Here is a 72,089-nt window from a genome sequence, read left to right as displayed (position 1 = left end):
CTGCAGTGGTTACCCATCAAATTAAGGATTGACTACAAAATCCTACTTTTGACCTATAAAGCTCTAAATGGTCTCGCCCCGCAATACCTGAGTGAACTTTTAGTTCTTTACGACCCTTCGATCAATGGGTGCGGGATCACTACTGGTATCAAAAGTACAGAAGGTCACAGCTGGGAGCAGATCCTTCTCCTATAGAGCTCCGCAGTTGTGGAACGGCTTGCCTGTCGGTGTCCGGGACTCAGACACAGTGTCAGTGTTTAAATCAAATCTCAAAACCTATCTGTTTTCTCTGGCTTTTTGTTAAAGTCCCAGACCCTCATTTCACTTCACTTTGACACAGTGTCAATTATAAAGTCCAGTTTATCACAGAGTCCCCCTGTTAGACACAGACAAAGTTAAATTCACTCTAGTTAGGCTGTTTTAGTTAGGGTACCGGGCCACTGTAGCACCAATATATATACTATTATATATATAACACCAATACATATACAATATATATACTATTACCACATATTTCAGTATCGGTCGTACAGTGCCACCATCTGCCGCTGCTTCTGTTTGTTTTCTCCGAGACACGGAATCAAGCACCCAGACTACTGGCAGACCCCAGTGAAGAGACCAGCAAATAAATCATGGTTCCTGACAACTGCTAAACAAGGACATACCATGAAACGAACCAGAGGGTCACCACAGCCACCACCACTGTTACAACTACAGCTTCAGGGATCTTCAAGTGGACCAGTAGCATCATTATGGACACATAAAAAAGGGTGGTAGTAGCCTAGTGGGTAACACACTCAACTATGAACCAGAAGACCCAGGTTCAAATCCTACTTACTCCCTGAGCAAGACACTTAACCCTAAATTGCTCCAGGGGGGACTGTCCCTGTAACTACCGATTGTAAGTCGCGTCTGATAAATGCTGTAGATGTACGTAATCTAGACCATGACACTGGACTGCATTCTGGACTTCTCCAGAAGTCCTACAACTGTAGGACTTATTATTATATTGTACAAATCATCACCAGCCCTGCACTGACACCATTTGCAGGCTCACTCTACCCTGGAAGGAGGTCCCTCTCTGTACCACTCCTTCCCAAGGTTTCTTCCCCTTTTTTTTTTCTGTGGAGTTTTTCCTTGTGTGCAGAAGGGTCAAGTGTGGGGGTGTCAACTGTAGGGCCTGTCAAAGCCCATTGAGACTGTATGTGATTTTGGGCTATATGAGAAATAAATGTTGTTGTTGTTGTTGTTGTTGTTGATTTAGGTGCAATCTGAGTAGCAGCAATATCCTTTTTATACAACACCATGATGACATCATGTTTCCTTGCAGGTAACCATGGTTAACAGAGGAAGAATCCTATCAAGCATCCTATTAAAGCATCCAGTCTGCTATTCTAACTCACTCACAGAATGACCTCCAGCCTTATGCTCGTCAACACATTCACTTGTTAATGAGAGGGTCACTGAAATGATCTCTCCAGGTCCTTCTGTTTGTTTTTTAATGTTAATGTTTTAACTTAATGTTTTTGGGATTAAGTTCATTTTTAGGGCAAAGAGGGACTTTGCAATTCATCTGATCACTCTTCATTGCTTATGGAATATATGCAAATTGCCATAATAAAAAAAAAATTAAGCAGCTAGCTTTGTGAAAACCAGTATTTTGGTCATTCTCAAAACTTTTTGCCATGACTGTATATCTTTTGCAGCCAATATTGACTACATCACCTACAATTATTACAAATGATTGCAATTTTTGTAGGTCGTACAATAATTGTACACAGTATCAGCAGCGGCTTACATTTACCCAGTTGCTGAACATTAATAGAGCAGTTCTGCAGAGGAAGATTCCCTAATCCGAAGTTCCCTCTACACTGAGCAGGGGGTATACTGAACAGTTCACGTACACGGGAGAACAGAAGGCAGCCATGGTTGTATCTGAATTAGGTTACAACCTGAAAGTGCTCATTATAAAATGTCATGAGTAAAAGCGAGAAGTATTGATGGAAAAAATTAAGGTGCAGATAATTAGCATATTCTGGCCAATGTGGATATGTGTGTTCATCCCTTCCATAATTGAGTAATAATTGTAACAATTGTTTTTTTCAATTAGTTTACCCTTACACATAATTATTACCAAAATAATTAGCAGTGAGTTGCGGCAAGCACAGCCAGTTAAAAAAGCTTCCCTGCGGGGATAAGAGAAGGGGATGATCTGCCAGAAAATGAGATGGATGGTGCTGCTGAAACAACCTTGTGTGTGTCAGGTTTTTTTTCTGCTCACAGTCACGTCTCCGATGAGTCACACCACGTGAAAGGGAGATGGCGATCATCAAGGTGATGCTGGTATTTTTTTTTTTTCTTTTGTCAGAAGATGTTTCCCTACAGACAGGGAGTGAGAAAGTCACATTGTGAAAGGGCAGTTTTGGATTGAGGGCATGTTTTGTTGTGCCTGTGTGTTTAACATCTCATAGCTGTTTAGATGTTTAGATCAGCAATAAGACATGCCTCCAAATCCATAACACACATGCTGTTCACCAACCAAGACTCACACAAGTGCAGAGGATTTCCATGTCTTTCTAGCATTTTTCCAAAGGTAATCAGTGTTTAAAACTGACAGGTCACCAGGCCAGAAGTCTGATGCCAGCTCTCTGCGTTCCTTGAACAGGTCCAGCTTAAAGCTCGAAAAAGGTGGAACAGGCAGAAGTTGCACTGAGAAATTGTGAAGTGAGACGAAGGACTGTGGGTGGTTCAAGCCATACCATCAGAGGATTAGACTGGATAGACAGACACAGGTGAGAAGTAAAGGGTGCGAGACAGTGAAGACGAGTAAAATAACGTGAAAAAAAGTGACAGGAATATAAAGTTATTAGTAAAATGATTAAATGTTTTAACTGAGTGTAATTGATGAATGCATTAGTGGTTCAGTGGTAGAACTCTCGCCTGCCAAGCATGAGGCCAGGGTTCAATTCCTGGCCAATGCGGTCAAGGAAGAGACCCCGTAATCAGAAGGTTGCTGATTCGAATCCCGATCCGCCAAGGTGCCACTGAGCAAAGCATCGTCCCCACACATGGCTCACTAAGGGTGATGGGTTAAATGCAGAGAACACATTTCACAGTGTGCATCGTGTGCTGTGATGCTGTGTATCACAATGACAATCACTTCACTTTATTATGAATGATCACAAACCTGAAATAACATGATATGTAAACTGACGCGTAATCGGCGGTTAGTAATGTTTGCATGTTGTGATGACATCTTGCATCATGTCTGTCTATAATTTGATTCTTTTTGTTGGTGCCTCTGGAGTAGCCAATAAAACAGCCTGTTTCCTTCTCATTTTGAGAACACAGACCTGGATCTGACCCAGTGTGCCATGTACAAATTTCACACTAACCAGTGCCATTAATTTAGCATTTTTGCTCCAACGTTCAAACAGTGCACATTTGCTCTATCTGGCACATTTGCTTCTGCATCTGGCTCTCATGACTAATAGGGTTTTGAAGAAGACCTGGCTGCAAATGTAGACCAAAATAGTGCAGAAGAGCTCTAACAACCTAGTCAACCTAGATATTAACATAACATGTATTTTGCTTCAAGATCACCTAATCGTAAATATATTAACAGAACAATGTTCAATCAGTCATAATCCTTCAACCATGCAGTGATGCTCAGAATTTATATAGGAATTTACCAGATACACTGAAAAAAAGAACATGTTTTATTTACTTAATTCAGTAGTGGACAGTGGTTGCACACAGATGATTTGCATTTGAAGCAACTTGAATAATTGTGTTAAATTAACAAAGGTTATTCATATTCAATAAACAAGTGTATATTATGTTGATAAAGTATGATTGAAGCATGTTTTGTTTTATTAAAGTAATTTAAACTCTTTGAACATTTAAATCCTTCACGATATATTCACGATATATCCTTCACGATATATTTTAATGTCAATTACACAATTTTACAATGGATGCCTTACAACAGATTGTTTGTATTGTTCTCTTCCAAGATTGTGACCTGTGGTAGTAGCCTAGTGGATAACACACTCACCTATGAACTAGAAGACCCAGGTTCAAATCCCACTTACTACCATTGTGTCCCTGAGCAAGAAACTTAACCCTAAGTTGCACCAGGGGGAGACTGTCCCTGTAAATACTGACTGTAAGTTGCTCTGGATAAGGGCGTCTGATAAATCCCGTAAATGTAAATGTAAATGTAACAACTAGTAACTTTTCAGAACAAAATGTCTAACTTCACTGCAGTGACAGAAGGTAAAGAATCGAAGTGACATTCTACTGTTATACAAATCAACAGTGAATAAGTAATGGCAACCATTTTGCAAGAGAACAAGATTAAATTAAATAACAATTGTAATTGTAAACAATTTAATGTAACTACAAACCTGTTGAATAGAAGTTCTCCACCTTTTCACTTTCCTCAACAAATGCTGCCAATCACCGAATGTTTAGCAGAAAGAGGAAGAAGGGGAAAATCTGGTCCCTTCGACATGGCTGTATAAAATTACAGTTTTTTGGTGGACATAACAATGTTATTTATTGTTGGTCCCATGTGCACAACAGTGAGCTGTCCTTATTGGAGAAGTTTTATCTTCAAATTTTGGGCTTTTCTCGAGAGTTGAGTCACATCCAACTCCATTATCACCTTTTGAATGACCTCAAAAGTGTAGCAGAGCTGTGGTGGATAACTCATGTTCAATGAGTAAAAGTCCAAACAGCATGGCTGTTGCAATGGCCACATCATCCAGATCTTGAAGCACCACCTCTCCCTCAATGATGATGCCAACATCAGAAAAGTCATTGCCTGGAGTCTCTCTGGTGACATAGATTCCCACTGTTGTTTTCTCAATGGCACTCAGTGCAGTGGCCTCAGTCATGTCCTGTTAAAATGAATTAGAAATGTTTTATTTTTAAATTAAAATAGATAAATACATTTGTGCAGTCCCTGGCCGAATTCTGCCCTTGTCAGATAAGGGTCAAGACAGTGTGTGAAGATGGTGGCATTTTCCTTCTTTCACCAAATGAAATAGAAACAATATTTTTTCACTCTGTGGCAGAAGGATCAAAATAATTTTTCACATTCATGATGGGAGACTATGGAGAAAAAGCAGACTGTTTGGACCATTTGTATGACAACTGTAACTTTTTGTTTTAATCTCAGCGCTGGAATCTCTACCAAAGCAATAAAGAGGGCAAATGGAGCTAAACAGTCCAGGTAGGACATTTTGAAATTAGCAAATCTACTCACAAAATACTCACCATGTACTCCTGCACCAAGATGTCAGGATTCTCATTTAGATAGATGCAGAGTCCTCTTATGTCCCCTTACAACATCAATGTCATCTATAAGAAGAAAAGATATGATTTTTTTTCAGTAGCACATACTGATTGAAGACAAACCTGCATATACAAATTGCAGCATATACAAAACAACACTGCCTGTTTGTCCCTGAGCTTTATGGACTGGACTTTATATATATCCAAAGATGACAAAAAAATATACATTTCTCACTGTGGGACAGTGTTATTATCTTACAGGTAAATGAAGCTGAGCTTGGCAATGGATGCACAGAGGTCTTTTAGCTGTCCTAATGCCATGCATACACACATTTTAGTTCAACAATTAAAAATTCTTACTGTCATCATGGCAGCTATGTCTTTCAGCTTTTTGGCCTGCTCTCTCGATCGCTTTGCAAACACTCTCAGCAGACTTTCAGAGAGCAGCTCATACAATGTAACTGAATGGTCAGTTAGCAAACCAATTCAAATAGAAGAGCAAAGTATGTTAGGAGCACTGCAGAATTAAGTTAAATCTAACAACGGTTCCAGGGTCTCCGCAGGATTAGGAAAGTCACATTTAAGACGTTTTACTGATCCGTGTGTTTGAGCTCACAAAAAAAAAACATTTCAATGAAACATGGCGCAAAACAGCGCAAGCAAATAAGCTTGTGGCACTTATTTAACGTTAATGTTACATTGTGACTCTCAAGACATTAAACCCTAACCCATTTGGCTGAGATTTTCACAATATTATATAAGAAAATCCTAACTTACCAACAGAAATAGTGGCGTGATGTTCCGTGAGTCCTTGGACATGACCGTGACGGTTGACTTCTTCTACCAAAAATGCAAAGCGCGCAAAACGAGATCGCACATGATATCACGATAATTAACATCAGTACTTTATTGAGTCACTTCATCCCAACATGATCCGAACAAATTTGTGTGCCCTCTATACAAACCATGTAGTTTATACACTACACAGTTATGTTTAACTTTAGAACATGAGACAGTTGTGTTAAATAAACCCAAGATGCTTATATAAATCCATGACATGGAGAGTCTCCTTTGACACTTCTGGCTTCACTGACATATTTATAGCATTATGGCTTCTTTTTTCCTAAAGATTTTATAGGCTGCTTTTTAAAGTCTTCAAGTGAGTCAGGCACCATGCATCTGTCATGACACGTAGGTTACATCGAGAAAATAGCTCCAGAACATGGTGCATCATGCTACACCCCAAAAGCAAGTCAGCTGTAAGCCAGCCCACTCTCTCTCCCCACTACTTCCCAAAAAACATATTTCATTGTTTCCCCTCTAAAAACCATAAGCCAGGTCACATCAGGTATGAAAAAAATGATACATTTATTTTTAAATTCCATATCCTACAAATACCTCAGGAGGCTCTTGGTTTCAACTAAGTGCAACACAGCGACTAGAGCACAGGATAGCCACAAACTTTCAATGAATCCTAATTTGTGCACAGCGTGGGTTGGTTGGAATTGCATCATTGCCAGAAATAAATGGGATTGCAGGTATGTCGTGGTATCTTTTATTTTATTTTATTTTATTTTTCATGGCAGCACAATCTAGTGTGTTGTAAGAAATATGTTTACCTTGTTTTAACAGCAGCTACTGATAAGGGACCTGACAAAAGAAGAGATCGGAACAACCTGCACGACTGTTGGGCCAAAGTGAAGGGATGGTGACTGATTATGAAGCTTGTGCAGGGTTTATTAGAGGGTGCTTCTGTTTCTGGCCCGTGCATCAGCCAACCCCAACTGTCACCCACAATCACACTTCACAAAAAGCCAAGGTTGCTCCTGACAGCCAACATGTTTAAACATTATGCTCCAGGAGGGAGAATGACAAAAACAAACACACATACACTGAACCGGAGGCTTTGACAGTGAGAGAGAGCCAAATTGAGGTATGGACCATGACATGATGAAAGAAGAGAGAAAAAAGACAAAGTTAAGAAAAGACAAAAGCAGAAAGACAGTAGTTTGGTCGGACAAGAACTGAAAGTGACAGATAAATTGAGATGCAGAGACAAAGGAAGCGATGAACGCTTATTAAAATTCAGCAAGACACGCAGCTCGGGGACGGATAGAGAGGTGGGGGAAGCGATACTCCCCATGGCCAGACACTCTCCGAGAATAGTTCTGAATGTGCAGATTTGATTTAAAGCTGAATCGAGTGTGGCCCGACTCTGAGACTGCAGGAAACCCGCAGCAAGGGGAAGCCATCAATGACTGCAAACGGCCCCTTTGATGTTTTTCCATTTATTCTGAAATCCTATCAGTGTTCCCTATCACAACCGTGCAAGGTCACACAGAAAAACAGCCGGCTTCACTAATAAAGAAATGACAGTATTTTCCAAGGTGCATAAACAGTAGGCCGCTGTAATTCAGGGAGCCACTTATATGCATCCTTATCACTGCAGTGATGAAGCACATGAGGTGTGGGCGGCAGCGTTAAATCAATAGAGGGAGCCTGATGAACATATTCATCAACACCATGAACAAAAACCCGCAAAAGCGGTGCATTAGTATTCACGTTCATCTTCTGCCATGATATGTGTTTATCAAGCTTTTTCAAGATTCTTTTTTTTCTCTTCAAGGAAGGTAAATCAGCCAGCGCTGTGTAATTATCCCTGACGCTACAGCTAGCTAAACTCCTGTTAATTAAAGGTCATTAATATTCCAGAGGGAGGCTTCATTAGAAGATTTGCTCGGGCAGGGAACCAAAGGCTTGACTGTTCAGACAGTTTAGCCTAGAGTGACAAATTAATGGACAGACATGATATATAGAGTGTAAAATGTATGCACCACTACAGGATTCAGTCTGTTAGCAGGTCACTGCTTAATCCTCAGATTGACAAATATTGTGTTTTTTAGTCAGTTTTTGGGGGTGAAATCGTACCCTTCATCTCCTAGATAGCTGGCATACTGGTTGGAAGGCAAAGCACACAAGACCATATCAATTCAGGCGATTCAGAGGTGCTCTGCTTTCGTCATCTTTTCTCCTGGGAAGGAAACCTTAAGTTCATAGCAGCGTTCCAGCACCTTCGATTAATAAATAAATTGGACTTGCATTGTAAGGTGTCACCCCAGTTCAATTTTCATGTGCTCATGTCCTTGCTGTTTCTTCCTCGTAATGCATCAATATACTTAATCAACAAATCTGAAATGTCAGTCCCTGACCCCTGTATACTCGTGATCATGGTACATGTTGTTAGCTAGAGAAATGGAGTGAGAGTAAGGAGGTTTTTTCTTTAACAGGAAGGTAATTACACCAGTGCAACAACAGAGCTCGACAAAACCACACAAGCTGTTTTCCCTGCCTTGGTAGCTACTGGGGTGGTAGCTGACGCTTTGGCTTTCACAACAAATTTGCTTAGCTGGATGTCCTAGATATGACTCCATAACCATCTGGAATTGAGTCAATGGTTGCATGCTCGCACATTGTCACGAATACTTGCCAATAAGGTCTATCTGCACAAAAGGTCTGACTTCAAACAGGCATGGTTATCAAGGTCAGGCCAGTTCTCATCCAAGAGATGCTCTTTGCTCAAACAGAAGAGTTCCTTCACAGACTAGACTTTGCGAATTGTCAGCCTGAAGAAGATCTAAAGCCACCACCATTCCTCTATCACCAATGACACCACCACCCTTAAAGTGTAGTGATTGTCACATGTGATACACAGCAGCACAGCACACAGTGCACACAGTGAAATTTGTCCTCTGCATTTAACCCATCCCCCTGAGTGAGCAGTGGGCAGCCATGACAGGCGCCCGAGGAGCAGTGTGTGGGGATGGTGCTTTGCTCAGTGGTACCACAGTGGCACCTTGGCATTCAAACCGGCAACCTTCTGATTACGGGGCCGCTTCCTTAACCACTAGGCCACCACTGCCCCCTTAAGGTCATAGATTGTTTTATCTTTTATCAGAAATACCCTCTCACTCGATACCAAAATCAATAGGTGGCAGCATGCTTGGTATGACATTGCACACAAGGGAATTTCAGAGGCAAACTGAAGGAGAGGTTTGCATGCAGCAGAGAGGACAGAATAGAGGAAGCGTAGTGCAGCACCTCACACAACTCCTGCTTCCCACTTCATCTGTACCAAATGCAGCAGGGACTGGCATTCATGACTCATGCATAATCATAGCAGATGATGCCAAGACCTAATTATCAGATAACACTCCAGAGGTGCACTCAGCATGTTTTTTTTTTTAGACTGGGATGTTAAACCAGGAAGAAAGCGCTACAGGTCCTGTTCAGAGGAGGAACTACCATGGGGTGAGGGATGATTTGGAATGAATGTTTGTTACCCAAAGTTCACTGTTTAATGTGTGAAAAAGTCAACCTAAGAGTAAAAACTAAAGGAAGAGAACACGAGCGGAATAGGGCCTTAATTGACAGAATTGCTCATAAACTGAGCAATTCTTGCAAATAATTTGTGGGGCAGTGGTTGGTGTAGCAGGTAAAGAAACAAACCCATGATCAGAAGAGCAAAGTACCGTCCCCACACACTGCTTTCACTGCTCATTAAGGCTAAGGGTTAAATGCAAAGGAAACACAATCTCTTGACTTGACAAAAAAAATAATTAAATGAGCAGGTCAATTACTGACAACGAAGGACGGTTCAAACAAGTACAGTCAGTAAACCTAGACAATTTGGAATAATGGAATAATTTGGTGTAGTACAGGACGAACTGGTACCTGTTGTCACTGTAAGGTTAGGTCAAAGGTAGTAATCAATTTGAATTAAAGCTAATGATGTTTTTTTAGTATCCCTTGCCAAATTGGCTTTGGTTCAGCCAAAATTATAGGATGTAACATATGCTAAAGTATTGTTGAAACCTGCAAAGAACAGTACACCTTCAGGTCTACTGCATCAACATGGTTTACAATGCAAATCAATTTGAGATTAAAATGCATGCTAGAGTGATTCCATCCCCCACCGAACAAATCTCACTTTGACCTCTGGCTGTGGCAATTTCATCCAGGGAATGAGCAAAACGTGTTCACTCACCATTAGACATGGCTGAAAGATCCAGTTCTTAGAGTGAAGTCATGCCTTCTTTATTTATTCAGCAACATGTGTGTTCTTTAGCCTAATGGCAATGTGTAAGTAAAGTAAGTGAGTTCTTGAGTCATTATTGCAGTTTGTTTGTATAGAAGAGTTCTTTGGATTGTCACTTTATAGTCCCTGCTTTTGTCTGTCTGGACTTTTGCCTTTTAAAACTCAGGTGTCTGAGCGCTTTATTTTTTTTATGTTTCCTCATATCCAATTATATATGAAGTGATGTGAGCTTTATTTTCATTTTAGCTACATACATGTAATTCAGTACCTAGTGAAACGACACAATGTTTCTCCAGATCCTGGTGCTACATGTAACATTTGAACGAAGTGACATACTGTGCATATGTGTGACACAGACAATCTGGGCTACATAAAGTGCAAACACAGGCAGTGCAAGAGTAACATTTAACAAAAAAAAAACATTTAGACAACAAAACAGACAGCCCTCAACTAGTAAAATGAATAATAAATGTGCAAGTAAATAGTGCAAATATTGCTGTGCAAAAAGGAATGGTGCATTGATAGATAATATTACAGTTAGATAATATTACTCAATATAACAGAGGTATTGTGTATGTGTGTGTGTGTGTGTGTCAGTCCAGAGTGGGAAGTCCCTGAGTGTTCAGGTGTCTGATGGCCTGTGGGATGAAGCTATTTAATAGTCTGGCAGTGAGGGCCTCGAATGCTTCAGTACCTTTATCCGGATGGTAGGAGGGTAAAGAGTTCATGTGAGGGGTGTGTAGAGTCCTTCACAATGCTGGTGACTTTCCAGATGTTGTAACTGTCTATTATGGAGGGAAGAGAGACTCCGATGATCTTCTCAGCTATCCTCACTATCTGCTGTAGGGTCTTGCGGTCCGATACAGTGCAGTTCCCAAACCAGACAGTGATGCAGCTGGTTAGAATGCTCTCAATGTTCCCTCTTTCGAAGGTAGTGAGGATGGGTCGTGGGATATGGGCTTTCCTCAGCATCCGCAGGAAGTAGAGGTGCTTCTGGGATTTCTTGGCTTTTGAGCTGGTGTTAAAATTACAGGAGAGGTTCTCCTCTAGATGAACACAGAGGACCTTTGTGTTCTTGACTATCACATAAAATCTGTCAATGTTCAGTGGAGACTGGTCCCTCTGCTGTCTCCTGAAGTCAACAATCATCTTTTTCGTTTTGTCAACATTCAGAAATAGATTGTTGATCTTACACTAGTCCGTCAGTCATTGCACCTCCTCTCTTTTGGCTAAATCATTGTAGGTGAGCAGGATGACGAAGCTGGAAGAGTTTTATTCCATTTTAGAGGCCGCTGTGAGCTACTGTTGCGCCGCCATCTTGGAACCAGCATGAAATCACAAGGTATTATAAACACTTCACGTAAGCCCACAGGCCAAACTATATCTACAACAGAATTAGAAACGGAAACTGACAGAAAACAGCGGTGCAAACTTACCCCAAAGCATTTAAAGCTATTATTACAGCGAACGATGTCTGTATGAAGTATTAATGTGTGGGAGTTCTAAAAGAATAGGAGGCATTTGACAAATGAGAACTGAAAATTAAAATAAAAGAGATAATACACATCCGCTGTTCATTTTATGTGTGTTATGCATTTTCACTTCAGTTCAGGCTATAACTCACTCTGTTACCTTTTTTCATATTTTGAGATTAAATATTTTGGTCCTTTCTACAAATTAGAATGCATTCATCTCTAACGATAAGGGTGCATATAATCATGGATTCAGTGTTAATCCACTTTATTTTTCTCACATACATTTTTAACCACTCAAACAACTTCGTTTCAAAAGATTGTCTAATTTTTCACACATTTTGCAAATTTATGGCTGTGTATTCAAAGGAAGAAAGTAAAGACTGGGTGACAAAATATCTATCTTTAACCATCTGTTGGGGTTAAAGTTCACCCTTTCTAACAGCGGGCTGGGTTAAAGTAGAACCATTACATCCACACTGAAAAATGACCTTCGCAGGTGAGGCTGGACGTCCTCCAGCTTAAAGGGCTGTCTCAAGCAGCTTCACACCAGGGACAGTGCTGATATTTAATGACTCAACTAACATAATATCATAGCAATTTAACAAGGCTGTGAGTTTCACTAGCTATGTTTTTGAATGTGTGTGTGTGTGTGTGTGTGTGTGTGTGTGTTTGTGTCTGTGTGTGTGTGACAAAGATCCAAGAATGAAACACACTGTTTGTTTTGATCTATTCCTCTGTAGTTCTTTACTCAAGCCCCTTCAATTACTGAAGCCCCCTTAGCTCCTATCTTTTTAAATTGTGGTAACCCCCTGCAATGATCTAAGACAAAGTCTCACTCTTTCGGCCTGAGACATAAATTCCTTTGTCCACTGATTTTGCAGCATCCATACTGAGTGATAATCTGCTTTCATAATAATGCTCTACATAATGTTGTGAGCAAAAACAATTAGTATTCCTAATTTTGAGTGGGGGCTTCAAACTTCCATGCTTCAGCAGCTATGAGGATAACTGAGGTGGAAAGAAATAGCTGGAGCGGCTGATTAACTGATTTTATGATCAGCATTAGTGCTCTGAGCATTCTTCCCAATAACTGAAGTCATCTTTTAATGGTGCCCAAACCTTTTTTATTATAAGTTATATTATTAGCTAGAAACTATCGTAATTCATAGAAGTTCAAGTTGGAGATACATATTCTATGAATAATAAATTCCACAAGTTAACGTTCAGATGGCTTTAACTTTTTAACCTGCCGAACCCAAGACCTCTTCAAAACTCTGACTGTTACCTGCAAAATGTATTTAGTGGCTTAGTGTTGAATTTGCAGCGTGTAACTATTGCTACAAGTTTGGCATGTATTTAAGATGTCTGTATTGTTTGGACCAGAGTTGCCACCAGAACAAGGGTTTGAAAGTTTGTGTTCAGAAGTTGTGTTCAAAAAAGAAAAGTTCTAGTTCTCAGCTTTAGTGCCCAAAAAAACCCCAAACCACTCCTATCTTGAATTCACCCATAATTGTTTTATCCAAAATAAGTCACAACACATGCCACAACACAACTGCCCTTTTTTGTAGCAGTTGCATGGTAGTCTACTCGGTAAGGAAGTGGAATCATTACTGGACGGGTTCAAATCCCGAACTGCCAAGGTGGCACTGAGGCATCCTTGAGTAAGGTACCATCCCCACACACTGTTCCCCGGCACCTTTCATGGCTGCCCACTGCTCACAATGTGGTGATAGGTTAAATGATGCATTATCAACTGAAAGTCCCAGTCTGGGTTATCTGTGTTATGTGTGAATTTCCTCCAACTGCTCAAAGACCTGCAAGCTTGGTGCTGGCATGTGCATCATGTTGTGGACTGGCACCTTGTACCTTGATATTGTTTTGTGCCTGAAGGAAGCTTATGTGTTTACATGACCATGGGTTAGCATGACAGAAAAGAAATGTCACTACAAACAGTGCCATAAATCGCAGGATGCATTTCCATTTATGGCATTTGGCAGACGCCCTCATCCAGAGCGACTTACAACATACTTTCATGTTACCATCAATGAAGTAATCAGTTTGGGCTAACTGGGTTTAATTCTGTTCTACCACGGTCCTGTATAACCTTGAATCAGAGGTAAGGTAAGGTATTGTGTGAGTTGTTAGGTGTGACAGGTTCACCATGCATCTCTCCCAAGGCCTCATCCTTTCTTCATGTTACCCTGACTGCCACCAGATCGTTTCAGACTTTTAATGAGTCCTACACTCCAGCAGAGCCAGTGGGAAAGACAAAGTGAAAAAGCCACAGGGTGAAGTGAAAGAGAACAGGGTGAGCTAAAGAAAGAGAATAACTGAGAATTTTTCAGCCGCTATAGACCCCTAGCCAGTAGAGATCCACTTGGGGTACGAGTTCCTGTGAACACATGTGAGCGAGGTACCGTGTGAAACATTTCACCTTGAGATAACTGCTGGGATGTGTGTCGGGTGCCAGCAAAGATTTGGGGTGACATAGCATTTCACCACAAAGCAGAGGACAAAGCCAGAAGGGACAGACAGCGAAGTGATCACAGCAAGAACAACATGATCATGACACTTCATGACGACCACTGTGGAGTGGCAGCTCTGGCAGTCAGTGACCCGTCATGACTTACTGCCAGTCTGTTTTCCTGCCGGCATCAATCCATCTCAGAGAGCAGCGAATGAGCCGTCAAATTCCCAAGTCTCAGCTCTGGATGAAAAAGCAACTGAGCGCTCTGACCTCTGCCCCCAGCCCTGTAAAAAAAATTATTATTACAGGATTGTATCCATATTGAAGCATTTCTTTGAGCTGCATTCGGTTTTATAATTTACATCCAGCGAATCCAGCGAATAAATAAGTAAGGAGTCTCTGACCATTGAGAGAGCATAAATAAAAATGTAAATACATATTAGAGATGTTAAACGCAATGGGGGAAAATCCTGTTCAGTTCTACAAGTTCCTACAAGATTTGTACATAACCTTTCACATGACCTGTTCACCGAAACATTTAGCAACAAGTAGGCTTGAGAGAACTTGACCACAGCATGGGACCAGAACGTGAGCGTGTGTGGGAAGAAGGCACAAGGAGGCAGATAAGATTCCTCCAGTTTAATATGCGAACGAGGGTTGGCATGAGCCGCAAGAGTTCGTGTTCTTGGTTGAATTGGGGTAGGGACAGGGTTAAAGGGTGAGGAGACAAACAGGATAAATCACGTTACCTCATCTCCACGGTCCAGGTCATGTGGATGGACTCACCTGACACTTGCCAGTTTGGCTGGTGATGAATGACGCTAATAATTTTATTTATTTGTCCTGGTAGTACTATCCCTACATTTCCCATGGACACTATGCAAGTAAATATCATAAATACTTTGTTTGGGTGCTTTCTGCAGCATGCGAGGTGGTTGTGTTCACAAACTTATCTGCCTCCTTGTGCCTTATTCCCACGCACAATCATGTTCTGGTCTGGGGCTATTCCTTCGTGCTCTCAGGCCATCCAGGATGCCAACGGACCCTCTCCTTTATTCGCCGGGCATTCTGGTGGCCCTCGGTACGGCGGGACGTACATTGAATGTCTGTCACAGGAGGTTCGCTTCCTGCGGCAGCATGTACATGAGATGACTGTCGCCCACGCGGTTCCCGAACCCGAGTTTGAAAAACACCTTTTGCCATCCAGACGGTGTGGAAGACGTTGCGTCGCAGCTTTACAATCTGCGCCAGGGTTCTTCATCTGTCAGCCAGTTCACCGCAAGATTCCGGACCCTGGCTGCAAAGACTCCGCTGGACGCCCACACCCTCCGGATGATTTATTATGAGGGACTGGGCCCACAAATTCGTGGGGAGATGGTCAGCCAGGAGATGCCAGCAACGTATGAGGCCCTCATACAACTCGTGCTGAGGATTGACCCGAAAACTGCGGCCTCCACTCCAACCATGCACCAGACTCCCCGACCGCCTTTCTCACCACCTCAGCCCATCGTCACTCCTCCAGACCATAGAGGGGAACCCATGCAGCTGGGACAGATTGTGTGCATACTGCGCTTCCCCCTCACACCTCCGCCTGACCTGCTCTATTCGTCCGGGAAACGGGACGCCCGGCTGATTAGCACGGCACGGTCAGCTGGGTCACTTCCTCCCCATCTGATGTCGCCGACCTCCCGACTCACTCGTCCGGCTGTCCTGGAATGGAATCAGCGAGTCATCTCCACCACAGCCTTTGTGGATTCTGGGGCGGCTGGAAATTTCATAGACCACATAGACCGACTACATCGCATTTTCCTGGAACTCACAACTCACAAATCCTCTCACGATCACCTCCGTGGATGGTCATCCAGTCTCCTCAGGGCACATCATTCACCACACGGTCCCTCTTTGACTCCGGCTCGACTCCCATGTGGAGAAAATCCAGTTTTTGTGACCAACATTATCACCTCACCACTCCTCCTCGGGTTCCCCTGGCTGTCCCTCATGAACCCCATCTTTCCTGGTCGTTGGGCGTGGTGTTGGAGTGGGGAGTGCTCTGCCATCGCCATTGCCTTCTGCCACAGCCCTCCCCATCTGCCACCTCGAACACAGAGCCGACCCGTCCAGTGTTAAGACAACTTCCCCTCCTGTTATCATGACCTAGTCACCGCCTTCAGCCCAGCCAAAGCTGCCTCCCCATCGACCAGGCGACCTGCTACCGGGAACCACTCCTCCGAAAGGACATCTCTACTCTCTCTTGAAAGCAGAGCAATTGGCCATGGAGCGGTTTGTGCCGGAGGCGCTTCAGAATTGCACCATCCGCCCATCGACCTCCCCGGCCGCGGCAGGGTTCTTCTTCATGACCAAGAAGGATGGTGGTCTGCGACCGTGCGTGGATTATCGCAGACTCAACAAAATCACTGTCAAAAATCGAACACAATTACCCCTAACCAACACCGCCCTCGACGCCCTCTCGGGAGCGAAGTACTTTACAAAGCTGGATCTCCGTTTTGCCTACAACCTGATTCGCATCTGAGAGGGCGACGAGTGGAAGTCTGCCTTCATCACCCCCACTGGTCACTTTGAATCTCTGGTCATCCCATTTGGTCTATGCAATGCACCCGCCATCTTCCAGCAGTTCATCAACGATGCTCTCCAGGACATGCTGGGATGGTGGGTGTATGCCTACCTGGACAATGTACTTATCTACTCGCCCACCCTGGAATCACATATCCAACACGTGAGAGCAGTACTGAAGAGATTGCTCACCCATTGACTATTGCTATTGCTCACCCATTGACTATGGCCAGTGGCAGAGCCACTGGCCATAGTCCCTTTGAAATCTGCCATGGATATAAACCCACCTTCTTCGCTCACCAGATGCCCACAGGTGGGGTCCCCTCGGCCCGTCAGTTAATCCGTGGGTGATGAAAGGCCTGGAATTCAGCGCGGTCGGCCCTCCTTGCCACCTCACGAAGGATGTCCACCCAGCACGACCTCCAGCACCCTCGCCGACTGCCCTTCCAAGTGGGACAGAGAGTGTGGCTATCCACCCAAGACCTACGTCTCAGGACTCAGTCACACAAACTGTCCCCTCGATACATCAGCCGGATCAACCCCCTCACCTACCGTCTCCAACTCCCTCCTGCCATCCGTGTCCATCCGGTTTTCCATGTCACTAAACTAAAGCCCTTTGTCAGATCCTCTCATCAACCTCCGGCTCCGCATCGTCGACGGGGGACCGGCGTACACAGTGGAGGACCTGAGGAACGGTCTTGGATCCCGATTCGCTTCATCCTGGACCCGTCTCTAGTGACTGAGTACCGGCAGCGTACCGCCTCCACTTCGGGGCCATCGGGGGTCGGCCCTGGATTCCATCATGTGACTGGGATTCCATTATGTGACTGGGAGCAACACAGAAACGAGGTAGCTAATGACACATGTCATTAGACTCGGCTCTGAAATCCCCAACCTGTCACGACTACGGACTTACGGGGGAAGGAAGCGCAGAGGTTTGACATGCTGGGAACAGGGTTTTTATTACAAATAAACAATAAACACAAATAAAGAATGGCGCGGTGGCCAAGAACGGGTAATAAAAAGGGAACAACACAAACAAACCCGTAGTCGTGTGGCGATTGCCAGAACTCAAAATACAAACATAAACACGGTTGTCAAGTGAAGTTCATGAAAATGCCGTAGGGGCTATATGAGGGGCTGTCCTTGCAGTCTGAGGTTGAGCTGTTCCCAAACTAGGCAGTGAAGCATCAGCTCAGGATGCTCTCTGTAGTCCCTCTGTAGAATGTGGTGATGAAAGGGGCTGGCAGGTGAACCCTTCTCAGTCTTGGCAGGAAGTAGAGATGCTGCTGGCTTTCTTGCCAATGATGGTGTTTTTATTGACAGTAATAGTGTGCACACTTTAGCCCACCCAGAGTGGAGTGCCAGCACAGCACAGATCAATAACATGTATTTCACCTAACTGTCTATAATTAAAACATACAAATATATGACAAAATAATTCAATGTAAAATGTAAAAGATAACCAGTATGGAAGAAATTCAAGAATTGTTACCAAGAAGCAGCATTAAATGTTGTGAGGGGATTACTGAACCATCCCTTTATGTTACAAGCATTTCACATGTTCTCCTTATATCTGAACTAAGGTTTCGTTGCAGAACTAAATCCATAGAACAGCCAGATTATTCAGTGTCCATAGAACATGGTCAGAGAATGTTGTATTGTGTGATGTTCTTTTGGACCTCCTTGTTCTTCCTTTACATTTTCAAAACAGCTCAGCCTAAGTGCTGTGCATCACATGTGACAATCACTTCACTTTACTTTAAGTTTGTATAACTCCTACAAAAATGGCTTTTAAAAAAGGCTACCCTCTACCAAAAAAGAATTTTGCCCCTTTCACACAACAGTGACCCAAAACTCAGAGTCAGTAAATCCAAGAAATGGCTTAGATGAAATACCATTATCCTGGAATGACCCTGACAAAGTGTCAACCTAAGGATATTCCTCCACAATTTTACACAGACTGAACTATGCTCCGAGCAGTTGGTATAGTCACAGGGAAAAAGTTGTTGCTTTTATGTATACTTTATATTCTACATTATTTCATAGGTATACTGCAGAGGGCTGAAGTGTTCCGGGATGGGCTCTGGCAGCCATGACCCTAAGTAGGACTAAGTAGTTATGGAGAGTGAGTGAGTACGAGTATAGTTGAGCTCAAACATTTGAACAATTAAAACCAAAGGGCACCATCATTAATCATGTAAAAAAGTTCTCTGAATTTCAAGAATTGGAATATTTCTATATTACCTCATTATATCTGGTTTCTCTTTTTCAAATCTCACTGTAGCTGCAGGGAGCAGGAGCTCTACTGAGTATACTGGTGAGTTCAGAAGATCCAGCCGATGCCAACTGGGAAAGAGTTTTATACCCAATCACACCCACCCACTCTACACCCACACTTGCACAAAAAATCTACCTGTTGTCATTCAAAATGGAAACAGACTCTGTGGAAATTCTGATGTAATAAAACTCAGCACGGAAAACTCAGCACGGTGACTTTTTCATCTGTAGTTGGGATTGTGGACTGTGTCTGAGAAGACCCTATTCATATGATTCCTTATTTTGTCCAAGGGTGACTTTTTTGAGGTTCTGTATAAACCTACTTTAAAAAATCAGCTGTTGCCTTCAAAAATACAGCTGGTGAAATGCAGTGTCCTGGATACCTAAATGTACAGACTATAAAATGCACACCATAACTTAAGATCCAGCTAATTATGGTTCTTTGTGTAAGGGGGAAAATATGCACCCCAACACCTTTACCTGGTTATTATGGAAATTAATTCTCATTATGCTGTTGTTTAAGGAGATGCAGGTCATGACCATCTTGCAGGGTTGGCTCATTAACGTGGCTGTCTCAGACGCTCTGCAATTATTCCTTGAGTGGATCAAATGCAGTAGCGGCAGCCTACATTTTACACAAGTAGTGGGTCTGACCTGCACGTTTCTTTTTTTCAGGAGTGATTAAGACTTACCTGTCTCTCAATCAGCAAACCCACTCATTCCCTGCCCTTCAACTTTTTCCCCAGCAATCCTCCACCACAATCTCTTTTGCCAATGTCTGTGAAAATCAGCAGTTTGCGTCTTCTTGGGTATTAAAAACGACAGGAGTAAGCATCTGCATAAGTCGCACACACGGGGCACTATTTTAAAACTGCCGCTATAAGTGCAACACTATGTTCAAAGGTGTGGGGCTAGTTTGCTAGTATAAGATCCAAGGTGTAATTAAGATTTAAATAAGTGAATTGATAAAACAATAAAGAAAAGAAGGAAGAATGATCGCACCCAAAAGGTGGATTATGAAGAATAATGGTGATTGAATAACAGGATTTTGGTCTTTTTTTGCTCTTCCCTGTGTGTGGTGGAAAAACGAAAATGCTTGATCATTGTACTTTTAAAGCTTTGAACTGCATAAAATTGAAAAGGTGGGAAGGTTGGTTGGTTTGGTGGTGGAGGGACGGTTGACTTACAGGCGGGAATCTTCAGAGGATAATTATGTGTAAGGGTTTCTTTTTATTAAATGTGATTTTCAATTGCACTCTTTCAGCAATTACCAGAGAGATAAGAAAGTGACAACTACTGGTCATCTCTCTACAGGAAAAATATGGGGGGGGGGGGGGGGGGGTACTGCTATCTCAACAACATTACTGGGCTTCAAAGTAGCATGCCGGCAACAGCAAAAAAGTAATTTTCTGCTGTGTCTATTGAATTCAGCCAGGCCTCCTAGAGACGGCCTAATCGAGGAGATCAGTCACACTTCCCCCCTGATGGCTGATGATCAGCTGTCAAAACAGAAGACACAGCCGGAGGCACGGTGATGGGGAAGGCATGGTGGGGTGGGATAATATGAAAGATGTGTTCACCTCACAACTACTGATTTTAAAGTGCAGAAGCACCACATTACGTAGCAGTATTTGCATTTCCTAAATGTCCAGATGGGACAGATCCAGGCGATGGGCATGGAATACGGTATGTCAACAGACATGGGGGATGTTGTTTTTTATTAACTGAGAGCACAAAAAACCCTTTGGCACCTTTGATTCTCTTTCCTTGGAGCTGGGAAATGGGGAACCCACTGCTCTTGGCTATGGGTCTAATTTTAAAATGTGTTATTGCCAGCTTGTGAAGATTTGGTTCTGCACCTGGATTTTAAGCAGCTCTGTTTGAAATCTACAGCAACCATTGGGTCTAGAAAGCAGGAAACAGCCGGGAGACTTTCAAGTCAACTTTTACTTTGTCTGCCAGACCTAGCATGGAAAAAACATATCATACTCAAACAGTTTACTGCCATCCATCTGTAAACAGAAGATGGCTATACCAGCTTGTCTATGAGTAAAGTAGCACCAAAGGTAAACAATAGTGACACATCAAATGTTCTCACAAGTATTCAGAATAAATATGGGTGGGGAATATTGAAATGTTACACAAAATCAGGTTTTTGTATATAATATATGATCTAGTGAGCTAATGTAAGCAGCTTCAGTAGAACAAGAGAGACCTGTACCAGCTTTCCCACGTGACAATAAAAATGCCAATTTATGTAATTCATTGAGCTACATTTAAAACTCCACAGAAGAGGAACAGGCTTCATGTGCATTTTACCAACTCAGTCTTTATATAGTTATTAATATTAAAACCAATACTAAAACATCCTACAGTACACACAATGCAATCTGGGAAGGCAGCATTTAGTGTCTTTTACATATATTCACGTCTTTAAGCTCCTTACCTACTTAACTTAGCATTTTCAAATTACTTTTTCCTTTTCCACATTGTGTAGATATCTGCATGAAAGGTGCTATATAAACACAGTCTGATGGATTGATGTTACTGCACTTTGATGGTGCACAGCCTCATTTGTAAGTCTATTCTGATAAAAAGCTCCTGTTAAATGAATAAATGTATAAGTTCTCTAGAAAAATCTGAAGACCTGCTGAAAGATGCTTTTTGATATAATGTGGAGACATTCAATGTTGTCTATGTTAAAAAATCTGAAACATTTTCTACATACACAAGAGACCCATTACTCTCAAACAGTGGCAGTGGTGACCTAGCAGGTAAGGAAGCGGCCCCATAATCAGAAGGTTGCTGGTTTGAATCCTGATCCGCCAAGGTGCCACTGAGCAAAGCACCATCCCCACACACTGCTCCCCCGGTGACTGTCATGGTTGCTCACTGCTCACCAAGGGTGATAGTTAAAAACAGAGGACACATTTGTGTGCACCATGTGCTGTGTTTCACAATGACTATCCCTTTTCTTTCACTTTACTTCTCTGGTAGTAGAACACACACTTGCCTATGAATCAGAAAACCACAAAGTCACAGGTACAACCCCCACCTACTACCATTGTGTCCCTGACCAAAACACTTAACCCTGAGTTGCTCCAGGGGGACTGTCCCTGTAACTACAGATTGAAATCGCTCTGGATAAGGGCATCTGATAAATGCTGTAATTTTAAATGACCGTGAGTGTGACCTGAACCCTCACAATATTCTAGTGTCTGGGTTTTTTTCTGCTTGTTTGTTTTACTTAATTTTTTTAAGAAAAGTAATAAAACTATATGAAACAATTTATATGTAACCTGCCACACAGCTCTGCATTTCTGGAAGCCACAATGACATGCAGTAGCTGAGAGGAGAAATATGAAGGAGCTCATTCATCAGTCTGTAACGGCAGAGAAACAAACTCTGCAAAATTACTCTCCACTGTACAAATGTTTGTTTGCATGTGAGCGTGTAAAAGTAAGCTTGTTTGTTGTGTTATTGCTGCACAACCATGCTACCCCTCTCTCACATGCACTTTTTTTCTCTTTCATGTTTCCTCCTTTAAGTACAGCACTCGAAATGTTCAAAAACGAAAATGTTTTTTCAGTTATACTCTGGGTCTATTGAGAGGATAGGCGTTCATGGTCTAACTGGTCTTGTATACCATAAAACTGAGATTTAGATGATAGTCCCACACAGACATGCTACTTGTACCAATGCAGTTTCCATCTGCATTATTGTTTCAGCAAAATCATATCCTATAGGAAGAGTTACAATATCCTGTGTTGTATTCAGACACAATAACTGTTGTGCAATATTACCCTTTTTTAGTGAAATTAATTAGTTGTCACATGTGACGCACCACTGGACCCAGGACCCAGTGCACACAACAAAATCCTCTGCTTTTAACCCATCACCCTTGGTGAGCAGCGGGCAGCCATGAAAGGCAGTGTGTGGGGACGGTGCTTTGCTCAGTAGAATCACAATGGCACCTTGGTGGTTCAGGATTCAAAAAGGGTGGTAGTAGCCTAGTGGGTAACACACTCGCCTATGAACCAGAAGACCCGGGTTCAAATCCCACTTACTACCATTGTGTCCCTGAGCAAGACACTTAACCCTAAGTTGCTCCAGGGAGACTGTCCCTGTAACTACTGATTGTAAGTCGCTCTGGATAAGGGCGTCTGATAAATGCTGTAAATGTAAATGTAAACCGGAAACCTTCCGATTAGGGGCCTGTTTCCTTACCTTCTAGGCCACGTATCTATCTATCTATCTAGAAGACAAGAAGACAGTTTTATTATTAGAGGTTCAAGAGACAACACTTGACAAGAGCTATAGGCTAGACCTATAGCTAGAGGAGCTACACCCATAGGCCACGACATAATTTAACAGTAAACAAAGGCAGGATTTGAAGAATATGGTCCACTAAAACCAAACCTTCTACAATCCTGAGTATCACAATCAAGGATGTGGGGTTCACTAGTGGCTGGCTTTGGAGGTTCAGGTTGTATATGCTTGAGTTGTGGACATGCTGAGCGGGGCGCAGTAGTTCTGACTCCTCTCTGTGGCAGGAAGGGAGGAAGCAGTCGCGAGAGAAAACACTGTACCGACCTCTGTGTAGTGATACTGGCTGTAATGGTGGTCAATGGGCTCGGTTGGTCTCGGGGGTGTATGCAGTATCAGAGATGGCACAGGAATCGTAGTCAGCTTGAGGCAGGGTCAGAGCATGAATGGCTTACAACAAGCATGAGGGTTAGTCGATGAATGAGTTTGAACCTGTGGCCTCTCGTCTCTCTGCTGTTTTATGCTGGCTATTGTCCTGGCTGCGGCGTCCTTCCGGTTCAGCACAACTGTCCTCTCTGGTGGCCCGGTGGCCAGGACACTCAGAAGAGTCCCAAAAATTGAAACAAACCCAGAGTGTCTCATACTGAAAATGTCACTCCAACCAGCTCACCAATGCTGCTGCCAGAAAATGTCCTCTGAGGCTGAAAGGCAGTGTAACTATTTTTGCTTGTCTGTACGGGTGAGAGCTATTCACAAGCGATCCCTTAGAGCGAGCCGGACTGTTTTGAGTTTCTAATGCCCAAAGTCCTTTGTTTATATTCTTTAGATGCACATTTATTGATCAGAATTAAAATGATTTTTAGCAACGACTCAGGAATAAAAAGTCTAGGTTGCTCATACAATAAAAAAACATGATTTTGGTATGAGAGAAGAAGAGAAGCTTTCTGCATACATGCACTGAATTTTGTACACCACAATAGAAACCATTGCTTTCTACTCAACTTAAAAATTAAGTTGAATAAAAGTTAACAATTACACTGTGGTTCTGTATGTGACTGTGACAGATTTAAAAAGTGTATTTGTTTCTGTATTTAACAGAGAAAACAGAGGCAGGAATCATAGGCATTTCTTTATCTCAAGAAAAATTAATTTTACTCAACTTTACAAATAATTTACATATACTCACTTCCTGAATTACATTACGTTTTCAGTCCTCTCACAGGTTCATCTCATATTATTCGTTAAATATCTGCTATCCCCTTTACAGAATCAACCCACATACCTGTACTTTCAACCCATCGAACAACCATTTTCATATAGTACAAAACAGTTTTAACTCAATATGAATGCAATAATTACTTTCAAAAGCACCTTGAACAGAATCTTTCCAGCATTTTCCCATCCCACAGCACATCAGTGGTCTTAACATATGTACATATACACAGAAATAATACACTCAATCTACCTGGCAGTAGTAACATGAACAAAGAAACCATTTAAATAAATTACCAATAGTTTTCATTAGCTGTTGATTAGTCCTGCACATCAGCTTAGATCAATTTTAGCCCATTCTTCTGATCAGGTTCCGCTTACTACAAATCTTTCCCAAAACAGACTCATTTGCTTTCTAGCTTGTCCACATATACTGTGCCATCGCAACCAGGCCAGCAAAACAGACAATTGCTTTAAAACACTGAGTGACAACAAATTGTCAGAAAAAAAAATCATCACTAACCTATTTTTGTGTAACAAAAGTATGGCCAAATGTTTCTTGGAAATAAGGTTAGTGAAACACTGTGTGTGTGTATGTGTGTGTGCGTGCATGTATGTCATTCTAATTGCCTGTGGCCTGAGTTACAAATTATTAATATTCAATTGGTTTCCAGTTAAGCGCAAATGCACCAAAAACCTTCTTCACATCATCATTTTCTTTGTTCTTTGGTTCTTGAACCAAAAAGTAAAACATCAAACAGTTTTTCATCCTATGACGGCCTCACAGGATCAAGAATTGTCAAGCAGTGCAAAGAAGGCTGGACTGCAAAAACACTCCTCTTGTCTCTTGCCAGGTACAGCTCCCTATTGTTTTTCTTTTCATGTTAGATTTAAGACAAGTCTTTCAGAAGACTAACATTTCTGTAATGATATCTTTGATCTTTATTACCCTTGTCTTCATCCTGCCCTCTACAACTAGTACCATTTGGGCCATATTTGAAGATCATAAGCAGAAAAGGGCTTTCTAGAACTATGGAATGAAGACATTTTCACAGTCAGTCAAGATGTCAGCAAACAGCAGAATTTCAATTTTGTCTGGAGCCAGAGGAAAGATCTGGCATCTGCTCTATGGGGATCGGTGCTTCGCAAGGTGAGTTTCGCAGGAAGGAGGCATCTGAAATGCAGTCTCCCTGTCAGGGTCTGTGACTCAGCAACACATTGTCACATTCTCAACATTTGTTGACACAGTGGGTGACTGTTTTCCCACAAGTCACACATTTACAGCCAAAGCGATCGTAAGTGGCCGATTTCACATTTGCAATCACCGTTTATACAACTTTCATGCCAGTTAATGTCAGTTTTGACATTCTATAAAAATGACATTAGGGACATTATTTTCAAACCAGGCTTTGAATTGGGTTTACTAGTGTAGGGTCAAAGGTGTCCTCAGGACTTACATAAATAATTAAATTTAAAAAGAAAGTTCTGACTCTGGGGGGCATCAGGTCATTGTTTGTCCATGTACCCTGTCCTGTATTATGTGAATTGCTCTAAGTAAATCCCCTGTCCACTGAAAGCATCCATTCTCCCTACCCTGTCGTATCAAGATTGGCAAAACATGATCTTTGTGCATGGATTTAAATCATGCAGAATACGTAAGTAGCATGCATGAAAACTGTCAAGAGATCTGTCTCCTCCCATTTTATTTTTTGTAAAAAAAATTAATGATCATGTCCTGATTGACAGATGTAATTACACACCAAAAAATGGTACTAAGTTTCTGGGGCAGTGGTTTGCCTAGCAGGTAAGGTTGCTGGTTTAAATCCCGAACCACCCAGGTGCTACTGAGCAAAGTACCATCCCAACACACTGCTCTCCAGGTGCCTTTCATGGAGTCCCCAGGTGCTCAGGGATTTGTGAAATACAGTGGACACACTTCACTGTGTGCACTGGGTGCTGTGCTGTCATGTGTCACATGTGACAACTAACTCATTTTTACATTTTATGGCAGTTTGAAAATACTGCTCTAGGTTGACATTGACATGGGGCAGTGTTGGGCTAGCGCTAAGACAGTTGTCTTGTAACCAATGGGTTATGAGTTGAAATCCTGAACCACCAAGGTGCCACTGAGGTTCCCTTGAGCAAGGTACCATCCCCACACACTGCTCCCCATGAGCCTTTCATGGTTGCCCACCAGTCCTTAAGGGTGAAGGGTTCTCTCCATTATAAGTCTTACTAAGGAAACTAAAATCTTTATCTTTTTAGAATCTTTTATTAATTAATGAATGATTATGGTTTTAGGAATCTCAAAACATCCTTTGTCTTGACTGATGGAGCAAATAAGTGGTCTCTGATGGAGCAAATAAGAGATGTGGTGTGTGGTGTGTTTATGTAACAGCATGGTTTGAAATGTAAAGCTTATGTTGTAGCATATGGTCTCAGTTGGCCAGCTCCTTGCCAGCTGTGTCCACACTGCACTTTTATAGAATGTAGGGAAATGGGTCTTGGAACATTCCAAACTCATTCATGTATAAATGGTGGATAGTCCATACATTTTTTGTGGCATGTACTGTAAATTTATCCATGGGCTACACTGACAAATATAGCATTTGAATTTATATGACCACACAGATCAGTGTCCTCAAATCATCATCACTGGTCATCAAGTCCAATGACTAATTCAAATGAACAAAATTAAAGTTTCCACCATTGTGCCATGCTGTATAGTTGGAAATTTTTCAGTGACATTCAATTTCCTAAGCTGACCATACCACTGTCCTACCATAACATGTCTTTCCTATTTGCAAAAAGGGTGAAAGTGACATTATCAAAAGACAATATGTTCAGTCCCTCAATACAGAAAACTAAATAGACTGATTTCACTGAATATTTAAAAAATATTTGTATCCAAATGTCAATTCAGCAAACTTACAGTTGACTGTCATTTACAAAAATGTATTGTTACTGTAAAATGAGAACACTGTATTTTTGTGTTTTCTATATACAGTATACACAATTCAACCTCTGGGATTCTAATAACAAACCAGTGCTTATTATACCGGCAGGTCATAAACAAAAAAAACAACTAACTGTGGGGAGAGGATGATCTCTTTAGTGATCCATCTATAACATAAAGCAGAACACATATATATGCACTGCCTCTAGGGACCTGATCCATGGCCTTGCCTTGAGGAAAATGGGGGAAACCGTCATGTTCATTCCATCCACATATTCATGCCTCTGTATCTTCCAAAGAACATTCAAGGGTCTGTCATATTCACACCATATTTGACTGACACTCTTCACAACACAACCAACATTATACAGAAAAGGCTGCCAACATGACCATTGTAACATCTACTGGCAGGGGAAAGTGCTGCAAGAACACACACATTCTGCTACTAGCATGACTACAACTACTATTAATTCTAAAATTAATAATAATTATAATCATTTACAGAAAACAACTTTATATTTGGGACACTGCATCTTTCTATTATGACCACGACTTCTTCTTTGTGCTGTTTCTACTACAGTTCCTCTTCTGTGAATTTAGACCAGACAAGCTGTCCTCACCATACACATCAGAAAGTTTTCACCAGTTTTTCTTTCCTGGAATACTTTGATTAAGTAATTATTACACAACTAGAACCCTGTTGTTGAGTTGTCTCATCTTGTTAAAATTCTGATTCAGATCCTTACCTTTTCCCACTTCCTCTTCCTTTACATCTTTGCAGGAACTTCATAATGCTGTTCATGAGTTTACATACTCATACTTACATAATCATGGTCATGAATGTCATGGTAAATATTGGCTTTCAGTGATTTCTTTAAACTTTGATTGTTTTCTGGGGTGGAATGAATGTTCAGCACACATTTTAAATCATTTTGAAACATAAGCATTTGGGATTTTCAAAAATCTACACAGGATCAGATTTATGCATACAGGCTCAAATGCTCAAATACAACCTTACAAATATTGGGTTGAATCAGATCCAGAAAACTTTATCATAGCAAATAATGTAAAAGTGAAGTGATTGTCATTGTGAAAGAATTCATGAGTGTATGTAAACGTCTGACTACAGCTTGTACGTCCCATCCATGCCAGTCCCTTCATGTGTGGTTTCAGTGGATTCAGGGTTGTGGCTGATATACGAAAACACATTTGTAAATGCTTTTTATGGTTTGACAGGTTGTTGGCAGGACACAAGAGTTCAGAGGCCAGTCACATCATTCACCTCTTTTTGAACCCTTTGTCTCAAAACATCCAGGCAGATTTTTTAAAATGCACTAATGATACCCCAACGGAGAGCATGATTCGAGGAAGGCTTTCACCCCATTTGAAAAGGTCAGAGTTAGAAACTGCACTGGTTTTCTGCACTGGGGGCACTGTGCCCATTGTCATATCTCTGATGGTAATATGTTGCCAAATCATAAATATTCATACATTCATATAAATGTGTTGACTTTGTTACACAGCATTGTTCTGTTTTTAAAAATCTGCACAACATATTAGACCTAAACTGGAAGGTGATGACTGTTTATTTGGTCCACTTACCAGGGGAAGTCAAACCATCTGGCCCTTCCATGTCACGACTTGGGGTCGTAGGAGGACAAAAGGGATTTTATTAGAACTACAAACAATACTGGGATGTGGGCCAGAACGAAGGTAACAGAAATGAACACAATGGTAAGCAAAGTCAAATTCCACATTAATGCAGCCACACGGACTGCCTGTTCTTATTGAGTCCTATCTTGGATTGATCAGGACTCCATGATCAGGTGCCATGTCAGCAGTGTGGTCATTGTCACATTCCATGTGAAATGCAATGATTAATATGCATATTTAATTAACATAACAGACATGGTGAAACTTCATGATCTCACACTGTCATTATTACAAAACACAACACTCAGGTTTTATTTTATGTTGCACAATAAGCCAAAGTTATTGAAGCATTTGTTTTGCATTTAACCTTGTATTGCCAACACAATAGCACTTACTCTTCTGTGAGGCTGCGGAATAATTTTTTCTTATAGTGTCTGATGAGAAAAGAAATAAGTCAGGAAAACTCCATCTTGTTAGAATTTCTTTCCACTTGTCTGACAACTTGCACTGGCAATTTCTTGCCAATTTCTTGACCTCAATCCCCAATGACATGTAAGTACAACAACGATGGCAGGTCAGGGTGAAACTTGATGGGCCCTTTTCCGGCAATCTGGCACATAGCAGAAAGCAGAAAAAGCACTTATGGGCATGTCCAAGTCGATTTTGCTATTTTGACAGCAGAGGAAACAGACTTCACACTAGTGCAGTGTGGGAAAAGGTTGTCCCAGCTCTGTTAATTATGGGTTATGGGCATAACATAAAAAGGCACAGAATGTTGTTGCTTTGGTTTTTTTAAAGTACCAACCATTCAAATAAAACATCATTCCTACAGGAGAAATTTGTGTGCAGAATCTTTTGTTTTTCTAAGAAAATAAGGAACGGGCCACCAAAAGCTTTAAGTGTGGTTGGGGGAAAAAAAAAGATGCTTCAAGATCATTCAAAAGAAGAACCTTTGGCTAATTTGATGGTGCCCATCATGAAAGATAAGTCATGTTTTAGAATGACTGACTAATCTTGGCAAGAAAAAATGGAAGGTGAAATCTAATCCCAGAGACCTGAAACCAGTAAGGCAGACCTTTATGTGCTTTTCGTCCTGGGACTTTCAAGTAGGACAACTGAACTGACTTGAATTCTGATAACGAAACACAAAATAATATCTGTGATTTGTTGCTACAAATACTCCTCAGGTTTACTTCTTACATGTAAAATTCTCAACCACAGCTGCTCTCAGTCAAAATCTCTCGGTAACAATAATAAGTAATACTGTACCTAAATCCAGGCCTTCTGTGACTGAATTTGTCTCACGAAAACATGACATTAATCATGGCAATAAAGCCATAAGCCATTGTGAAGTTAGAAGTCAAATATGTAATTGCAGATGTGGTCTTCAGGGTGGACGGAAATGTTCAGCCCCATGAATTTCACTCTACTGGATCCCTAAAGCCCACCACAGGTCGCCTATACTGAAGGCCTTTGAAATGTGTGAAATAGCCTGAACACCAAGAGGAGACTCATATGAACACATGCAAGCCGAACTAACTCCATGCTGAGAGGATTTACAACTCAAACTCTGTTCTCTTTGTGTCAAGGCAGCAGTACCACCACCACCCCCCCACTGCTCTGAACATCTGATTCCTTTCTTACTGTATTCTCTCACGTCTGAAACTACAGGAGCTCTTCATTATGAAACATGTCGTCGTGCTCCCTGCAGAAAGTGCATCATAGTTGAACCAGCCCACAGCAGCAGGAACAACGTTCAGGACACAACGTGCCGGTCTAAGTTGGCGGGTATTCCACAAAAAGCGGATTATTAAATTGCCTTGATCATTTAAGACAGAGGATATGATTGTTAGCAGGGGTCAGCCATGTGACCACACACCTTCAGGGTCGTCATCGGCTTAATGTGTGTGGAGTTTGCATGCTCTCCCCATGTTGATGCAGCTTTTCTCCTGCATACGAAGGCATGTACACTGGGTGAATAGCTGACTAAAAATTGTCTGTAGGTATGGGTGTGTGAGTGAATTTTGTATGTGGCCACCTTGCCGACGAGTCCCCACCCATGAGAATCACTGTTCCACCTCATTTTTAGCATGTGTGAGTGTAATTAATGTAAATTTAAAGGATACTGGTCATGTATCTTTTAATTGTTTCATGTAAATTAATATTCACACAAAAAGCCTCCACAGCCTGACCTGAGGTAGCAGTATCATTTCCAACACGTAATGCACCTGCCAACAGAGACATCATGCACTCGCACATTTCCAACATTTCAATATAAATTAATAATGTGGCGCTGACTTGAGACACACTTTTAGTTGGTACAACATGCCTTTGATTGCAGAAATGGAGCCCTGGTTATATGTTAGTCGTGTTATGGACAATGATGATGTGGGATGATTATTTTCATCAGGGTAGCACTTGTACATCATAATAAATAAGCATTAAATTGATTAAATAAATTGAATAAATGTGAAATATGTACTAAGGATGCACATTTCAGTCAGTCTAACTGGGTATTCAAGTTCAAAGCCACACAATCACACATGTATCCCATATTATTTTCTCTGATTTCATCTTGCAGTCGTGCTGTACAGTGGACATGTAGTTATCACCACATGGGTGGGACAGTAATTACAAGGATTAGAGGACATGGAGCTGGAGTCCCAAAGACCTGTAATCAGATGGAACAATCACCCAAAATCCAATCCTTGTCTCAGGAGAGAGCACATCTGTTTACAACTGGAACGTAGACGTGTCTTCAAACTACAAAAGGAAATGGGAAAGACTTCATCTCACCATTCCAACGTTCCAAGGGGCACCAGGCCACCAGTAAACCTATTAAACACAGACTATCAATGAGCTTTATTAGTATCTGCTCCAGTAATATCCATTTTAGAGCTATATCATTTAGTTATAGACTCCAGTGGTTTAAAGAGATTCAATGATATTTCTGTGGGATCTTCAGTTAGAGGGTTCCATTTGGTGGATGCGGCCCAGAACAATCATCATTTTCCAGTGAGTTATGAATCCCCAGCGGTGTTTGTGATCGTTGCTCCGTGTCACAATGAAGCACCAGTCGTTTAGTCTGTTTTTAGTTTGTTCCTCGTGCACAATCAGACAAGATGTTCATTCTGGCATTTGTTGCCACTAAACACATGAGCCCCATTTAAAAAACCTGGGCAGAGGAGGCCAACGTGACAAAACAATCAATGCGAGTGATTAATCCTCCCTCACTGTGTTGGAAATACACTGCTCAACTCGGAGATGAGACCAGGCACCAGTCAGAGAGCAGTGCAGCAATTTGCCGTGTGGGAGAAGGCTAATTAGAAATGAGCAGTCAGATATAATGGTTTTGAATTATATGTTTGTCAGTGTGGATATTAACTTTTAGTAAATTAAAACAAAGTAGAGGCGAGATGATGGGTGGTTATTGGTAGTTACAGCTATTGATCAACAAATTCAGCAACCAGTTAATAATGGAACAACATCCATCAGTAATAGAAAACCAGAGCATCCAATGATGTAGTGACATCATTTTATATTTGGGTATTTTTGGTATTAAAATATCCAGTTAATATCCTTACTGTATGTTTGTAGATTTTTTTATATCGCTGCATAATAATCATTGCAGTGGATCCAAGATCAGTATTTATGGCGAAACCTACGACATGTCTAGAGTAGTCACTTCAGCCCAGATTATTTCCAATCCATCCTCAGCAGACAGCATGACAGTCACTTAGAAGGAGTGTAATCTATGTGCAGTCCACAAACTCACAATGTGCTTTTTATGAACCTCTCAATCACCTGTGAAAGATACACCGAGTGTGATCATATTTATTGTGGGTCAAGGTATCAAAGGCTGAATTCATCTTAGTTTTCGTACATGTTGAACTCACTTAAATTCCAAAAATTTGCGAGTGATATTTCAGGGATCATGGAATACTGGCTGGACCAACACGTCAAGACTGTCCAGAATCAACCAGCATGATGGCAGCTGATCCACTTAGGAAACGGGGAGAGAATTGTATTGTTCTGCAGAGAACAATACAATTGAAATAATGCACGTACCTATAAACATTTGACTTGATGCTGAATGGAGTTCATTTGTTGTGTAGATTGTGATACCGGAAATTTATCAGCAATACTTAATAACAACCAAAACAATGCTCACTTAAAAAATGCTCCACCTCTTCATAGTCAGTGGTCCAGGCTTTCAGCAAGCCAGTGATATGCAGCAGTTAGAATGATGGGGTTTTAGTTCAGGTATTTAGCAACACAGCACCATCTACCGGTGAAAGAGAGAGAAACGGCTACAGTAGCACCATCCAGGTCACATAAAACTTAATAATAATAATATCTAATAATAATAATATCTTAAGTAAATAAAGTGTAAACTGTTTAAATATTACAAATAGACAGGAACCGCTGCACACTGCATACCAAACATCTGGATACAAAATCCCAGAGAAAAGCAGTCTGCACAATTTATACTTCCTATAGAGACATTTAACCATCAGCCCAGTGATGGTTACAGTGACATCAAAATAGGACTTAAAAATTCCCCAGACTTAACAAGCATGAAATCTGCATTTAAAGAATAAATCCATTTACAAATAGCCTTTGTCTTATTTTGGACTAAACACCCAAGGACACAAAAGAAACATAAATAAGACATACTTCTCTCTCTCTCTCTCACACACACACACACATTTAAGAGCCGAATCAGTGGCAAGAAAATGTCATTACAAAACACTGCTATTTAATAACATAATGCTCAATTACCAAAAAGGGGTCAGAGACAATTTGAGTAATTGAGTACATTTTTATTTGATTTTATTTTTTTTTTTTTATTCAGAGCATAATGAGGATAAAAAAGGCTCTATGAACTATATACAGTATAAACATTTTTTACACACAACTGGACTCAAACAAAGTTTTGATCAGTATTACAAAAACTGCTCCAGTTTCTCAAGATCCACATTGGGGGTCTTTGCAACCTCGAAGAACACACTGCAAGGAGAAAGGGCAAGATATTAAAAAGAAGCATGTAAACAGCTATTTTAGTTGGATTCCTTTGCTCTAGGAATGGGTGGACCCACCTGTGGGAATACTTGCTCTTTATTGCCTCAAGCTTGCTGTGAGAAGGTTTGGACAGCATGTGGTGAAGCTTCCGCACCACAGGAGCCAGGTCTCCCACAGCATAACTGGAATGGAACTGCAGGATGGGTGTCTGGATTGCAGCAGAAAGAACCAGTTATGCATTTATGTTTTGGACATAACATTCCCGGTTTAAGGTTTTTTTAACATTTTTTGAGTCAAGGACCTTACCCATCCGCCTAGGTCTTTGGTCACCAGGGCAATCAGCAGACAGGCGGAGGCCAGTAGAGATCCTCTTACTGGTAAAAACACCATATCCTGCAGGCTCAGCTCGCAGAAATAGCGGGCCAGTGTCAGAGTCTCCATGTTAGCACCAACACACTGTTCACAGAGAAAAGAATTCAGTTGTAAGCATGCACTTCTGGACACTCAGGCTACTTTTATAGACAGTGCTTTGCAGACTACACACACTTACAAGCCAGGATTTCATCACTGCAATGTATTAAAACAAGACCTGTACACAACAATGTACTGTATAAGTCAGTCTTTGGGGCCTGTTTTTTAGTCCAAAAATTGAGTCACACTTATGTCTAGACTGGTATAATAATTTTGACAGTGAGCCACCCCTATAACTGACATGTTAAAATGTACAGCTCCAAATGCATCTCATGCACTAATACAATAATAAATGTGTTTGAATGTCATTTCAATGACTTTCAGATTTCCAAAACTTCTCAAGACCTGAAATTCTCTTTTCAAAAATCCATGACTTTTCCAGGTTTTTAATGACCAAGAACCCTGTGTAGCAATCTTATATCAATCAATAATGAGTTAATATATTTTCAAAATAAATAATTATTCCAGCATTGCTCAGTAATAAAATCCACTCTGCTATGGGGTAGTTGTATGGGTGGTTGTAGCCTAGTGGGTAACACACCCAGGTTCGAATCCCACTTACTACCATTGTGTCCCTGAGCACTTAACCCTAAGTTGCTCCAGGGGGGACTGTCCTGTAACTACTGATTGCTCTGGATAAGGGTGTCTGATAAATGCTGTAAATATAAATGTAAATGTAGAAACAAATTCTTAGCGCGGCCTAAAATAACAAAACCCCAATATAGTGCAGCCAGAAACGAACCTTTGCATATCTGCGAAGGAAATGGTAGGGCACAGGGATATTAATGTCAAAGTTCAGCACGTTTAGGATGCTGGCTTCCATCGTAATGAGCTGTGAACGCTTGTAGGCGTCATCGCAGATATACAGGAAATCATCAATAGAGGGCGGAATTCGCTCCTGTGGGAAGAGGAGGAGGATGATGGGTAAGCAAATGGACAAACATTTTGGTTAACAGCAAAAAAATTTTAAAATACTAATATTAAACATTAGTTAAACAGTGAGTGGTCACTAATGCAAACTGTTCAAATGATACAACCTAAAGGGTTTGCTTTATATAGGTTTTAGTGGTCCCCTAATACTAAATCTGAAGTCTCTTTCCGAATTTCAACCTTTGTGAAGAATTACAGCCACTTTTAGCCATTCAAACGATGTGATTTTCCCCCTGACGCGCTGCTTCAGTGTCTGCAGCTTTAAATAATAATAAGCAGGAGAGCAGCCAATAAGTGAGGGGGGGTACGTTTTTTAGGGGAGGGGTGGGAAATGCATGAGAATCGTACACCTATCACCATTTCTAGCCACCACAGGACCACAGACCTGCTGCAGAACTAGTATTAATGTAAAATAATCTCACAAATTCCACTGACACACAAAGTGATTGTGTTAATTAGTCTGGGGATCTAAGGAGGGCCTGTGATGCTCCCATGAAAATGTGCAGAATTACACCCTAAGAAGAGTAATTAACTAGTTATTATTTACAATAGAGTGATTGTCAGGGGTTTAACAGTCTAAAACTGAGCTCAAACAGTGATGAGTGGGGTGGTCTCTAGAAGAGGTTTCTAAAGACCATGACTGCCCGCCTCCCAAGCACTGCAGGCTGTTGAGCTGTTATTATGTTACCAGTGTAATTTCACATGTAACAGCACTTAGTGGGGGCAAAACCATTCAGCTCAGGATGTGTAGTGCAGCAAATTGGTGCTTATTGCGATCAGGATAAACACAGATCATGAAAATTAATATATAATTAACTGATTCAAACCAGTTAGGGGGCTGAAGCAATAAACTTTTTTTATGTTGTCCAGATGTGTTGTGTTTGCCAGTTTTTTTTCTGTTTTGCCATTCTTATCACAGTACCAAAAGCATAAGGAAGCAATACCTCAAAATTGAAGTGCATACTGGTACACCCCTACAGCTCCTTTGAACTGTGCACCTGCACCACGGGTGGAGGAATCAAATATTTACGGCTCAAAACAAGGCCAGCGCTCACTCTCTGGATATATTTATTGTTTGAGAAATCTACAACTTGTGGCTGCTGGCATTCCAAATCGAAAGTCTTTATTTCAATTGGGAACCGGTCATCATGACAAAGGTAATAAAGTTTGCAGTCATCAAAGCATCTAAAATCAGACTATTAAAAATCAGACTATTAAGATAATGTTCAGTTCCTCACTGAATGAGAACCTTTTAATCAGATTTTGAGATGTTGGAGCTCTCGGCAACAGTTCTCTTATTTGTCATTGGATGGTGAGTAGTTTTCATGATTTCTTACCAGTCCATCTCACTGAAGAATGCAAGTTTGAATTAATAATGCAAAGCCAGAAACAGGCACACAGAGGTATACAAAGACGTGATTTAAGAATACTTAGTTTTGCTCTCCAAGTAATTTTTCATTTAGTGGATATTTTGAGGTTGCTACACAGTACAAAATTTAATTGCATTGATCTTGAATAAAGCAGTGATCCTCACCTCAAATTTTGAAGCGATGAGCATGGCTGCGCAGCCGACCAGCTGGAGGGACTCTTTGTTGGTTCCCATTCTAGACAGGTAGTGGTCCATCAACTTCACAGCCAGATAAAGTGTTTCATGGTTGAGTTCATAATTCTCCTGGAGTCAGGCATAACGAGAAGAGAGAAATTAATTTAAATTAAATAAAGCATTAAAAAGGGAAAATTCCTTAAAACATGAGAAAATGTGAAGTCTTACTGAAATTCTGATTGAAATTGTGTCTTTTTTTTTATTTGTATTAAATTACTGAAATAAGATAATCATTATAAAATTAATTTATGATAACCTATTGACTAACTGTGTTTTATATCAAAAGGAGCAACACCGGGTTAAGTGTGGCTCAGCATCATATTAGCAAGAATCTTATCTCACCTTTAATATGAGAATAAAGTAGACCATGCTAATCACTAATTACCGATGGTTTTAAGAACAATTTAAAAAGAGAGTGTTGAACACTACATACCTGCATATTCTGCAATACTGTTCCAAGCTATTTTATTTTCAAGCTATGAAACATTACAAGGCATCTAACTATCCAAGGTGCAATAAACCAAAAGATAGTTTACACTTAAAGACAACTTGCGTTTTCTTACCTGAACCTCAACCAACCAGTCCACCAAAATGGCCCTCATGTTTTCATTCAGGAAAGGCTGAGTAGCCATGTAGTCATGAAGGATGAATGTGTCCTGGAAAGACGTCAACAAAACAACATTCACCAATGAACAGCAATGTTACACCAATAAACAGCAGCAATCAAAACCAAGCATAAAATGAACAAAAATTGGTACTATTATCAATATAGGTCCCTCACCTCTCTGCTTCTGATGTTGTCAAAAATCTCTTTGGCATAACCTGCACTAAAGATGCAGTCGCCTGCATGCTCAGAATCAATGTCAAACTCTGGAGGAATCTGAAAGAGATTACATCGTTATAAGAATGGTTGAGTGAATATTAACTGCAATCAGGGTTTCGGCAGGTTTAAGGAAGATCCCTAAGTCTTACATTTCCAGGAAACCCTGGCAATGGATAATTATACTTTTAGGCACATAAAACTACAATAATAACACTACAAAATATGCGGAAAGGGGCATATGCAAAGAATGTATAGATTTGAACTATAATAGATTTGAATAGACTAATATAATTCAAATATCATGGCAGAAGGTGACCAGAGCAAGAGATGCCCACAAGAATCCATTGTTAGAAACTGAACAATAGTGTATCTGTGTGTACAATACTGAGATTCCTTCATAATGCACATGCATTCCACACATAATAAAGAGCCATAGAACACGTAACCAATATCATTACAGTGTATTGGCAAGTCACAATATTCAAAGTGATATGAATGGTCATATTCCGATTATGATGGTTTGTCAGTATGTTACCTCAGGTGGTTGCAGGTTTACAGGAAGAGGGTCTTTGAGAAGGGGATCTGCCCGTGGTTCGTCAGCCAAGGGTTCCCTTTTCTGCAACTCCTTTTCTTGTTCCTCAGAAGTTATTGACCTTAAAATAAGGCAAAAATAAATAAAGCAAGAACCAATCAAAGCACATTTCAATTATTGAACAAGTCTTGTCCGTTCTCATGTAAACGGCTTAAAAATCCGAGACAGGGACATTTTACCACTAACAAAGTAACATAATGAGAAGTCACACCATTTTGGTGCATGTACCACAAACACACAAATGCCGCACTGCTGTAATACCTTTTTTTGACTGGTGGTTTCTTTAAAACATCCTTCTTTGTGAGACTGTTGAAGAGACTCTTGCTTCCCTGGCGAAAGTAAAGGGAAGAAAAAAAAATCAAGTTAAAACAGACAATGATTCGGACGGCCATGAAGAATGTATGGAACACAAATGTCTCTGAATGATATGAGAGCAAATGAAAGTCCATTTACATTTGTAATGTCAAGGAACGCAGTTCTCTTCTTGGCTGCTCCCTTGGGTGGGGTAGATGACCTCTTCACCCGAGTTGCCTCATCCTAAAATGAAAAAGCAATAACAGGGATCTAAGGTTCTCTTAAAACCCAAGTATTTCAGTTGCAGGCACTGCCCGAGCCACGAACAATGAAACAAACCTGATTCTCTGAGGCTTTGGACTTGGAGCTTTGGAGTTTCGAGATTTTGCTGGTCACCGGTTTCCTTCCTCTGGAAAAAGGCATCTCGGTTTGCAGTCTCAAACCTCTTTATTTGAAATAAATCTCTGTGCGGATAAAAAAAAAAAAAGGCAAATATATATATATTGCTTGCTTGTTTCTGGTATTAAATGTCAGGCGGCTGAGTTAGAAACGTGTGGGTGCTGCCTAGCAACGCTAAACAAACCAATCGAGCCTAATTAACAAATGGCGTGGATATAACGTGAAAATGTATTACAAACCCTTGCAAATGTTTGCAATTCGGTGCTGTTGTTCGTCTTGTACCGGGTTAACGCGTGGGGTTCACGCGTGAACCCACTGCAGGAGGAACAATTGCACCGAATTGCAAACGATTGCGTGAAAACAGTTTCAAGAAACTTACCGCTCACGGCGTCCTCTCGGCCGCGACTTCGAACGCCACCTTGAGTTCACACCGATACACCGAAATACGCTCTTGCGTTCAGTTTTTAGTTTAAATGGCAACCAGACGGACAGCAACCGCAGACGATCGTGCGCAACCGAACTGAATCCAAAACACGCACGCAATGCGCTGATAGGCTGCCAAGTCGACCAATAAGGAAGAGGCAGCGGACCGTTTAAAGGGGCAGAACCTTTTGAAATTTCAAACGTCCAGCAGCCAATTGGCGACGTTGTTGTGGCTGCATGTATCGCGATATCGCGGCAGAGTACAACGCAACAGGATGGGTTTAAATCATACAGGGATTTAACGGAATTTTGGGGAGAAAAAACGCGGCTCGCTGTTTGTGTGTGTGTGTGTGTCACGTTAGGCCCGTCAACTCATACTTTTAAAATATGGAAACTAACCTCATACTGATATGCATGTAAACATTTACATATATGTATATGCTGAAATTTATAAGAAAATATGTGTATATACACACACACACAAACGTCTATGTATTTTGTATATGTGTGTGTGTGTGTGTGTGTGTGTGTGTGTGTGTGTGTGTATATATATATATATATATATATATATGTGTGTGTGTGTGTGTGTTTATCACTTCATCATCTGCTCTTCAGAGCAGGGGAAATAATGCTATGGCCATGTACAATATAGCATTATAATGCCACACGTACACATAAACAAGTGCACATGATCTTGTACCAATGTACATGCACACACATCAGCTCTGCTGAACAGGAAGTGTTTTTGATCTCATCACAGTTTGCAGTACCAGAGCCCCATTTCCTCTTCAGCACAAACTGCACGATAGATGTGTTTGTCTCGCTCTTTTCTATACAAGAAAGCCAAGGTAAGGCAGTCACCTACTCTATTTATGATTGTGTCTTGTCCTTTTCACTTAATGTAGCTCATTTTTGTTTTAGGATGTATGTTACACATGGACAACACACATGCCTGCTATCATACATTTTTATTAATATTAATTTGGTGTCTAAGTTCCGGTATCTACGTGATTCAAATTTGAACATGCATTAGAAAACAATTTTCCATCTATCTTGATTTTAAAAAAAAGAATTTTCTAAAGCACCTCTTACTCATTCTGAAATATCTCATTCCTGGTATGACTGCTTGTCTCAGAGGGGAAGGGTGGGTCAGTGATTAGCACCCAATTCCCAACTTTTGAAGTTTGTCTGTGCAGAGACAGAAAAATGTTAAGAGCATTTTAACAGAAAATTCCACAGGTATTTTATTACTTTGAAGAATGTCAGAATCAAGGCCCAATTGTCTTTTCCAAAGTTTTTAGGCATACTATGATGGACATTGCATGCCAAAAATCACATGGCCACTTTTGTTCTGTTTTCATGACAACTGGTAATGTTGCTCAATGATATTGCTATTTCATGAAGAAACTCTCAGTAAAGATTATGACATAAAACATTATGACATAGCCAAATACAAAAAAATGTTTCCTTAAATATACAGATCACATCTTTCATTTTCATTTAAAATGCAGCGAACAGCATACCAATCTGCTTATCAATCTACTCACCCACGCATTTCTTTTGTCATAGTATGTATCACATGATCTTCTTCCTGGAATATTTGCAGCTCATCTGGTGACTTTTGTTTTTGCTCCTTGCACATCAGACCTAGCACACAGAACTTCATTTCTTCATTGGTGCTGGTTGCTGTCATTATTAGTAGTATCATTAGTAGTAATATTCTTTTCTGATCTTTATTTCATTGTGCACTGACTAGATGGACGAGAAGGAATGGTTCAGCAGTAAACTTGCGCTGTGTGAACTGATCTTTAGGCCTAATTCCTCTTCTTACACTGAGGTAGGTCCACTTCATCTCTCATTAACCAGTTTGTAAGGAATGTATATTTTAGCTACAATATTCTGCAACATTAGGTTCATAATGGCATCATTGCTATGCAAGTCCAAATTTAAATGTTCTAAGTTTGATGACCTAGAACACATCCTTTTCTTTCTATTCATTTTCAGGTGTTGTTCGATAGCCAATCATGCCCTGCACCTAAATACACAGAGGCATCAGTGCTCAGCTCTCTGGAGTCTTACAAACATGCCATTGCTAACCATAGAACACATAATTCAATGACAGATGACAAAATCCCTCGACAGCAAAGCCAGGTACATCAAACATCAGTGCATCGTTTTGCACAAGCTTTGTCTGAGAACGTGCTGCAGAACGTTGCTGTGGAGGTCAGAAGAGAATCACCCACATCCTGTAGCGTAGGTGTTTCTGTAACAGGTACTCAAGTACTCAATCAAAGCCACAGGTTTTCAGAAAAAGAGGATCTAGCTGAGCTTTTGGCATCTATGGTCCTTCAAAAAGCTTTTGAGGAGGTGCTCAGAAATGAGCATATCAGAGAACGGTCATATGCACATAGCCCAGTTCAAAGTACGGGACAGAATAGGAAAGGGTTGGTGTTTCACAATGATGACATCATGGATTGGGAAAACAGCTCAGTTAGGCACCAGGAACATGCCAGGGTGTATGATTCTGCTACTAGCCTCTCTTCCCTCACTCAAGCAGGACTTCCCAGTAACCGCTCACTCGACTACCCAGATGCCCCTCCAAGCACTCCGTTGCTGCCAGAGATGATGAAGAGCCGAGCCAGCTTCTGCAGGAAGCTGAAAGGGGGGCTGGCCAAGGAGTTCTTGCCATCACCTCCCCCTCCCACTCCTAAAGAGAACTCTACCCATAGCCCACTGGAAGTTTCTGGTGCCACAGCAGAGGAGAAGGCAGAGTTTATAGACAGGCTCATGCGCTCACTGTCTCTGGAATACTCAGAATGTAAGAAGTTGGGAGCCCAAGAAGAAAATGAGATAGCCGATCATAAAGGAAGACCCCAAAATGAAGGCCAAGAAACGTGGGCCACAATATCCAACTATGCAGAGGGACTTTCTGCAGATGTGATTAGATGGGTCACCACAAGCCACTTATCACAGACACATCCAAAAACAAAGAAAGATGGATTAGTCCCAGGATTGCTTCTCATTGCTGAACCATTGGCTTGTCAGATCCTTGAGGACTCCTTTGCTGAAATCCAAGCTCTTAAAACAACAGGACAAAACAGGGTGGCTCAGTCCACATCAAAACCAAACTCTTTGAAATCTGAAGAAAAGACTAGACTATCACGTGATTTTGTTGAGGTAAGAGCAACAGCCAAGACTCCTAAAGTTCAGTCACAGCTAAAAATTGTGTGTCTGGGAGATTTTGCAGAACAGTTGATAACCAACAGTCTGGTTGAAACGTTTGCGGAGATAGAGAGAGATGCCTTACATCCTGGCCCTGGTCCATTAAGGCCAGACCCTGCACTCGGGACAAGGGAGAAGCCAGTAGACCAAACTCTCTGTTCCCATAAGAACATTAGACCTATGAATGGTATCTTTAGTAATGGAGAGGCAGTGAAAAATACTGGCACCCTTCAGCAGAAAGTCTTGAACTCTGCACTTGACTGCTATGCAGAAGACATTATTGCAGATGTGACTGACTGCTCCATAAAGCACACCTTGAAGCATCTACTCAGTAGGGACAAGAAGGGGGACAATTCTCTCATTCCTGCAGGTGAAATGAAACAGAACCTGCACAAGTTGTTACTAGTAAAGACTTGTAGCACTGTGACAGAACTGCAGGGGCTACTGCTCTGGGCCGCAACATCACAGCAGCAGGCCTCCATGCTTCAGCTCCTTCTCCCAGATGCACGCCTTCAAGTCCAGGTAGTTCACTACACAACACACAGATATGGTCATTGTCACTGAAACAGGTAATCCATATGGTTGTAAATTACATGAACATACAACACCAATATACTCATGGGACTGTTAATTCTTCCCCTGAAACATATGTCTGATATTAGAGTAAAGATGTCCTATGTAAAAATTCATCCCGGATGAAAATATTACTGGAGCTTATTGTGCTAAATGAGTCTAATAATTTTAAACTTGTGTCCCAGTTTTGCAGTGTGGCCAGCAGAGCTCACCTTACTGGCTGGACAGTTGGGGACCTGGTGACCTCGGTCTGTCAGTACTGTGCGCAATTGGCACAAGATGCCAGTAGAGGGAGCCAAGCCAGTGGAATTAGTCTACTGGGATTCCTGCAGGAGCAGACGGGGGTGGAACACTGACCACATGACAAAGAGTTTCAAAAACTTGTTTTCAATTGAGCGTCCCATCTGACACAACACATATACAAAGAGAAAAGCAAGATTTTCTTACGATCAGACTTTCAAGATGGATGGACGGACATTGGTGAATAAAGTGTATTGGCTTTAAACCAAAGATTTACAGCATTGCGTATGTGTTGCATGAAGTCTTGAGATCCTTTTCTCAAATAAAGGCAATTGTATGTGACCCCTTGTAAACTTCTTGCGTGATTGAAATGATGTCGTAAAAAAGCACTTGCAACGTTCTTTGGAAACGGTTTTAAAAGTGCAGCATTTTTTTACTCCTCTGCATTAATGCTCCTAAAGGACTGATACCTAACATGGCAGGAATGCGCTTTTGTGAACTTTTGCCTCCCACTCTTGGCAACTGTTCCTGAAACGACCATCACACACGTCCTGGCCTGTGCAGCACGCAGATGAGGAGCTGACAGTGCAGCTGCAATATCAGGCAAGACACGGTGGGTTTTGAGCCGGGTCCCTGTTCCACACATCTGGAGAATCATTTGTCCCCATTACAAAATAGGTGGCTGCCAAAAAGAGAGGGAGACAATGAGACAGAGATATGAGGGAACAGAGGGGAAGAAGAGGGTGGAGGCGGTTAAATGGGGTGATTGCAACAGATCTGGGATATATAGAGTGTTCAGGTCTTGGAAGAATTACAAAGAACTTCCTGGACAAACTACCACCAGCCATTGATCAATCAATCACCCGTATATCCCCTAAATCTAAACAGACGTACGCTAAGAACTCCCAGCAACCATTGGACGTTGCACTGAATCATGAGTGAAATATGTTCCCACCCAGAAGGCCTTTCCAGCAGCCATTTAACCGTGTCAAGCCAGGTACTTGTGTCTGATGCTGAACAGCAAATTTCAACTTATGTAAAGTTTACTTTATGTAAAGGTATGATATCAGAGTTCTATTCTGCCAAGTCTGCCATAGTTTCTAAAACGATATGTAGAAAAATTATGCAAGACAATCAACTTTGCACATTTACAGGACAGAACAGTTTAATATTTGTATGTTTTCCTAAACATTGCTAGGATTGGCTCCAGCTTCCTGGGTCCCCTGGACTGGATGATGGATGATATGATTAAGATTTCAATCAGAAATTCCTTGACATTTTCTCTGAAGAACACATAACACATTTTATATGACAACTTCACACTGTACACAGCAAAAAAATATGAACCCCACACAAGGGGTGATGAACCCACTGAGAAGATATCAGGTTAGAAGAGTGCAGAAGTGCGGAAGACATGTTCATGTGCAGCTCAGCCACTACCCACAACATCTTCTGCAGAGTAGAATGCAACTGAATATGTGATGAGGTCATAACTCGTGCAACTCTGTCAGACTAGTTTCATTTGAGAAGTGACAAAGGATCCGGAGCAAAAGCGAAAAAAGACAGAGGGAAACCCCCCAGTCTTCTGTGGTTCAGAAGAGGGCGATAATTCTGATGATGTTTCACATACACATGAACTGCGGGCGCACGGTCAGACCAAGGCCCGGTCGGTTCTAACGTGCAGAAAAAGTGCCTATATCATGCGTTAGTTGGCCATCTGTTTATCATCTTCAGCGGAGATGGAGAAGACAAACAGCAGCTCGCACACGAAGGCCCATCTGTTTGTTGGGGCCACAACAGATCTAGCTACACATTTACATTTGGGGCTGAGCAAGAGAGTAACGTAGAATAAACCTTTTAACTTTTCAGGTGAAATGATCGCATGTGAAACGGTTTATACCTGACTTGATAGTGCATCTCCACCTCGTGGTTGATTCGTTTGGTCAGGCCATTTGACTGGGGATGGTACCCTGATGACAGGCTGACTGACACCCCCAGCTGTCCCCAGAAGTGACGGCAGAACCTCAAATTCAAATTTTATTTGTCACATACACAGTCATACACGGTATGATATGCAGTGAAATGCTTTAGCCACTGCTATAGACCACAGTATTGTAAATATTACAAGTATACAGTGAATCAATATGAAATATTGCAAACATTACACTTTTATGCTTTTAATATAAAATATGTATAACAGGTAGGGTGAATGTGTGCAAATGAGTAAAGTGAAAGTGATAGTAAACCGTAAAAAATTGAGTCCAGAAGTGACTGAAAGTGCTGGAGTATGCGTATTAGTGTTCTGTCCTATGAAGTGTTGTGGTTGTTGAGAGCTCATATGGCCTGCAGGAAGAAGCTCTTCCTCATTCTCTCTGTGTTGGACTTCCCTGATCGCGGTCAGGGAGCTTGGTACAGATGATGCGTTCAGCTGATCGAACTCTCTGTAGGTCTTGCGTGTCCTGCATGGTGCTGTTTCCGAACCAGGTTGAGATGTTTTCCATCAGGATGCTCTCTATGGTGAGGAGCAAAGTCGTAGGTTTACAGAGAGTACAGCAGGGGGCTCAAAAACAGCCCTGGGGGGCACCAGTGCTGAGAGTGATGCTGGCTGAGACATGTCCACCCATCCTTACTGAGCTGAGTCCCAGATGCACCAGCTTGGTGGTGAGTGTGGAAGGGATTATAGTGTTAAATTCTGAACAGTGAAAAGCAGTTTAACATAATTTCTCCCTTTGAGTGTCCAGGTGGGTGAGTGCTGTGTCAATGAGATGGGAGGTGGCGTTGTCTGATGCTGCTTTCCTGGTGTTCAGTCTCCTGAAGCCTCTCCTCACGTCATGCTCGGTGATTATGAACGCGTTCTCGGTGCTGGCAGTGTCTTCCTGTCCGCAGCCGTTGACACCGCTAGCCTTAGCATCGCTAGCATCTTTAGCTGCAGCCTTGAAGCGGGCATAGAATGTGTTCAGAATGTGTTTTTAATCCGTGATTGTTCTTGGTCCCTGCCACTCTGTGCGAGTTGTGACTCTAGTTTCTTCCCGTATCGCTGCTTCGCCTCCTTCACCGCATACACTTCCATGTCCCCGGATACAAGCCCCGCGTTGTTGGTAGCGGTGCGAGATCTCAGAGCATCGCGGATGGTTTTATTCACCCACGGTTTCTGATTGGGAAACGTTCAGACGATCGTTTTCTGCACGGTACCATCCATTAGTTGATGTTCTTGGAGCTGTTTCGGAACGTGTCCCAGTCTGCGTCATCCAGGGCGTCCTGAAGAGCGGCCACCGATTGAGGACTGGGGCAGAGGACGCACCGCAAAAGCGGCGGGAGGGGAACTCTGGCTCCGTGTGGAGCAGCGAGGGAACGAGGCTGGGGTGGAGCGGAGCAGAGGTAAGCAGGAAGACGTCTGGCTTAGAGCTGTGCGATTCATGACTCACCCGGGTTAATCACCCGGATCCTTTAAATGACTCATGAGTTACGAATCTGAGGTCTCCATTGAACCGAATGCTTCGAGTCCTAACTACACCATGTGTAAATTGTAAACTCCACCACATAAATACATCTTATAATCATTAAAACATCAATTACTACCATAAAAGTTACATAACTTCCAGTTACTTTGCACGACCACACTTAAAAATGAGGTCTATCCTACAAACCTACAAACGTCCCGCAAAGTTGAATCCTCCTAGTAGATTCCTTGTGTCAGTCAGAGCCGAAAACAGCCCTGCAGGCGAATCTGAATCGCTCACAGACCAGAGTCACGAGTGAATCCACCGGTTACCTTCCTTAACAGTAGGGCTCCAACAACGATAAAAATCGATTACTAAAAGAGTTGGCAACGAATTTCTTAATCGATTCGTTGTCGCGCGACGCGGAGACGTTTGATTATTAAAAAAAAAAACTTTATTTGAGCGCGGAGCGGAGTGAACACACTCGGTCTCTCTCACGCACAGATACTAGCAGAGTTTGGCGCCTAATAGACAGCGCGGAGCAAAAAAAAAACAAGCGGAGGTAGAAGACAGAAAATATGCAAAAGCGACATGGCATGACACGGGAGCACCACGGCAATGATCCAGCACCTGAAACGCAAACATGTTGGAGTGTTTGAGGAGGAAGAAGGGAGTTCAGCAGCAGGGTAAGTCGCTACAGAATCCTACTTTTGTTCCGTTTTGAAGTGAGGAACGTAATGTCCCTGGTGCTGGTGTTTAACTCACCGCGGAGGAGAACTAGACGGGGACTTACAGCGCCACCTACAGGTGTGGAGGGTACTAGTAGCCTAGTGGGTAACACACTCGCCTATTGTGTCCCTGAGCAAGACACTCAACCCTAAGTTGCTCCAGGGGGGACTGTCCTTGTAACTACTGATTGTCGCTCTGGATAAGGGCGTCTGATAAATGCTGTAAATGTAAATGTTTATCCGTCATCCAGCTTGACAAGCAAGTTAGCGTTAGCTTGTTAATAAACGTAGTAAAGCAGGGGTGCTATAGTTACTTTGCATTAAAAGACTAAAGACATTTTTTATTCACTAGCCTTTTTTGGACACTGCAAAAAAAGCTTTTCTTACCTAGTAATTTTGTCTCGTTTCCAGTCCAAATATCTAAAAAAATCTTAAATCAAGATTACTAGACAAGAAAAATGGCATGAGAAAATTAAGTGATGCTTAAAACTTCTGTTTGAGATTATATCTCATTAAGATTAATTTTCTTACCCCATTTGCAGATAATTTTGCTTGTTTTAAGCAAACAATCACTTAATGTTTTTTCAGAAAACAAGACAATTTCTTATGCTATTTCATGTGTCTAGTAAATGTATCTTGATTTTTTTTAGAGATTTGGACTGAAATCAGGACAAAACTACTACTAAGTAGTAGTTTTTTTAGAAAAGCATTTTCTGCAGTGTGTTTGTGTGTGTGTCAGTGTGAGTTTGTGAGAGTGTGCGTCTGCAAGTGTGTGCATCTGCAGTGTAGTGTAGAGAACAAGTTCTGACATTCAAACAAATCCTGTTAAATTTTCTGATTTGTATTGTTCTTTATTTTTTTTATAAATTATTTATCGTTCTGGCAGCTCAGGTGGCACTTTATTTAAAAAAAGTATATTTGGCAGATGTAAAGCATACATGTGTATGTTTTTTGTGTTAGTCCATTTTAATTTTATTATTATTATAACAGCTCAATGAGCAACATGTTTGTGCACTTTCTAAATATTTTGGTTCTGTTTTTGAATAAAGGGTTGGAAATGAATGCTTTTCTTGTTTGTTTGTTTTTTTATTATCAGATTCTACGATTAATCAAAAAGATTAATCGATTATTAAAATAATCCTTAGTTGCAGCCCTACTTTACAGCCTAATACTGACTCAAGTGACTCACGCACCCGGATCAGAGAGCGGGTTAGCGCTCCTGAAACACATTGTCATGAGTGAATCCACCGGTTCCTCCACAGCCGAAAACATGAAGCCGAATCTGAACCGCTCAAACAAGCAGGTTTATCACTCACCTGAGTGGGATAGTGCTCCCTGAACAACAGTAATGAGTGAATCCACCGATCAAATACAGCTGAATCGGTCATATGAGCGGAAGGGGAATTCAGACCAGCCGCAGCGCAAAGCACATGAGTTCCACAGAGTTGTTCACACACTCGTCACTGATTAGACTTCATTAACCGAAAGAATGTAGCCCAATCCTTCATTTGACCACACTGCCTTTATTTCACGTTCAAAATATGCACACCCCACAACCACAATGTCTGATGAAAAAAACCTATTAAAAATAACAGCCCAATGATTCATGCATACGTTTTATTTGGGCTATATCCACAGAAGATTTTTTTTGTCAGTCTGTGTGCAAAATAACTCGAAAAGTACTGCATGGGTTTGGATGAAATTTTTGGACTATGTGGGTATTAGGACAGTGAAAAGTCGATTACATTTTGGTGGTGGTCCGGAACACCGTCTGGAATGATATAAATTATAGGCTAATTATGAAGTGAAGTGATTGTCACACGTGATACACAGCACACAGTGCACACAGTGAAATTTGTCCTCTGCATTTAACCCATCACCCTGAGTGAGCAGTGGGCAGCCATGACAGGCGCCCGGGAAGCAGTGTGTGGGGACGGTGCTTTGCTCAGTGGCACCTCAGTGGTACCTTGGCAGATCGGGAATCGAACCAGCAACCTTCTGATTACGGGGCCGCTTCCTTAACCACTAGGCCACCACTGCCCCTTATAAGACTCAACATTTAAACGATTATAAAAATAATTATTAGACCCACATTATCTTGTTGGTCTTATATTACCCTAAATCATGCCTTTGGGCTTTAGGTTTGATTATCTTGGTCATTTCTCTCACTAACTTGTGTGAGTGTATGTAGGCTGGGTCAGGTTGTCATGGTAATTTGACCGGCCCCTCACCTTTAACCCAGATAATTGACCAATCTTACAGGTAAGGCGTCATCCCCCATCCTCCCTGTACCCCATCCCCCATAAGATTCGCAGAAAACCTCAGAGGGAAGTGACAAGAGAAGGCGAAAGCAGCAAATCTAAGGATTTCATTGTTTCATTGTTGAACATGAGCAGTCGCGTGAAAAGTAATGTTTGGATGCATTTTGACAAGGTAAATCCAACACAGGCAAAATTTGCAAGAATATGATATCAATCCATGGAGGCAGCACATCCAACATGCGGAGGCATTTAAAAAAAAATAAACACCCCACTGCACTTTTGGAACATGCCCGCGGGGAAGGCACAGTAGCAGAAGCAACATCTGGCTCTGTGGCATCAACTAGCGGAGTTTCAGGGACAGGTGCCACCACTGCTGTAGGTCCAACTACAATAGCTACTCCACCAGCACCACAGGTTACTAGAAGGCGGCCAACACAAACGTCCCATTCAGCCACTACAGCAGAATAAAGTCGACGAAAATGATCGCAATCGACTTCCAGCCATTTTCTATGGTTGAAGATAAGGGCTTCAGAGCTTTTACACAAGCACTAGAGCCTTCATATGTCCTTCCCAGTAGGATAACAATTTCAAAACGATTGCTGCCCAACTTATATCAGAGGGTCAAAGCAGACGTCAAACAGGCGATCCAAACTGCCCCTGCTGTTTGCCTCACCACAGACTTCTGGACTTCTCGCACCACAACCAGTTTCATGTCAGTCACCTGCCATTATATTCTTGATTTCAAACTGGAATCCAACTTATTGGACTGCTTTGTGATGAATGACCAACACACGTCAGAAAACCTTGCTTACGAACTGAGACGTGTTGTCCTGGAGTGGGGTATTGAAGACAAACTTGTGGCATGTTACGGACAATGCAAGCAACATTGTCAAGGCTGTTAGGGATGTGCTGAAATGCAAACACGTTGGTTGTTTTGCGCACAAGATCAACCTGATCGTGAGAAACCAAAGCACACTGTCTGATTCTTGTGTTCTTAATTTTCTCACATTAGGTGATTAGGTCACTCGTCTAAATGAACATGTGCACAGTCATGAAGACAAGGCTCTGCATTGTGGCCACCTCTGTGGCATCAGAGCGGATTTTCTCCAAAACTGGACAAATCATCTCAGACAGGAGAAGCAGCCTCAGCACTTCAAAAGTACAAGAGCTGGTATTTTTAAATGCTAATCTATAAAGCAATTGCATAGGACTTTGTATATAGTTACTTATTTCCAGTACTTATTTAGGCATTTCTTAATCTTGGTTTCAGTTGCACATGTTGCTTGTTTACTCCAATTGGTATTTAATATTTAATTACTAAATGCTCAGCACTTTGCACATTTTGCCCTTTTCCCCCATTTGTTGTTGTTCTTATACTTAACACATTTCATACTATGCTGAAAGACATTTGCAAATGCTGCATTTGCATGTAGCATTTTATTTGGCCAACTACTGATTTTGCACATTTAGCTTGTTTTCTGCATTCGTTTGGTGTTTTTATCTTTACCATTTTATATTTTATGAAAGGATTTGCATTTTATTTCAACTGCAGTTCTTAGTTTGCATATTTATTCCTAATTTGCACATTTTGCCTTTTTGTTCGAATTGTCGTTATGCCTATGTGTGTTTAAGTTTTGTATTATTCCTTTTTTCGTGTGTTTAAATAAACCTTTGTCAATGAGGTAGCCTTGTCTTATTGTCTTGTTTTATTTGAAAGTGATTCATTCTCATCACAAGGCATTTTACTTTCTTTTAAAAGACTATTCAACCGCTTCAGTTGACTCACAGCTGTCGATTTGGCAATACTGACTCAAGTGACTCACACACCCGGATCAGTTTAGTGAGTGACTCAGAGGGAGCCGAATCCTAAAAAGGATCCGAGTATTACAGCTCTAGTCTGGCTTGAGAATGGTCCCGGAGGCTTCCTGGTCACTGTCTCCCCAGCTGCCCCCTCTGGTGGGCTGGAAGTGGTACGTTGGCCGTGACACAGTCATATTCACATCATAATTATGACTACATTCATCTGACATTGCCCTATAATGCATGTTGTTCCACCAGGTAAAGTTTTTTTAAAGTGAAGTGATTGTCACATGTGATACACAGCAGCACAGCACACGGTGCAATTTGTCCTCTGCATTTAACCCATCACCCTGAGTGAGCAGTGGGCAGCCATGACAGGCGCCCGGGAGCCTCCGTGTTTGGCGACGGTGCTTTGCTCGATGGCACCTCAGTGGCACCTTGGCAGATCGGGATTCGAACCGGCAACCTTCTGATTATGGGGCTGCTTCCTTAACCGCTATGCCACCACTGCCTGTAGTAAATGAGCAGTCAGGGGATGCGTTTACGTTTTGGTTGCACCGGCCAACGTCTTGGGTTTGGAAATATTTCCCTTCCTTCTTAGTCTAGCAAGCCTTTCTTTGAAGTGAAGGCCTTTCAGCAACACTGTTAAAAATGAAGGTACGATGCATTTGGAAGGTATTCACAGCACATCATTTATTCACCTCATTTTGTTATGTTACAGCCTTATTCCAAAATGAATTTAAATTCATTTTTTCCTCACAACACTTCATAATTACAATGTGAAAAAAGTTTACTTGGGGTTTTGGCAAATTCATAAAAAAAAAACAAAACAGAAATCATAAGTATTCACAGTCTTTGCCATGAAGCTCAAAATTGAGCTCAGGTGCCTCCTGTATGCCCTGATCATCCTTGAGATGTTTCAGAATCAGAATAAGAATCGTATTTATTGGCCAAGTAAGTGCAAGCACATACAAGGAATTTGATTCCGGTAGATGGTGTCTCTCAAGTACAATGTGGAAGGATGTGGTGTTATTGTCCAAGTTGTGGATATGTTTGTGATTTATAAATAACTATATCTACTTTTTTATGAATAAATAGGCATAAATAAATAAATAAATCTTATATACAAGTGAACATAAAGTGCATTGTGCAATGATGGAGGTGATTTACAGTATCAGCTGTTTAGGAGGGAGATGGCGAGGGGGAAGAAACTGTTCCTGTGTCGGCTGGTCCTGGTCTGCAGGCTTCTATAACGTCTGCCAGAGGGCAGCAGGTCAAAGAGTCTGTGACCAGGGTGTGAGGGGTCTGAGATAATTTTCCCTGCCCTTTTCCTGGATCTGGAGAGGTACAGGTCCTGAATGGAGGGCGGGGGGGCACCTTTCTGCTGACCGTACAGTCCTCTGCAGTCTGATCCTGTCCTGTTTAGTGGCTGCCCCATACCAGGCGGTGATGGAGGAGCACAGGACAGACTCAATGACCGCAGTGTAGAACTGGATCAGCAGCTCCTGTGGAAGACTGTACTTCCCCAGTTGCTCCAGGAAGTACATCCTCTGCTGGGTCTTTTTGAGGATGGGGGAGATGCTGGTCTCCCACTTCAGGTCCTGGGAAATGGTGGTGCCCAGGAACTTGAAGGTCTCCACAATCTGATACAGTTGCCTGTATCCATTCATAAGTGGAAGAAGTTCAAAACCACCAGATCTCTTCCTATAGCTGGCCAGTCACCTAAACTGAGTGATCGGGTGAGAAGGTGACCAAAGCCACTCCATAGAAAAAGGCACATTGCAGCCCACCTGTAGTTTGCCAAAAGGCACCTGAAGGACTCTCAGACCATGCGAAAAAAGTTCTCTGGTCTGATAAGACCAAGAGAAAGATTGAACTTTTTGGTGTGAATACCAGGTATCACGTTTGGAGGAAACCAAGCACCGCTTATTCTCAGAACAATACCATCCCTACAGTAAATCAGCAGTGTGGTGGCAGCATCATGCTGTGGGGAAGTTTATCAGCTGCAGGAACAGGGAGACTAGTCAGGATAGAGGGAAAGAAGCACCTTGTTGGAAAAGTTGCATTTCAGAAGGACCTTGTTGGAAAAAGTGTACCTGAGCATTCAGTTAAATAAGCATTATTTAATGGCAGAATTTCAATTTTGAACTATTTGAACTATTACATCGCAACAATCCCAAAAGTTTATAGTGAAATCCTAGAGGGACTGGATAGAGATCTTTTCACCAGGACAACTCAACTGTGTCTTAAGATGAAGATTGAATCACAAATAAAAATTCATGTTTCATGTTTGAAACGACACATTGATGAAATGCAGTGTATTATTTATTTTTTAATCTATAGTTATATAGATTTAATGTAAGGATTTAACTACCAGTTGTTATCTGTCAGTTAAGGTCATAGGCATCAGCCAATAACTATGGCATTTCCAGAACAAAGCAAACATGACTTTCCCCGCACGCTCAGGTTAACATGTCCCAACCTTGTCTGTTATGTGTTAAGGTACGGTTTTTGGTGAAATGTTTAAGAAGCCAATTTGAATGGCATGTCACCTCAAAAGGCACATTGCTTTCATACTGGCACGTTTACCTGGGAAACCATAGCATTCTTCTGCAGAGGACATGAACCACTGTTTCACCTAATTATAACAGCAAAATGAACACATGATAATGCACAGCATGATAATGCACCACTGATTTTAGTTTTTCGGTCACTGCAACAACGCACCTTACTTTAATTAAAAAATGTTTGATTTTTTTCCAGCAGTTAGAATTTGTTGACGTTGTTGTGGAACATGTATGTGCTCATAATCAGGCAGCAACTGAAATATTTATTGGTGGAAAATTTGCAGCTTTTAATCTGCGTTCATCAGTGAACATGCAAGCAGCAAAATATATTTACATTGATGTTCTTGAATGTAACGCTGAGGTTTGTTTGGACCAACAAGGAAATCAAATGTCTACAGCCTGAAATTGCTAAGGTCATGCTACATCTGGAAATCTTGGAAAAGGCTGAAGCCCTTTCTTCTCACCATCTGTCAATCAACTCAGACCAGTGGCCTGTTGACATTCAGTAAGTTGACTGCTGCACCAGACCAAAGAGGGGGGTATGGGATAAGGAGTGCATGGCCTGTTTGTTTATGACTCCAAACAAGCTGACTGGTAACTTTCCAGAAGCCATAAAACCCCTTGATTCCTAAACATCTGCAAGATGCTGCCTTGAAGGCACATATGAGTACATATGAGTCTGTGTTTATTCTTTATGAAGCTCATCCATAATTATTACATTACCCTTCAGAAACCCTTTCTGGGGGGGTGTCAGAAAACCAGCCAGTATCTGGTGTGGTACCATTTGCCTCACGCAGTTCAACACATCTTCGTGCACAGAGTTGATCAGATTGTGGCCTGTGGTCCATCCTCTTTAATGCCTGTGTGAAGTTGCTGAATATTGTCAGGAACCGGAACACACTGTCGTATACACCGATCCAGAGCTTCCCAAACATGCTCAATAGGTGACATGTCTGGTGACAACAACAACAACATTTATCACATACAGTATGTCTCAATGGGCTTTGACAGGCCCTACAGTTGACACCCCCCACACTTGACCCTTCTGCACACAAGGAAAAACTCCACACAAAAAAACTCTAGGAGAGAGAAAAAGAAGAAAGGAAGAAACCTTGGGAAGGAGTGATACAGAGAGGGACAGTGTCATGGCCTAGATTACGTGTCCACAATGATGTTACTGGTCCATTTGAAGATCCCTGAAGCTGTAGTTGTAATGGTGGTGGTGGCTGTGGTGATCCTCTGGTTTGTTTCATGGTATGTCCTTGTTTAGCAGTTGTCAGGAACCAGGATTTATTTGCTTGTCTCTTCACTGGGGTCTGCCAGTAGTCTGGGTGCTTGATTCAGTGTCTCGGAGAAAAACAAACAGAAGCAGCGGCAGACGATTGCACTGTACGACGATACTGAAATATGTGGTTATAGCGGTATATGGTGAGTCTGCTGGCCATGCAAGAACTGGAATGTTTTCAGCTCCCAGGAATTGTGTACAGATTAGGGCTGCACGATTTGGGGAAAAAGACATATTGCGATTATTGAGATCAATATTGCGATTGCGATATGATAAAGGACACTTGCTTGTATATCAATGAAAAGTCGCATACTAATAGTGAAATGTTTAAATTTCAAAGTGAAACATACAAACTACTTATAACAACTTGAAATGCCCAGTGCTTTTAAAATACAATATTCTACAAAATGAAATAATCACAAACAAAACTCTGCATTACTGTCGAACGACAAACCCTGGTAAGGCTAAACAACTGTTTTGATGATATTTGGCCATTATAAAATCCCGTATTTTAGTTCTTACGTTTAACCAAAACGTTGTTTGGAGGCTGACTTGAACACAGGGATGCATAGCTTTGCTAGCTTAGCTAAGGTTAAGATTTGTAAACTGAGGTGAATTTCATTAGGAAACAATTGTTTTGAAAAAAGTTTGAGAAAAGTATACTAAACAGCTAAGAACAGTCTAAATAGTTAATGCCTACGTTTAGCCAAAATGTTGTTTGGAGGCTGACTTGAACACAGGAATGCATAGCTTCGCTAGCTTAGCCTAGCTTAGCTAAGGTTAAGACTTATAAAACGGGATTTTAGAATGGCCAAATATATTAAAAACAATTGTCCAGCCTTACCTATGAAATGTAATCCCCCGGGATCTGGTTTGGAGCGTACAGCGGTTTGTACAGCCCCAAGCAGCACAAGAGTGAGGCATTTTTATGCACTTCTCTCCATAGACATGTATATGCGTCACTCCACAGCAGAGCCTATCGCAATATGGCGGCGACGTTGACGTACGATGCAGCGCGTCATGCGGCGTCTAAACATATGTCTCAGAATCGATAGTCATGTGACCAAACATGTCACATCCGACTGAAGTGATACTTCAGTCAGCTCACAAACTTTGAGAGAATGAGAGAATGGATCGGATATGTTGCCGATCCAGTCCATATACTAATCATTTAAATCGCAGCATTTTGCGTTCATGTAATCGCACAGACTGACATCGCGATTACGATTGCGATTAGATTAATCGTGCAGCACTAGTACAGATCCTTGCAATATGGGGCCGTGTACAATCATGTTGCATGAGATGATGTGAATAGAATGCCTCTCCAACATGCCAGACAACAAACTGCAGTCAGTCCAGACCCCAATAAGGACAATGAGGTTTTTGACAGTTTGTCTATGCAAACCGGTTCTTGCTGCAGCTGAACAGGTTGTCTGGTCTCAGACGATCATCTAGATGAACATTTACATTACATTATGGCATTTATCAGACGCTCTTATCCAGAATTACTTACAATCAGTACTGATTGTGACTATATGGTAGTCAAAACTAATGCAACTAATGCAACCTACTACGCAACCTATAATCTCAATTATTTTCATCTATAAACAAAGTTCATTAATTCTAAACCATAAAAAACATCACCTGAAATCTTGGCTCCTTAAAATAATTTAAAACTAACTGTGAATTATAATTTATTCTCTGTCTCAGCTTGATTTCCTCTGCTGCAGAGCTGGTCCACAGTATATAATTTTTTGCATATCTTATCATGTCGAAATTAGATAAATCACCAAACCAATGGTTGGCTAAAGACTGAGAATTGGACAGGAACTGGACATGCTTCCTTTCCCGGGGTCACTTGAACCCTTTGACTAATCCAGAACCTCAGGTCATGGCTCTTCATGAATCCCAGGTACACTTTGCAGGGTTGACACCCTAGATGTTGTGCAGGCACTGGTGATGCTCCCTGCATGGACACACATCAGACAGGCAGGGCAAGATGTAAGTGGAATGCAGTGGTATGATGCCATTAATTAACCTTGGTGAGGTGTAGTGTTGAAATGAACCATGTCCCTGCTAGGTGTCCAAGCAGCATGCTCTCCCTTTACATAGGCTAGCTCAGTGGTTTTCAAAAATTTTTTCTCCCCATTTGTCAAAGAATATTTTCACGCCCCACTTTAAATGGGGCGACGTCATGTTCTATCAGACTGAATTATGGGTCAGGTGCTTAGCATTACTTGCTGCGGAAAGTTAAAAAAATATTAAGCTTTTCTAGCATGAGGCCAGCCGTACAAGTCTGTTTCAATACAAATCCTCTGGTCAGTCACAAATGCCAGCCAGTTTATGGTGAGTTAAGCCGGATGTGTTGTGATTGGCTGCTAGGCTCCTCACCGTCCACATATGAGCACAGATTAGAGATGGCTTCAGTCTGAATACTGCACTCTGAAGAGCAATTTTGCGCTGCACCAAACGAATCGGCAAGAAGTGCTCTGTGAGTTTCAGTGATGCCGTATTTTTTTATGGATGCCGTATTAGCTTTTATGGATGTTCTTATTCATTTAACATCTTATTATTTATTTTTTGTATGTTTTTAATCTTTGTGAGTATGTCTTTTGTATATTGTCTTTTACTTTGGTCCTGTATACAGCACTTTGGTTCACTTGTGGTTGTAAAGTGCTCTATAAATAAAGTTGCACTGGGATTGGATCTGCTTTTCTATTCTAACAGAGAGGGAGATGGAAAGCATGTGGATCAAACTGCAATTTAAAAAAAATTATATTCCAGTATCTAGATTAGCAGCCATCTCCATTATTGTTGAAGTTTGAATTAAAGATAGTAGATAGGACTGTTTTCTTTCCTGCCTTCGGGCAGACGCTTCAGGCTACCACGGACAAGAACCAGCAGACTTAGGAACAGTTTTTTTTACAGAGCTGTCTCCTTGCTGAACTCCTGTGCCCCCCCTACACTCCTGATAACCACCGTACTACCTAATCTTGCACATTTTTGCACATAATCATTGCACTACATTGTACGTAGAATTCTGACTATACACTTTTTTTATACATTTATTCATATTTATCCATGTCCTGTACATATCACCTTATGTATATATATATAACTTATTTGACCTTTATCCTGCACTTGCTGCTTATTGCACTTCTGGTTAGACCTAGACCTTCTGGTTAGACTGCATTTGGTTGCCCTGTACTTGTATATGTGTAATGACAATAAAGTTGAATCTAATCTAATCTAATCATCTAAATACGGGTGGGGAATATTTAAATGTTACAAAAAATATATGATCTAGTGAGCTAATGTAAGCAGCTTCAGTTGAACTAGAGTGACCTGTACAAGCTTTCCCACGTGACAATAAAAATGGCAATTTATGTTATTCATTGAGCTACATTTAAAACTCCACAGAAGAGGAACAGGTATTAAAGGAAATACTGAAATGTGCATTTTAAAACCAGACGTATTCATAAAAAATTGAGTCTTTATTAGTTGTTATTCCTTAAATTGCCTTACTTATTTATTGCCACTGTAACATATAGGCCTGCCACAACATTGAGACAAGATAAGCCTTAGTACAATCTGCAATCAAGCTTGGAAATGATTAAGTTTGTACAGGCAATGCTAAGGTAGGTGAATGGCAATGGATTTACCTGGGTTGAGGGGCTGATCCGCCAAGGTGCCACTGAGCAAAGCACCGTCCCCACACACCGCTCCCCGGGCGACTGTCGTGGTTGCTCACTGCTCACCAAGGGTGATGGTTAAAAGAAGAGGACACATTTCTTTGTGTGCACCGTGTGCTGTGTTGTGTTTCACAATGACTATCCCTTCACTTTCACTTTACTTCTCTGGTAGTAGAACACACACTTGCCTTTGAATCAGAAAACCACAAAGTCACAGGTACAACCCCCACCTACTACCATTGTGTCCCTGACCAAAACACTTAACTGATAAATGCTGTAATTTTAAATGACCTTTAAGTACAGCACTCGAAACGTTCAAAAATGAAAATGTTTTTTCAGTTATACTCTGGGTCTATTGAGAGGATAAGCGTTCATTTTATGATATTGTTCATGGTCTAACTGGTCTTGTATACCATAAAACAGAGATTTAGATGATAGTCCCACACAGACATGCTACTTGTTCCAATGCAGTTTCCACCTGCATTATTGTTTCAGCAAAATCACATCCTACATGATAAACGTAATTTAGGAAAAGTTACATTATCCTGTGTTGTATTCAGACACAATAACTGTTGTGCAATATTTTTGTGAAATTAATTCGTTGTCACTAATGTGACGCACCATTGGACCCAGTGCATAACAACAAAATGTGTCCTGTGCTTTTAACCCATCACCCTTGGTGAGCAGCGGGCAGCCATGAAAGGCAGTGTGTGGGGACGGTGCTTTGCTCAGTGGAATCACAATGGCACCTTGGTGGTTCAGGATTCAAACCGGAAACCTTACGATTAGGGGCCTGTTTCCTTACCTGCTAGGCCACGTATCTATCTATCTATCTATCTATCTAGAAGACAACACTTGACAAGAGCTATAGGCTAGTCCTACAGCTAGAGGAGCTACACCCATAGGCCACGACATAATTTAACAGTACACAAAGGCAGGATTTGAAGAATATGTTCCACTAAAACCAAACCTTCTACAATTCTGAGTATCACAATCAAGGGTGTGGGGCGCACTAGTGGCTGGCTTTGGAGGTTCGGGTTGTAAATGCTTAGGTTGTGGACATGCTGCCGCTAGGGAGGGTGAGCGGGGCGCAGTAGTTCTGACTCCTCTCTGTGGCAGGAAGGGAGGAAGCAGTCGCGAGAGAAAACACTGTACCGACCTCTGTGTAGTGATACTGGCTGTAATGGTGGTCAATGGGCTCGGTTGGTCTCGGGGGTGTATGCAGTATCAGAGATGGCACAGGAATCGTAGTCAGCTTGAGGCAGGGTCAGAGCATGAATGGCTTACAACAAGCATGAGGGTTAGTCGACGAATGAGTTTGCACCTGTGGCCTCTCGTCTCCGCCGTTTTATTCTGGCTATTGTCCTGGCTGCGGCGTCATTCCAGTTTCTGGTGGCCCGGTGGCCCGGACACTCAGAAGAGTCCCACAAATTGAAACAAACCCAGAGTGTCTCATACTGAAAATGTCACTCCAACCAGCTCACCAATGCTGCTGCCAGAAAATGTCCTCTGAGGCTGAAAGGCAGTGTAACTATTTTTGCTTGTCTGTGCGGGTGAGAGCTATTCACAAGCGATCCCTTAGAGCGAGCCGGACTGTTTTGAGATTCTAATGCCCAAAGAGGAGCCCGTAATGTCCTTTGCTTATATTCTGTAGATGCACATTTATTGATCAAATTAAAATGATTTTTAGCAACAACTCAGGAATAAAAAGTTGCATGAATTTCTGGATTTAACTAGCAAAACTTTAGCTTCAACTTTCTTTAAATTAATCAATTCAGAAACCATCCATATGTTGTCTGACTTCTTCTGTCCACAGCAGACTGGGTTAGTTCTTCCGAGACCCCCAAAAATAGCACACTGACTTTTTTCAAAATTTGCCCTGTTTAATAATGTATTTTCACCTCAAGAACTGAGCCGATGAGGCACACAGCTTTTCAGCAGCATTTTTTCTGCAAAGATTCATTGAAATTCTGGTGTTATTTACTCACCCAACAGACCCTAGATCTTCTGAGTTCAACAGCCTGTTGCCCTGCAACCTCCAGTAATGGCTTTACTCATGTCTCTGTCCATCTGTCTGTGTATGTTCCAGGCAAGTCCCCATATACATAAGTTTGTGAACCCTTTAGAAACCTTTAGTCCAGTTTTCTGTATAGAAATGGCTGTAAATTACCAATAGTTTACATTAGCTGTTAAGTCCTGCACATCAGCTTAGATCAATTTAAGCCCATTCTTCTGATCAGGTTCTGCTTATCTTTCCCAAAACAGACTCATTTGCTTTCTAGCTTGTCCACATGTACTGTGCCATCGCAACCAGGCCAGCAAAACAGACAATTGCCGGCAACCATGAGCTGACAGGGGGCTTCCTGAATATGACCTTTAATTAGCAGTAAACCATGCGCTTCTCTCTTAATCACACTGTACACCCACCAGCAAAGTATGGCCACTTCAAGCTGTGCCAAGCATTTGCAGAGAAGAAAACTTTACAATTGATACAGAATCACAGAAAGGCAGACATTAATAATAGAATGAAATGTTGACTGTTTTTAAGCACTTCCTTCTGCATATGAATGTATACATGAATGCATTAATGTCTTCAAACCTATGATCATGTGAACCGTAAAAGAGGGCAAAATTGTATTTCCTTTTTTTGTGGCTTCCTCCATGCAACACTGTAGTTTTGCAACTTGTTGCACATATTGCAGCAACATTCACTGGCGTTAACACAATCACCTGCTAGTAGCTTTACTGCCCTCTTTTTTGGAGAATTTTTGTCTTCATAAATTTCCTTAATCTGTGCCATTCCCTGTTCTCATCACCATGGCTGTTACAACATGAAACAAGCAGCTAGTTTATTTGTGCTTTAATTCTAACACTGAGTGACAACAAATTGTCAGAAAAAAAATCACTAACCTATTTTTGTGTAACAAAAGTATGGCCAAATGTTTCTTGGAAATAAGGTTAGTGTGTGTGTGTGTGTGTGTGTGTGTGTGTGTGTGTGTGTGTGTGTGTGTCATTCAAATTGCCTGTGGCCTGAGTACTGTGCTGATTTCACACTTCTGAGGTGTTACAAATTATTAATATTCAATTGGTTTCCAGTTAAACGCAAATGAACCAAACATAAGAACCTTCTTCACATCATCATTTTCTTTGTTCTTTGGTTCTTGAACCAAAAAGGAAAACATCAAACAGTTTTTCATCCTATCACGGCCTTACAGGATCAAGAATTGTCAAGCAGTGCAAAGAAGGCTGGACTGCAAAAACACTCCTCTTGTCTCTTGCCAGGTACAGCTCCCTATTGTTTTTCTTTTCATGTTAGATTTAAGACAAGTCTTTCAGAAGACTGACATTTCTGTAATGATATCTTTGATCTTTATTACCCTTGTCTTCATCCTGCCCTCTACAACTAGTACCATTTGGGCCATATTTGAAGATCATAAGCAGAAAAGGGCTTTCTAGCACTATGGAATGAAGACATTTTCACAGTCAGTCAAGATGTCAGCAAACAGCAGAATTTCAATTTTGTCTGGAGCCAGAGGAAAGATCTGGCATCTGCTCTATGGGGATCGGTGCTTCGCAAGGTGAGTTTCGCAGGAAGGAGGCATCTGAAATGCTGTCTCCCTGTCAGGGTCTGTGACTCAGCAACACATTGTCACATTCTCAACATTTGTTGACACAGTGGGTGACTGTTTTCCCACAAGTCACACATTTACAGCCAAAGCGATCGTAAGTGGCCGATTTCACATTTGCACTCAACGTTTATACAACTTTCATGCCAGTTAATGTCAGTTTTGAGATTCTATAAAAATGACATTAGGGACATTATTTTCAAACCAGGCTTTGAATTGGGTTTACTAGTGTAGGGTCAAAGGTGTCCTCAGGACTTACATAAAGAATTACATTTAAAAAGAAAGTTCTGACTCTGGGGGGCATCAGGTCATTGTTTGTCCATGTACCCTGTCCTGTATTATATGAATTGCTCTAAGTAAATCCCCTGTCCACTGTAAGTAGTATGAAAGCATCCATTCTCCCTACCCTGTCCCATCACCATGGCAAAACATGATCTTTGTGCATGGATTTAAATCATGCAGAATATGTAAGTAGCATGCATGAAAACTGTCTCCTCCCATTTTATTTTTTATAAAAACAAATTAATGATCATGTTCTGATTGACAAATGTAATTACACACCAAAAAATGGTACTAAGTTTCTGGGGCAGTGGTTTGCCTAGCAGGTAAGGTTGCTGGTTTAAATCCCGAACCACCCAGGTGCTACTTAGCAAAGTACCATCCCAACACACTGCTCTCCAGGTGCCTTTCATGACTCAGGGAATGGTGAAATACAGAGGACACATTTCACTGTGTGCACTGGGTGCTGTGCTGTCATGTGTCACATGTTACAACCAATTACATTTACATTTACTTACAATCAGTATTTACAGGGACAGTCCCCCTGGAGCAATTTAGGGTTAAGTGTCTTGCTCAGGAACACAATGGTAGTAAGCGGGATTTGAACCTGGGTCTTCTGGTTCATAGGCGAGTGTGTTACCCACTAGGCAACTACCACCCTAATTCACTTTTACATTTTCTTGTCATGGGGCAGTGTTGGGCTAGCGCTAAGACAGTTGTCTTGTAACCAATGGGTTATGGGTTGAAATCCTGAACCACCAAGGAGCCACTGAGGTTCCCTTGAGCAAGGTACCATCCCCACACACTGCTCCCCAGGAGCCTTTCATGGTTGCCCACCAGTCCCTAAGGGTGATGAGTTCTCTCCATTATAAGTCTTACTAAGGAAACTAAAATCTTTATCTTTTTATAATCTTTTATTAATTAATGAATGATTATGGTTTTAGGAATCTCAAAACATCTTTTGTCTTGACTGATGGAGCAAATAAGTGGTCTCTGAAGAGATGTGGTGTGTGGTGTGTTTATGTAACAGCATGGCCTGAAATGTAAAGCTTATGTTGTAGCATATGGTCTCAGTTGGCCAGCTCCTCGCCAGCTGTGTCCACACTGCACTTTTATAGAATGTAGGGAAATGGGTCTTGGAACATTCCAAACTCATTCATGTATAAATGGTGGATAGTCCATACATTTTTTGTGGCATGCACTGTAAATTTAGCCACGGGGCTACACTGACAAATATAGCATTTGAATTTATATGACCACACAGATCAGTGTCCTCAAATCATCATCACTGGTCATCAAGTCCAATGACTAATTCAAATGAACAAAATTAATGTTTCCACCAGTGTGCCATGCTGTATGGTTATATTGTGTTTCTGTGGTTGTGTTGGAATTTTTTCAGTGACATACAATTTCCTGAGCTGACCATACCACTGTCCTACCATAACATTTGTTTCCTATTTGCAAAAAGGGTGAAAGGGACATTATCAAAGGACAATGTGTTCAGTCCCTCAATTCAGCAAACTAAATAGAATATTTACTGAATATTTAAAAAATATTTGTATCCATGATTGTCCCTTAAAAATTTATTGTTACTGTAAAATGAGAACACTGTATTTTTGTGTTTTCTATATACAGTATACACAATTCAACCTCTGGGATTCTATTAACAAACCAGTGCTTATTATACCGGCAGGTCACAAAGGAAAAAAAAAACAACTAACTGTGGGGAGAGGATGATCTCTTTAGTGATCCATCTATAACATAAAGCAGAACACATATATATGCACTGCCTCTAGGGACCTGATCCATGGCCTTGCCTTGAGGAAAATGGGGGAAACCGTCATGTTCATTCCATCCACATATTCATGCCTCTGTATCTTCCAAAGAACATTCCAGGGTGTGTCATATGCAAACCATATTTGACTGACACTCTTCGCAACATTATACAGAAAAGGCTGCCAACATGACCATTGTAACATCTACTGGCAGGGGAAAGTGCTGCAAGAACACACACATTCTGCTACTAGCATGACTACAACTACTACTAATTATAATAATAATAATCATAATAATTTACAGAAAACAACTTAATTCTTGGGACACTGCATCTTTCTGTCATGACCACGACTTCTTCTTTGTGCTGTTTCTACTACAGTTCCTCTTCTGTGAATTTAGACCATACAAGCTGTCCTCACCATACACATCAGAAAGTTTTCACCAGTTTTTCTTTCCTGGAATACTTTAATTAAGTAATTATCACACGACAAGAACCCTGTTGTTGAGTTGTCTCATCTTGTTAAAAGACATTCAGATCCTTACTTTTTCCCACTTCCTCTGCCTTTACATCTTTGCAGGAACTTCATAATAATGTTCATGAGTTTAAATACACTAATCATGGTCATGAATGTCATGGTAAATATTGACTTTCAGTGATTTCTTTGAACTTTGATTGTTTTCTGGGGTGGAATGAATGTTCAGCGTGCATCTTAAATAATTGTGAAACAAAAACATTTGTGATTTTCAAAAATCTACACAGGATCAGATTTATTCATACAGGCCCAAATGCTCAAGTACCAATAAATATTGGTTTGAATCAGATCCAGAAAACTTTATCATAGCAAATAATGTAAAAGTGAAGTGATTGTCATTGTGAAACACTGCAGCACAGCACACAGTGCACACAACAAAATGTGTCTTCTACTTTTTACCCATCACCCTTTGTGTGCAGTAGGCAGCCATGAAAGACGCCCGGGGAGCAGCGTGTGGTCCTTGAAAGAATTCATGAGTGTATGTAAACGTCTGACTACAGCTTGTACGTCCCATCCATGCCAGTCCCTTCATGTGTGGTTTCAGTGGATTCAGGGTAGTGGCTGATATACGAAAGCACATTTGTAAATGCTTATTATGGTTTTATGGTTTGGCAGGACACAAGAGTTCAGAGGCCAGTCACATCATTCACCTCTTTTTGAACCCTTTGTCTCAAAACATCCAGGCAGATTTTTTTTTATTCACTAATGATACCCCAACGGAGCGCATGATTCAAGGAAGGCTTTCACCCCATTTGAAAAGGTCAGAGTTTTCTGCACTGGTTTTCTGGACTGGGGGCACTGTGCCCAATGTCATATCTCTGATGGTAATATGTTGCCATGTCATAAATATTCATACATTCATATAAATGTGTTGACTTTGTTACACAGCATTGTTCTGTTTTTAAAAATCTGCACTACATATTAGACCTAAACTGGAAGGTGATGACTGTTTACTTGGTCCATTTACCAGGGGAAGTCAAACCATCTTGTCACGACCGCTTGCTGAGGGGGGAAGGAAGCGCAGAGGCAGGACATTCTGGGAAGGGGTTTTATTAATAAACAAACAATAAACACAAATAAAGAATGGCTAACAGCTAACAGGCTAACAACAAAGGGTCTATCACACAAAGCAACAAGAAACACGATTGAGATCCCCAACGGAGCTCCATGCAGATCTCCGTGGACCCTGGGGACCTCCCAAAAGCATAAGGGCCTAGCAGACCCTGGGGACCTCCCGAAGACCATCTGAAGTCTCTTTAAATAGGTGGAGGTGACCAATGACAGATGGAGCTGGTAGGCCTCAACTCCTCCCACGAGTCAACCTAAAAGGGACAGGACGCAAAAAACACAGCCAGACACACAGAACACGTGGGAGCATACATCCAGGGACGTAACAAACCATTCAAATAAAACATTATTCCTAAAAGAGAAAGTTGTGTGCAGAATCATTTTTTTTAGGAAAATAAGCAACGAGCCACCAAAAGCTTTAAGTGTGGTTGGGGGAAAAAATGCTTAAAGATCATTCAAAAGAAGTACCTTTGGCTAATCTGATGGTGCCCATCATGAAAGATAAATCATGTTTTAGAATGACTGACTAATCCTGGCAAGAAAAATGGAAGGTGAAATCTAATCCCAGAGACCTGAAACCAGTAAGGCAGACCTTTATGTGCTTTTCGTCCTGGGACTTTCAAGTAGGACAACTGAACTGACTTGAATTCTGATAACGAAACACAAAATAATACCTGTGATTTGTTACTACAAATACTCCTCAGGTTTACTTCTTACATGTAAAATTCTCAACCACAGCTGCTCTCAGTCTCTCAGTAACAATAATAAGTAATATTGTACCTAAATCCAGGCCTTCCGCGACTGCATTTGTCTCACGAAAACATGACATTAATTATGGCAATAAAGCCCCATGAATTTCACTCTACTGGATCCCCTAAAGCCCACCACAGGTCGCCTATACTGAAGGCCTTTGAAATGTGTGAAATAACCTGAACACCAAGAGGAAACTCACATGAACACAGGCGAGCCGAACTAACTCCATGCTGAGAGGATTTACAACTCCAACACTGTTCTCCTTGTGGCGAGGCAGCAGTACCACCACCACCCCCCACTGCTCTGAACATCTGATTCCTTTCTTACTGTATTCTCTCACGTCTGAAACTACAGGAGCTCTTCATTATGAAACATGTCGTCGTGCTCCCTGCAGAAAGTGCATCATAGTTGAACCAGCCCACAGCAGCAGGAACAACGTTCAGGACACAACGTGCCGGTCTAAGTTGGCGGGTATTCCACAAAAAGCGGATTATTAAATTGCCTTGATCATTTAAGACAGAGGATATGATTGTTAGCAGGGGTCAGCCATGTGACCACACACCTTCAGGGTCGTCATCGGCTTAATGTGTGTGGAGTTTGCATGCTCTCCCCATGTTGATGCAGCTTTTCTCCTGCATACGAAGGCATGTACACTGGGTGAATAGCTGACTAAAAATTGTCTGTAGGTATGGGTGTGTGAGTGAATTTTGTATGTGGCCACCTTGCCGACGAGTCCCCACCCATGAGCATCACTGTTCCACCTAATTTTTAGCATGTGTGAGTGTAATTAATGTAAATTTAAAGGATACTGGTTATGTATCTTTTAATTGTTTCATGTAAATTAATATTCACACAAAAAGCCTCCACAGCCTGACCTGAGGTAGCAGTATCATTTCCAACACGTAATGCACCTGCCAACAGAGACATCATGCACTCGCACATTTCCAACATTTCAATATAAATTAATAATGTGGCGCTGACTTGAGACACACTTTTAGTTGGTACAACATGCCTTTGATTGCAGAAATGGAGCCCTGGTTATATGTTAGTCGTGTTATGGACAATGATGATGTGGGATGATTATTTTCATCAGGGTAGCACTTGTACATCATAATAAATAAGCATTAAATTGATTAAATAAATTGAATAAATGTGAAATATGTACTAAGGATGCACATTTCAGTCAGTCTAACTGGGTATTCAAGTTCAAAGCCACACAATCACACATGTATCCCATATTATTTTCTCTGATTTCATCTTGCAGTCGTGCTGTACAGTGGACATGTAGTTATCACCACATGGGTGGGACAGTAATTACAAGGATTAGAGGACATGGAGCTGGAGTCCCAAAGACCAGTAATCAGATGGAACAATCACCCAAAATCCAATCCTTGTCTCAGGAGAGAGCACATCTGTTTACAACTGGAACGTAGACGTGTCTTCAAACTACAAAAGGAAATGGGAAAGACTTCATCTCACCATTCCAACGTTCCAAGGGGCACCAGGCCACCAGTAAACCTATTAAACACAGACTATCAATGAGCTTTATTAGTATCTGCTCCAGTAATATCCATTTTAGAGCTATATCATTTAGTTATAGACTCCAGTGGTTTAAAGAGATTCAATGATATTTCTGTGGGATCTTCAGTTAGAGGGTTCCATTTGGTGTCTCATTTGATGGATGCGGCCCAGAACAATCATAATTTTCCAGTGAGTTATGAATCCCCCGGCAGTGTTTGTGATCGTTGCTCCGTGTCACAATGAAGCACCAGTCGTTTAGTCTGTTTTTAGTTTGTTCCTCGTGCACAATCAGACAAGATGTTCATTCTGGCATTTGTTGCCACTAAACACATGAGCCCCATTTAAAAAACCTGGGCAGAGGAGGCCAACGTGACAAAACAATCAATGCGAGTGATTAATCCTCCCTCACTGTGTTGGAAATACACTGCTCAACTCGGAGATGAGACCAGGCACCAGTCAGAGAGCAGTGCAGCAATTTGCCATGTGGGAGAAGGCTAATTAGAAATGAGCAGTCAGATATAATGGTTTTGAATTATATGTTTGTCGGTGTGGATATTAACTTTTAGTAAATTAAAACAAAGTAGAGGCGAGATGATGGGTGGTTATTGGTAGTTACAGCTATTGATCAACAAATTCAGCAACCAGTTAATAATGGAACAACATCCATCAGTAATAGAAAACCAGAGCGTCCAATGATGTAGTGACATCATTTTATATTTGGGTATTTTTGGTATTAAAATATCCAGTTAATATCCTCACTGTATGTTTGTAGATTTTTTTATATCGCTGCATAATAATCATTGCAGTGGATCCAAGATCAGTATTTATGGCGAAACCTACGACATCATTCCAACATGTCAGCCCAGATTATTTCCAATCCATCCTCAGCAGACAGCATGACAGTCACTTAGAAGGAGTGTAATCTATGTGCAGTCCACAAACTCACAATGTGCTTTTTATGAACCTCTCAATCACCTGTGAAAGATACACCGAGTGTGATCATATTTATTGTGGGTCAAGGTATCAAAGGCTGAATTCATCTTAGTTTTCGTACATGTTGAACTCACTTAAATTCCAAAAAATCTGCGAGTGATATTTCAGGGATCTTGGAATCACTGGCTGGACCAACACGTCAAGACTGTCCAGAATCAACCAGCATGATGGCAGCTGATCCACTTAGGAAACGGGGAGAGAATTGAATTGTTCTGCAGAGAACAATACAATTGAAATGATGCACGTACCTATAAACATTTGACTTGATGCTGAATGGAGTTCATTTGTTGTGTAGATTGTGATACCGGAAAATGATCAGCAATACTTAATAACAACCAAAACAATGCTCACTTAAAAGGGCCTGAAATTAAACTTTAATTTAGTGAGCTTCTACTGAAAGTGCTATATATTATACATACATAATAGTGTGTGTGTGTGTGTGTGTGTGTGTGTGTGTGTGTGTGTGTGTGTGTGTGTGTGTATCAATCTCTTCATAGTCAGTGGTCCAGGCTTTCAGCAAGCCAGTGATATGCAGCAGTTAGAATGATGGGGTTTTAGTTCAGGTATTTAGCAACACAGCACCATCTACCGGTGAAAGAGAGAAACGGGTACACCATCCAGGTCACAAAAACTAAAAAAAAAAATAATATTAATATCTTAAGTGAATAATGTGTGAACTATTTAAATATTACAAATAGACAGGAAAACCAAAATCCCAGCGAAAACAAGTCTGCACAATTTATACTTTTAACCATCAGCCCAGTGATGGTTAGTGACATCAAAATAAGACTTAAAAATTCCCCAGACTTAACAAGCATAAAATCTGCATTTAAAGAACAAATCCATTTACAAATAGCCTTTGTCTTATTTTGGACTAAACACCCAAGGACACAAAAGAAACATAAATAAGACATACTTCTCTCTCTCACACACACACACACACACACACACACAGAGATTTAAGAACAGAATCAGTGGCAAGAAAATGTCATTACAAAACACTGCTATTTAATAACATAATGCCCAATTACCAAACAGGGGTCAGAGACAATTTGAGTAATTGAGTAAATTATTTTTTTTTTTATTCAGAGCATAATGAGGTTAAAAAAGGCTCTAAAAATAATAAATAAATAAATAAATAAATAGATAGATAAATAATAAAGGCTCTATGAACTATATACAGTATAAACATTTTTTACACACAACTGGACTCTCAAATTAAGTTGTGATCAGTTTTACAAAAAAAGCTCGAGTTTCTCAAGATCCACAGTGGGGGTCTTTGCAACCTCGAAGAACACACTGCAAGGAGAAAGGGCAAGATATTAAAAAGAAGCATGTAAACAGCTATTTTAGTTGGATTCCTTTGCTCTAGGAATGGGTGGACCCACCTGTGGGAATACTTGCTCTTTATTGCCTCAAGCTTGCTGTGAGAAGGTTTGGACAGCATGTGGTGAAGCTTCCGCACCACAGGAGCCAGGTCTCCCACAGCATAACTGGAATGGAACTGCAGGATGGGTGTCTGGATTGCAGCAGAAAGAACCAGTTATGCATTTATGTTTTGGACATAACATTCCCGGTTTAAGGTTTTTTAACATTTTTTGAGTCAAGGACCTTACCCATCCGCCTAGGTCTTTGGTCACCAGGGCAATCAGCAGACAGGCGGAGGCCAGTAGAGATCCTCTTACTGGTAAAAACACCATATCCTGCAGGCTCAGCTCGCAGAAATAGCGGGCCAGTGTCAGAGTCTCCATGTTAGCACCAACACACTGTTCACAGAGAAAAGAATTCAGTTGTAAGCATGCACTTCTGGACACTCAGGCTACTTTTATAGACAGTGCTTTGCAGACTACACACACTTACAAGCCAGGATTTCATCACTGCAATGTATTAAAACACAAC

The 72,089-nt window shown here is 41.3% G+C and overlaps 3 protein-coding genes and 2 long non-coding RNA genes across 8 annotated transcripts in view; 2 read left to right on the top strand and 3 right to left on the bottom strand.

The window, feature by feature from the left end:
- Window positions 1-5,343: 5,343 nt before the first annotated feature.
- LOC114770384 (uncharacterized) lies at window positions 5,344-6,103 on the bottom strand. Its single transcript, XR_003743338.1, has 3 exons — window positions 6,079-6,103; window positions 5,662-5,762; window positions 5,344-5,367 (listed from the first exon to the last, which is right to left on the bottom strand). It is a non-coding gene; the product is annotated as an uncharacterized LOC114770384 (long non-coding RNA).
- Window positions 6,104-34,222: 28,119 nt separating this feature from the next.
- On the bottom strand, window positions 34,223-41,436 carry LOC114790568 (G2/mitotic-specific cyclin-B3-like). 3 transcript variants are annotated; one of them, XM_028980755.1, is made up of 13 exons: window positions 41,381-41,436; window positions 40,919-41,021; window positions 39,351-39,475; window positions 39,171-39,254; window positions 38,979-39,046; window positions 38,661-38,778; window positions 38,084-38,182; window positions 37,866-37,958; window positions 37,234-37,371; window positions 35,512-35,667; window positions 34,605-34,754; window positions 34,376-34,506; window positions 34,223-34,286 (listed from the first exon to the last, which is right to left on the bottom strand). In XM_028980755.1, exons 3-13 carry the CDS (start codon window positions 39,432-39,434, stop codon window positions 34,223-34,225), a joined length of 1,185 nt encoding a protein of 394 aa, XP_028836588.1. In that variant the 5' UTR covers window positions 39,435-39,475; window positions 40,919-41,021; window positions 41,381-41,436. The 3 variants fall into 3 exon arrangements, with proteins under 3 accessions (XP_028836588.1, XP_028836596.1, XP_028836579.1); XM_028980763.1 differs by lacking the exon at window positions 41,381-41,436 and having other exon boundaries at window positions 40,919-41,064; XM_028980746.1 differs by lacking the exons at window positions 40,919-41,021; window positions 41,381-41,436 and adding an exon at window positions 39,790-39,937.
- On the top strand, window positions 40,575-44,148 carry LOC114790560 (uncharacterized). Of its 2 annotated transcripts, XM_028980730.1 has the most exons (5): window positions 40,610-40,681; window positions 41,403-41,447; window positions 41,590-41,670; window positions 41,838-43,577; window positions 43,814-44,148. In XM_028980730.1, the coding sequence occupies exons 1-5, from the start codon at window positions 40,643-40,645 to the stop codon at window positions 43,982-43,984; spliced, it is 2,076 nt and encodes a 691-aa protein (XP_028836563.1). In that variant the 5' UTR covers window positions 40,610-40,642; the 3' UTR covers window positions 43,985-44,148. The 2 variants fall into 2 exon arrangements, with proteins under 2 accessions (XP_028836572.1, XP_028836563.1); XM_028980739.1 differs by lacking the exon at window positions 41,403-41,447 and having other exon boundaries at window positions 40,575-40,681; window positions 43,814-44,144.
- Window positions 44,149-47,953: 3,805 nt separating this feature from the next.
- LOC114800181 (uncharacterized) lies at window positions 47,954-66,975 on the top strand. Its single transcript, XR_003751343.1, has 4 exons — window positions 47,954-47,994; window positions 62,857-62,923; window positions 63,049-63,219; window positions 66,471-66,975. It is a non-coding gene; the product is annotated as an uncharacterized LOC114800181 (long non-coding RNA).
- A 4,377-nt stretch (window positions 66,976-71,352) lies between these two features.
- LOC114800169 (G2/mitotic-specific cyclin-B3-like) overlaps window positions 71,353-72,089 on the bottom strand; it is a 6,204-nt gene continuing 5,467 nt past the window's right edge. The window contains exons 10-12 of the mRNA XM_028997322.1: window positions 71,807-71,956; window positions 71,579-71,709; window positions 71,353-71,489 (exon numbers count right to left, since the gene is read on the bottom strand). Coding sequence (XP_028853155.1) covers window positions 71,426-71,489; window positions 71,579-71,709; window positions 71,807-71,956 — 345 coding nt within the window. The 3' untranslated portion in view covers window positions 71,353-71,425. The remainder of the gene's footprint in view (window positions 71,490-71,578; window positions 71,710-71,806; window positions 71,957-72,089) is intronic.

Source organism: Denticeps clupeoides, chromosome 1, assembly GCF_900700375.1.
Source record: "Denticeps clupeoides chromosome 1, fDenClu1.1, whole genome shotgun sequence".
Lineage (NCBI taxonomy): Eukaryota > Metazoa > Chordata > Actinopteri > Clupeiformes > Denticipitidae > Denticeps > Denticeps clupeoides.
Note: the sequence above shows the minus strand (reverse complement) of the source record. Positions and strands in the feature narration are given on the sequence as shown.

What these genes read in the sequence shown, in the direction of transcription:
- LOC114790568 (XM_028980755.1), bottom strand. Translation starts at nt 39,434, where the DNA reads ATGCCTTTTTCCAGAGGAAGGAAACCGGTGACCAGCAAAATCTCGAAA. An exon ending in ACTGGTTGGTTGAGGTTCAG is followed by an intron (nt 37,372 to 37,865) that starts GTAAGAAAACGC and finishes GCCTGACTCCAG; the next exon opens with GAGAATTATGAACTCAACCA. An exon ending in AAGAGCAAGTATTCCCACAG is followed by an intron (nt 34,287 to 34,375) that starts GTGGGTCCACCC and finishes TTCTCCTTGCAG; the next exon opens with TGTGTTCTTCGAGGTTGCAA.
- LOC114790560 (XM_028980730.1), top strand. Translation starts at nt 40,643, where the DNA reads ATGTGTTTGTCTCGCTCTTTTCTATACAAGAAAGCCAAG. An exon ending in ATTCCTCTTCTTACACTGAG is followed by an intron (nt 41,671 to 41,837) that starts GTAGGTCCACTT and finishes ATTCATTTTCAG; the next exon opens with GTGTTGTTCGATAGCCAATC. An exon ending in ATGCACGCCTTCAAGTCCAG is followed by an intron (nt 43,578 to 43,813) that starts GTAGTTCACTAC and finishes CTTGTGTCCCAG; the next exon opens with TTTTGCAGTGTGGCCAGCAG.